Here is a 62281-nt window from a genome sequence, read left to right as displayed (position 1 = left end):
TGATGTTATGCTGCTCTGTGGACAACAGTTAGAGATCATCTTGCCTGTGAAGACATCGTGGGGAAATGTTGAGTGCATTGGGTTTGAGGTGTTCAGCCTGCTGATGAAGGCAGGTCAAAGCATTCATTGTAGGACAGCCTGAGAATAAGTTGAAAAGTCAGGAAGGTAGAGCATGAGGTCATGATGGGCTGAGGGGCCTGCTGATTGGAACTGGGTGTCTGGGGGTGTGCAGGACCATCTGTGGTGGATTATATGCTTCCCTAGACTCATAGCCATCTTTCTCAACATTTCAGGTCTGTGTTACTAGCATTGATGGAAGAAATGGCATGATGGAAGCCAGAGTCTTTTTCACCCTCGACTCTCTCCATACTCTCCCTGGATACACACCCTGGCAGTATGACATTGTGAAGGCTACTGTGGTAGACAGCCTCCAATCCCACTACTCTCGCAGAGTGGTGTCTATGATTCCAGTGGATATGCTGTATTTACTAGTCCCTTTGAATCATTATCAGTATTACTACTGGATTATAATGCCTGGTTTAATAAAGTAATATGGATAAACAAAGTAAATATATTTGAGTCAAGGATTTTTCTTTTGAGCACTTTGTTTTGTTGGTGGTGGGTGATGATTAAATGGATTTATTTTTGGAAGATGACATGTAAATTCAAAAATGTGCCCAATTAGTTCTTGAATATAGAACAAACAACTTTCATCCAGGCCATCTCCAACATTGTCCATATGCAAGAGTATATTTTTCAGCAGCCAGTGGAACCTCTTTTCTATGTTAGCATTTCACTTCCATATAAAGGAGCATTGAGTTTTTTCCATTAGCCAGTATTTATGGTAGTTCTTGGTAAATATCAGGGGCAGATTTCTAAAGACATTAGTAAACAAATTCACTGAACAGTAGTATTGCTTTGGTATAATTTCAATAGTAGTGAGTATATTGATCAACATTCTTTTAGCAACTCATTTGCTCACTTACTCAAGTATGTTCTGTGACTGAATTTTGCAATAGGAGTAGCTTTTTTGCAGACATGAATCTGGTGGCAACATTAATGTGTGTTGCTTGTATTTCATATTGGTTTTTCTATGGTAAAGGGTATTAGAATGTCTCACATCTGTACTCCATGAAATTTCTTCCTTCTATTTGATGAACTATAAATGCATCCTTAGTGGCATTTGAAAGCTTAAATATCACTGAGAAATCATGTTGTCCTCAACCCTGGTGTAGTGTACAATTTGACCGTATTTCCTGGCAAAGAGAAAACGGTAGTCTTCTTAAGTCTCCTCCACTCTATCCACCAGCCAATTGTTCCTGCTCTGCCTGATAATGATGGGAAATATTAGGATAGGTCTTGTTGAGTTTGAACTTTGGCTTCACAGTTTCTTTAAATTCTTTCTATTATATTTAAATTCATCCAGTTGTGTCACACATGTTCATGCATGCACACATATGCATCACATGTCACCATGCTCATGTGCAGGTCCAAGGACAACCTCTGAGAATCTGCTCTCTCATAATGTATTGTTCCCAGCAACTGAATTCAGGACAGCAGCCTTGATCAAAAGCATCCTTACAAACCATATCAACTTTATTTTGTGTCTACCTAGACATTTCCCACCCCGAGTAGCCACATAGCCTTAGCAAAATTTTCAGGATTGTCTGTGACTCTGACCCTGGTCTAGATGTATTAACCAAACTAACTGATGTTTGTGCCAGTTTAAACATGAAACTAAAATAAATAAGATGAAATGTAAATTAAAATAATATCCATGATTTATCTGTAAGTTACTGCTGAGGCTTGCAATAAAACAAATGTTAGTACGCTGCCTCAGATTCATTGCTTATGTACTCCCTATAGCACTGAACTACTGTGACTTTTTTCTTTAAAAACACGGTATCTGGGGTTGGGGATTTAGCTCAGTGGTAGGGTGCTTGCCTAGCAAGTGCAAGGCCCTGGGTTAGGTCCCCAGCTTCGAAAAAAACAAAAACAAAAACAAAAACAAAAACAAAACAAAAAAAACACAGTATCTATGAGCTTGGGCATAAAGAGACATTTTGTTCGGTTTAATCAGCATTGATTTTTTTCATTTGAAGCCCCCAGCAAAATTCCTCATGGTTCAGAGGACTCAGCCTCACTCCATGCCTTCCCTTCCTATCCAGGAAGAGGTTGCAGAGATGATGCTCCCTGCAAATGTTTCAGGATCCCTACTCCTCCCATGAGTCCACAGAGGTCTGGAATAGCTGCTATTTTCCCAGGAAACAAAACATATTGAGTCCTTGTAACATTCCTAAGAATCATGTCTGTATACAGAATTCTGTTCTGGTTCTGGTTTGGGTTCTCGTTAAAGATTATCAAGCCCATTTTGGGATCCTTCAATTTGGAAAGAAAAACTTCTGAGGAAAAGTTTTTCCATAGTTCTATTGCACTTAGTAGGGACACCAATAGTGGGGATGTGGTCTTCTGGTTGTGCTTCTCATGGCATAGTTGCCTTTGCTCAAAAGAATGGCTGGCCAATTGGGTATGTGTGTGAGTGATTGAATGCAAGCAAAGCAAATTTTGTTTCTTTTCCAGAGACTATGAAAGACAAAAGATCCTGGACACTTGTCATACAGACCGTAAAAGAACAAATGAGACCCACAAGGCAGCTCACAACGGTCTAAAATACAAGTTATATTTCTTCGAACAGCTATCCCAGTCCCGGAATTCAAGTGGTGCATACATATACAAGCAAAACCCACCTATGCAAGCTGGAAACAGTGGCCCATGCTGTCAGTGCCCTTAATGACATGTCTCTGGAGATGGGCAAGAGGAATCTATGGGTTTGGGGCTCGCCTTATCTACACAGCAAGTTCCAAGTCAGTCAAAACTTCACAAGGAGATCTTATGTCACCAAAACAAAACAAAACGAATGAAACAAAACAACAGGAAAAAAGAGAAACCGATTGATACATATAAAATATTTTTAAAATGCACTAGACACTGTTACCTTTAGAATCCTATGTAGTGGGTCTGTTGTGTGTGTACATGTGTGTGTGTTTGTATGAGAGAGAGAGAGAGAGAGAGAGAGAGAGAGAGAGAGAGAGAGAGAGAGAGAGAGAGAGAGAGAGAGAGAATGAATATGTTAGGAATACCATTCTTATTTTATGTTGTCCTTTTTTTTTCCTTGTTGGGGGGAACCAAACCCAAGGCCTTCTGCTTGCTAGGCAAACACTCCACCACTGAGCTAAATCCACAACCCTCCATTTCTATTTTACATAAAGATACGTTTTACAATTTGCAGCAAACATTTTTTCTAGTGCTTGAGTACAGATGCCAGAACTCATGTTCAATGGGTACAACATGTAAATTGGGCTTTATTTCCTAGTTGAAGTAAAGATCTTTTGGGATATATGCTTAGATTAATGATTGTATGGCTTAAGGAGAGAAGCAGACCACCAGAGCTGGACTGAGGACAAAATATTAAGTCTATACCTGGCCTGGCAGAAGTGAAGATATTCTGAAAGGATACTTGTGTCTCTCAGTCTGACTATCAGGCTGTTGAAACAATGGACTCCCCCAAAATGGGAATTTTCCCAGGAATCCCATGCCGAGAGAAGAAAATGGTCCCATCCAAAGTGAGATGTCATCTTTAAGCAAGGCATTTCAAAATTCCATCGATTTGGCAGCCCACCTCACAGGATAAGACTGAAGCCCAGACAGTGAAGGTCAGAATATGCAGGGTCAAATCTTGACTGGGACTTCTTAGATTCATTTACCTTGAGACTTGTATCTAAACTTAGATCTCTCTTCCAGGCCCTGAAAATGGACCTGGGGGGATACCTTTAGATATCTTTGTCCCACTTCCCAATGTGGCTCCACTAAATAAATCATTTTGTTCTACTTTTAAGTTGGTTCTTTGAATCGGCTTATTTCAAGATGGTTAGCTGGACCTGACTTGAACCACAGCTTGTAACTCCCAAATTAGATATCAGTCCCTAACAAATCCTCTTTAAAGCACAGGATACAAAAAACTTTCACCCCTGGAGATTCCAGATATCTGCTCTTGCATAGGAAAGGCATCCTGCTTTATTTTGATTTGTTCTCCAGGTCCATAGCACAGGTCAGAGACCAGAGAAAGGGTTACTCTGCTGGAGAAGCCCATATGGTCAACATTTGCTGCCTGGCACAGGCCTGTCTATGAGAGTTAGAGGCAACCCTTCATACTTGACCAGTTAGAAACAATTTGTAGCCAATTGAAATGATTTTTTCTGTTCATACTAAGCTATTTGTGGACTCAAGTGTAGTCCTGAGCAGTTTGATCAATGAACTTTTAAAGGCAAGCAGGAGACTTCCTTTAGCCTACATTGCAAATAGATTTTTGGGTAACACAATTAGCATGAGAACAGAAGCCACTATACTCCCCCCCATGAAGACAAAACTTTATTATTTTGCAGGAATCCCCACCTTTCACTTTCTGTTGAAACAAAAGCTTCACTTCTCCCCCAATGCATCACAGTTCCTGACTTCCATTCTGAAGTTAGCACAGCCTTAAAAGAATTGGGATGGCAGTCCTTTCTAAAATCCAGTGTTTCTCAGCAGCTCCGCTGCCTGTCTCGTCGACAATTTAAAAAGTTAAAGTCAATAAAGCAAGCATTATTTAATCTGTCTCTGGGAGACCCTATATCCCCCTTCTGTTTAGTAAGCATTTCCTTTCCAGTCCTGTTACATCTCTACACAATTGCTTGTCCTGTAGGATTTTAAGATATCCAGGGAATATCTTTTGTCTTATCACATTCAACAATTGTTGTATTTAACTGGATACCTGATGCCGGCGTAGTATCAGTTTTAATCGGTAAAGGTATTCCTAAAATTCCCATCACTTGTAATAAATATGTTATTACAAATCCAGCCTTTTCAGAGCTTAAGGCAGAACTCACTGGAATCTTGAATACAGCACAATTGTATGATACACATACTTTAGTTTTCCAAATCTGCAAAATATAGCACAGCTCTTTGTCAAATCTCATTTCTCTGGTTACCTTAAGGGTTACTTCTGGCAGGTAATAGAACTAGATTATATACAGTACAAGTAGAACAATGTTTTTGTAATTTCTTTGGCATTTTGCCAAGTAATATGAGTTTTTTCCCTAAAGTTTTACTATTCACATGATGTCTTTTATAAAATTTGAAGCCTCTAATATACTTCCTATTAATAACTGATCTAGTTCATTTCCTAGTGCTGATGGTCCTCACACACCTGTTTGAGGTTGTATGTATATGTATTATTGGATAATGTATGTTTCAAATTACTTGTTGTGTAATAGCAAAGAATCATCTGGAATAGGTTCAGCAGATTGTGTGTGCAAATCAACTCCCTCCATATTGAGAGTCAGTAAGTATATTAAGAGATGCTGGAAAGTCTAATGAACCACGAGAATATCACATAGTTCTGATTTGTGAACTGAAGCATGTGCACTTTGTACTATTTTGCTTATATTTCTCATTTTTTCTCCATCTTTATTAACTTCAGTATTTCTTATTTACATTTCAAGTTTTTTGCTTCCAAATCTGTTGAGAGCGATGCCCTTGAAGCCCTCCATTGTTGATGTTATTACTATGGTTAGAATTAGGTATGACTGGGTTCATCCCCAGCCAGCTGTAGAAGACTAACACAAATCTGGTGGTCAAAATGAATAATAATAAGATAAAGACATCCTGTTGGCTAATAGACATGACAAACCTGTGACCTTTCTGACAACTTGTCAACATCAGCCTACTCCCTGACCACACGGATATTGTGTCCTTGGCCTGCGTAAATGTTTCTTACTTGCCCCTCCCTCTGTTACCCATGTTATGGCATAAATTCAGCCTTGGGGAAAAATAAAGTTGTCCCCTTGATCAGACTCTTGTCTTGGCGTCCTTCTTCGAGTCCCTTGTCCCCCATTCTATTCCAGGTACCCTCAGAACCTGTCACTTACATAAATGGATTTAGTGGTATTTATTTATTTATATTGCATATATATATATATATATATATATATATATATATATATATATATTGCATTTCCAATGCTATCACCGTTCCTGATCTGGAAATCCACTATCCCATCATCCCTTCCCCTGCTTCTATGAAGGTCCCTCCCACTCCCTCTCTACGTCCTTGCCCTGGCATTTCTTTTTTTTTTTTTTTTTTTTTGGTTCTTTTTTTCGGAGCTGGGGTCCGAACCCAGGGCCTTGCGCTTCCTAGGTAAGCACTCTACCACTGAGCTAAATCCCCAGCCCATGCCCTGGCATTTCTTAACACTGGGGCATCGAATCTTTTCAGGACATAGGGCTTTTCCTCCCATTGATGTCAGACAATGCCATCCTCTGCTACATATGTGGCTGGAGCCATGGATCCCTCCATGTGTACTCTCTGGTGGTTTAGTCCCTGGGAGCTCTAGGTGGTCTGGTTGGTTGGTATTGTTGTTCTTCCTATGAAACCCCTTCAGCTCCTTCAATCCTTTCTTTAACTTCTCCATTGGGGACCTTGTTCTCAATCCAATGGTTGACTATGAGCATCTGCCTCTGTATCTGTCAGGCTCTGGCAGAGCCTCTCTGGAGACAGCTATATCAGGCTCATGTCAGCAAGCACTTCTTGGCATCTGCAATAGTGTCTGGGTTTGGTATCTATATATGGGATGGATTCCCAGGTAGGGCAGTCTCTGGATGGCCATTCCTTCGGTCTCTACTCCACACTTTCTCTCTGTATTTCCTCCCTTGAGTATTTTGTTTCCCTTTCTAAGAAGGACTGAAATATCCACACTTTGGTCTTCCTTCTTCTTGAGCTTCATGTGGTCTGTGACTTGTATCTTGGGAATTCTGAGATTTGGGGCTAATATTCACTTCTCAGTGAGTACATACACTATGTGTGTTATTTTGTGACTGGGTTACCTCACTCAGGATGATATTTTCTATTTGCATCCATTTGCCTAAGAATTTTATGTAGTCTTTGCTTTTAATAGCTGAGCAGTACTCCTTTGTGTAAATTTACTACATCTTCTGTGTACATTCCTCCACTGAAGTACATTTGGGTTCTTTCCAGCTTCTGGCTATTATAATACATTTCAATTGTTATTCCCTTTCCTGGTTTCAGGGCCAACATCCCTCTAACCCCTGACCTTCCAATTCTATATGGGTGTTCTCCTCCCCATGCCCCCCATCACTGCCCTCCACCCAACAATCCCGTTCACTGGGGGTTCAGTCTTGGCAGGACCAAGGGCTTCCCCTTCCACTGGTGCTCTTACTAGGATATTCATTGCTACCTATGAGGTCAGAGTCCAGGGTCAGTCCATGTATAGTCTTTACGTAGTGGCTTAGTCCCTGGAAGCTCTGGTTGGTTGGCATTGTTGTTCATATGGAGTCTCCAGCCCCTTCAAGCTCTTCCAGTTCTTTCTCTGATTCCTTCAATGGGGGTTCCGTTCTCAGTTCAGTGGTTTGCTGGTGGCATTTGCCTACGTATTTGCTTTATTCTGGATGTGTCTCTCAGGAGAGATCTACATCTGGCTCCTGTCAGCCTGTACTTCTTTGCTTCATCCATCTTATCTAGTTTGGTGGCTGTACATGTATGGGTGTTCCTTCTGCCTCTGTTCTAAACTTTGCCTCCCTATTCCCTCCCAAGGCTATGCTTGTTCCCATTTTAAAGGTGGAGTGAAGAACCCGCATTTTGGTCATCGTTCTTGAGTTTCGTGTTTTCTGTGCATCTAGGGTAATTCGAGCATTTGGGCCAATATCCACTTATCAATGAGTGCATACTATGTGTGTTTTTCTGTGATTGGGTTACATCATCCAGGATGATATTTTCCAGTTCCATCCATTTGCCTATGAATTTCATAAAGTCATTTTTGATGATAGCTGAGTAGTATTCCATTGTGTAGATGTACCACATTTTCTGTATCCCTTCCACTGTTGAAGGGCATCTGGGTTCTGGCTATTATAAATAAGGCTGCTATGAACATAGTTGAGCATCTGTCTTTGTTATATGTTGGGCATCTTTTGGGTATAAGTCCAAGAGAGGTATCGATGTGTCCTCAGGTAGTTCAATGTCCAATTTTCTGAGGAACCTCCAGACGGATTTCCAGAATTTTTGTACCGGTCGGCAATATTTCTGACATTTAACCACCCACTCCAGATATATTGGCATCTGTAAAAAGAGAGGAGCTTTAGGGAATGTATCCGCAGTGTCAAATCAGCTAGTGTATGCTGACTGGTTGGTATTGTATGCACCTGGTTGGGGATCCAGTGTCTAAGAGATCCTGAAGCTCCAGGTTAGTTGAGATTGCTGGTCTTCCTATGAGGTCACCCTCTTCCTCAGCTTGTTCCAGCCTCTCCCTAATTCAATTAAAGGGGTTTGTAGCTTCTCTCCAATGGTTGTGTGTAAGTATCTGCATCTCTTTCAGCTGTTTGTTGGACCTCTCAGAGGGCAGCCATGCCAGGCTTCTGTCTGTCCATAGTATCAGAATCTTTAAGAGTTTCATGAGATGAGTTTCTTAAATAGGCTTATTTGGCACTTCAGTCCAGTTAGGGGTGTGTGTGTGTGTGTGTGTGTGTGTGTGTGTGTGTGTGTGTGTGTAAAATAAAACAGGAGAAAAGGTATAAGAAGCTTGTTTAGTCACAACAAGAAGGAATATGTAACCAAACATGAGGCCTATTTATGAGAAAGTCTTAGCCTCAGTGGATATTGTCAGGGTATATCTTACCAGAAGATTGGCCAAGGGTAAAAAGTTGGACCGGTTTTAAGCCAGTTCCAGAACTAATTTAGAAACAATGGGCTTAATAGTATGGTTCTTGTGTTGAACCTGTCCAGATCTCTGAGGTCAGTAGGTGCAATGAAACTTTGAGGTTACACTGAAAGGATTACTGACCATTTGAGGTATAAACAAGGTGAGGAAATGTCCATTATCTGATCCAATGTATAGGGGAGGCACAACCACAGGGATGGACATAAAAAGAGTCTTGGCTGTTGCCAGAGCTATCTCCATATAGGTAGCCACCTACTACAAGAAGGTGGCCACAGATATTTACAGATGAGGAGGCCTCATCTTTCCAATGTTGACTTCCCTTTTTCACCAGAGGCTACTCACTTCAGACACATATCAAAAACTCCTTTTACCCTTGTCTTGGATTGATTTGTGCTCAGCAGAGAGATTGAAAGGAAGCCTGGAGAGATGTAGAATCTTGTGTCTGGAAAATAACTAACTCAGCCAGTCTGGTGATGGCAAAATGGGTAGTCTGGTGCAGTTGATACATCAAGAGGCATCCAAGAACCTCAGGGAGAATAATTCTTGAGTCTGACAAAACAGATCCTGCTTTGCATCCTAGAAGCAATCTTTACTTTTAACTTCCAGGGAGCAGATGTGTTGGGAAAGGGTCTCTGGGTTAGGAAAACTAATTGGAAAGACAGAAAGGGGCTCCTTAAGCATCTCTGCTGCCTGTCGAGCTCTCTAATCTTCCTTGGACTTCAGATATGTTACAGTCTGATGCCCTTTGTCATGGATAACAGCCACCTATTTAGGGAGCCAGAGTTTTTCAAGGATAACTAGGATTTTTTCTGTCAGTTTCCAGTTTTCCTGATAGCAGTTACTAACCCGCAGTCCTTATAAATCATAGCATGGACATGAAGGGTATCAAAAGCATACCATCTATGTGTATGAAATGTTCATTTCCCGCAGTTTAGGCTCTAAGTCATAGCAGTCATGTCTGCCTTTTAGTCTGATGCATCCTGTGATAAGGCTTGTGCCCGTGTGTAGCCTATTGGGTAGTTAGTTAGTGTTGCTTTAGTTCTCCTGGCTCCATTGATAACTAGGCTGCTTCCGTCAGTAAAGGGACCAGCCTCTGCCTGAGGCAGGAGTGTGTCCTGGAGATCTGGACAACTGCCCTGAAAAGTTTCCAGAGAGGCCTCCCAGTTATGTAATGTGGAATATTCTGGTCTCTTTGAAAAAGTTGTATCTTGGGATGTTTTTCTGGAAACCGTCTTATGAAAGGATGTTTTAACTAAAGCAGACATGTTGGAGAATGTTTTTCTGAGAACAGACACATGGTATGTTCCTAGAGGCTGCCTGGAGAAAGGGCACGTGATATTTTGCTAGAGCAGATACTTGAGAGCACATAAGAAGTTTGAAAGTGAATACATAGAATCCAACAGATAGTGTGATACTTCGTGGTATTGGTTCACCTTGCCACTCTTTGCTGATTATTGTTTGTCATGACTTTGTAGAGAGAAGTGCCCCAAAGAATTCCTTGTCGTGTAAATTCAGGTGGCCTCTTGCTACTTCCACAGACTCAGATGTTTTGCTGGTTTGTGAATGGTGTTTGCGAGTGGTTCGACCTACTGCTGCCGATTCATGTCAACTAAACTGAACTGAACTGGTAGTATCCTGAGAACACAGATTGGATTCGCCCCCAAAGAACTGTTCCACACCCCATTTTGCCTTATTAAACTTTGCTATCCACTATGTCTGGTGCGTGGTGAACTAAAAGGGAGGTTAAAGCATTACAGGAGGTTTTTCAAGATATAAGCCTGCAGTCTTGGAGGGGACCTCAGGGTCCTGATAACATCAGGTATCAATATACAGAGTTGAGATTCTGTTCACCATGAAACGAGAGAGAGAGAGAGAGAGAGAGAGAGAGAGAGAGAGAGAGAGAGAGAGAGAGAGAGCTAATCAAGCACCAGACTCCAGACTCTATGTGGGCATTTGACACCCAGTGCCCATTTGACCCTCTTAGAAGTGTTTCCAAAACATGGAGAACCCGTAAAGTCAGGTACTGGCCCAGGGTGAGCTTGTCAGCTTCCCTCCCTCATATTGTGGCCTGAGTTAGGAGACCTGTGTTTGGCAAAGCCTGAGCCTTTTTCAGGCAGATGTTATATCCCTATGTCTAGAGCAGTTAGAGCAAGGCCTTTGTGCCTTTCACACAGGTGGTTGTGTTGATTGCTGCGAATAGATCATCCCTGTAGTGGAGCTGAGTTGAATCTAGGTGTTAAGGGTTTTTGTTAACTCTTTTACAAAATGTGTAGGGGAAATTTTGAACCTTTAGGAGAGTCCTGTCCAGTTTAGCTGACTAGATTCAATGGACATTGGATCAGTCATTCAAAGGCAAAGATGGATTCTCTAGTGCCAGCAAACTGGAAAAGAAAGCATCCTTAAGATCCAGCACTGAACTCAATAGACCAAGACAGGGAGCCACAGGCATGATTGAGGACTATCAGCTCACACCTGAAAGGATAGCTTGGAAGTCTCAGCTTGTCCAGATCTCTGTCTAGGCAGAGAAAATTAGACACCTTCATCACCTTACTCCTCAAGAAACTAAAATTTCCCTTGCACCTGCCTACCAATTCAGCTGAAATATCAGCTGAAGAACACTTCCCAGTTCTTCTAGACTCCAAAGTAGAAACTAATCCAGATCTAGGGATTCCTCTCGCCAAGACCCACTTCACTTCTGTCTTCTTTCACAAAGGACCAGGCCTCTGAAAGAGAACCACAAAGAAGAACAACAGAAGACACAAGAAGACAAGATGAAAGCCCTCACATGATGGTTGAACAAGGCGGGGAAAAAAATAGGAGGACAAGAATGCCAAAAGCAGGCAAGGGAGACAGAGACAAACCTGCTCCCGTTGTTAGGCCTCCTACAGAAATGTCAAGCTCTCAACCATCACATAAATGCTGAGGACCTGATGCAGACGCACACAAGCCCTGTGCTCATTGCTTTCATCCCTGTGAGTCCATATGTGCCCTGCTCAGTTGATTCAGTGGGCTGTGTTCTCTTCCTGTCCCCAATCGCCTTTGACTCTTATATTCTTGTTATCTTTCCTTTGCCACTTCCATGGGCTTCCCTGAGTTCTGAGAGGAGGAATCCTATGCAGATCTGTAAATAATTCTCTCTCCACATGTTTCACTGTTATCTCTGCATCCTCTCCCATTTGCTGCTATAAGAGGTCAGTCTGAGGATTCTGACTGTGCAGGACCTCAATCTACGTGTATAGCAAAATATCACCAAGATAATTTTATTTATTTATTTATTTATTGATTGATTGATTCATTGATTCATTTATTTATTTATTTATTTACTTACTGCCTGACTCTCTTGTTTTGTTCTACCCAAGGTCTCTCTGCTATCCAGTCTTCTATTCCTGGCAATCACGATAGTGTAGGGCATGAGCTCCCAATTGTAGAAGGGGTCTCAAGTTAAAGCAGTTGACCACTACCATAAATTCAATGGCAACCATTGCCTCCTTGCAGGCAGATTGTAGATTGAAGGTTTTGCTGCCAACTTGGTGTCTGAGTTTCTCTTTCAGTAGCCTGACGAGTACCTCCCTGAACCAAAGAGACTAGAACATAGAAGTGAAGGGTCTGTACAGACACCAGCTTGTCTTCCCTATGTTCATGACCTGTGTAGATGTTGTCCTCTGTAATGGGGTCACCACTGAGCATTTTTGGAAAGTGGTCCTCTGTCCTAGCATTAGCTTGGGCCATTTGAGGATCTCAAAAAGATCCCCTTGACCTAAATTTCAACTGAATGCAATCCTAGCCCATCACTGGAAGCCTTGCCTAAGTACAACAGATGGTCAGTTCAGGCTCCATATCCTCCCAGAGTACGGTCCCTGGTCCCTGTCATTGATTACCACAATATCCACTGTGCTAGGTTTCTACACTCCCCAACTTTCCCCCATTTCCACCTGACTCTCCTTGCACACTCTCCCTCTATGCCTTCCCTACAAGCCAATCCCTCATGCTCCTGTCCCCACCACCTCCCAGTACACCCAAAATCTATTCAATTTTCCCTTCCCAGGAAGATGCTCGCCTACACTGCTACTCTCCTCTTTATCTAAGATCTCTGGATCTGAAGACTATCATTTACTTAATAGTTAATATCCATTTATAGGGGAATATATACCATTTTGTCTTTGTTGGTCTGGGTTAACTCACTCAGGATGATTTTTTTCTAGTTGGATCCATTTACCTCCCAATTTCATGATGTCATATTTAAACAGCTAAATAATACTCCATTGTGTAAATGTACCCTATCTTCCTTATCCATTCTTTAGTTGGGGGACATCTAGGCTGTTTCCTGATTCTGTTATGTATAAAGCCACAATGAACATAGGTGAGCATGTTTTCTTGTGTTAGGATGAAGCATCCTTTGGGAGTATGCCAAACTGTGGCATAGCTGGGTCTTGAGGTAGGCAGATTCCCGATATTCTGAGGAAGCACCATATTGATTTTGATAGTGGCCATACAAAATTGCTGTCTCACCAGAAATGAATAATTGTTCCCACTGCGTCACATCCTTGCCAGCATGAGCTGTCAGTCACTTCTGTGTCTGATCTTAGCCATTCTGACTAATGTAAGATAGAAACTTAAAGTGGGGACAGCCAGGTTCCCCTAAGGAAGAACCTTAATACAATATCTAAGAGTTTTACAGTTTGCCTTTCTGGAGGGATTCTGTAGAGGAACCAATGGCCTTTTACCAGGGTAACTCTACTGTGAGGGAAGGAAAGACTTCTTGGGTCTACTGGATGCTGATTTTCAATTGAGAATGATTCCAGGGAGACGGCAAGAAATACTGTGGCCTCTAGTTAAAGTATGTGCTTAATGAAAGAAGTAATTAATGGAATTTCAATGTAATATGACTCATAGTATGTCCAGGGGTTTCCTGAACTCATCCCATGGTTACTTCCTCAGTATTGAAATGTATAATTGGGATAGATAAACACAGATTTTTCATACTTGGGTTTGAGAGAGTTAAACTTTAGTTCCTGAAGTGTCCATTTCCTCACAATATAGACATCCTCTACTGTCTTAGTGACTGTGCTACTGTTCTGAAGAGAAACCATGACCATGGCATCTGTAACAAAGAAAAGCATCCACTGGGCCTTGCAGAAGCTCGGTCAGGTTCATAATCATGATGTCAAGGACTATGGTGCCATGAAGGCACACATGACAACTTCAGTTATTGTTAAACACGATTTGGGTACATTTTATACATCATAGACTATTTCCCACATAGAATTGGCTTAGTAGTTTTCTAAGAACACAAAGGAGGGTATACTTGCAAAATGGGGTTCATGAAGACTTTCCTTCAAGAACAACTCGTCGTGTTGTGTTGTGTTGTGCACACAGCTGTAGAACTAGTTATTTGGAGGGCTGAAATGTGAAGCTCAGTTGAGGCCTGGAGGTCGATCTGATATGGGAAACACCATTTGACTCTGTCTCCAAAACAAGAAAAGACAGAAATCCACAAAACATAAAGAATGCTCAATTTAACATCCATAACAATATTTTGTATCTTTTAAGAATGGTAAAAATATTCTGAAGCCGAAACTGAAATTTAAATAATCTTTATTTGTGATATAATATTTACAACCATAGAGAAACAGTTCACATTACAATAAGCATTGCTACAGAGGAATGGCTGCAAGTCACATGACATTTTAGATTTCATTTGAACAGTTCAGTTCATTAATACAGATTTGTAAATGCTCTTGAGAATTTGCAATCTTTTTGCTGTTGCTTTTTCATAAAAACAAGGTAGCAAATGTGCTCAATTGTGAGATCCAGGCAATATCAATTTTGTCAAATTAAAAATTAAAAACCATGGGTACTTTGCAGGCTGAGGTTACGCCCAGAAATGGGAGACCAGCCTGGGTCACATGGCGAGCTCATGTCTCAAAAATAAAGCCAAGCAAAGCAAGGCAAATGCCAACATAACCTTCTATAATTGTTCTTTGTCTCTTTCATCATTGATTAGGGGTTTTCTGATGCTTAAATAAATGAACAAACAAACTAATGTTCAATCATACATGAGAATTCACACTGTTGGAGAGAGAAATGTCACTAATTAAAAACCCAGGAGTTAAAATCTTGATACAGCAAAAGAGCTGCTTGTCATAGGCCTGCTTAGATTTCATTTAAACTTAAATTTGATGTAAGGAACTGTTTTTAGAGAACATTAGAATTCTATTGCAGCAAACAAGTTGAAGTGTTTGTTCTTCAAGGACTCCTCAGAATAGTATGGATAGAAGAGACTTTCGAATGTTTGCAATCTCGAGCTGCTGCTGTCTCATAGGAGAAAAGAAACATGGTGAATTGTTACTGTTGTGCATATTTTACGAAATAAAACACTTTAATGTTTCTGCTCAATTATGTTGTTTTAGTTCAAAATATAACTTACAGTTTTATCATTTTTTCTTTTGATACTCAGCAATTTCCCTTTTCAATTCAAGGCATGAAGCACTTTTATCCTGCACGTTCTTCAAAATCTAAAACACGAAAGATTGGATCAGTTATAATTCCTCCTAGTTTCTAAATTGCAAAATTCATTTTCATAAGTGAGAATATATTAGTATTCAAATAATTCTCATTATGTATTCCAATTTTCAAAAACATTATAAATAATACAAGGATTAAAAATAATAAATTGAAATACAGCAGACACCTGTACAATGTGGTTAAAGGGACAAAATTAGCATATTTACCCAAAACAAAGGATCAATGAAATGTTGAAATCTAAATGGAACAAGAATGTGCAGAGTTTCCCATGATTTCTTGGTACTCTGGAAGGTCAGGATACAGATCTAGAGATAAGCCTGAGGAATCCAGTGAAACTCTGGCTCAAAGAAGAGCCAAATTAAATATGTGAATAAAAACTACCATACCCCATCAGCAAGATAACTTAAAAAATTTCTAGAAAGTTTTAATCATCTTGGCAGAATGGTTATGTAACATGAATTTAATAAAGGAAAAATAATCTGTACTGTAAGATCTGTTTAACTTACATAAATTAAAATTACATTGCTAAACTATATGTAGTGGTGCATAATTTAATTCATAGCACTTGGAAGGCCAAGGCACACGAATCTCTTGAGTTCAAGGATGGATTGTGAGCTCAAGGCCTTCTAAGTTTATACAGTGAGGCCTGTCTCAAAAAAATCTCACATTTTAGCAATTCCTGAGATTTTACATTTAAAAAACTCACACATATGCAGTATTTTTAAAAGGCAGGGTTATACTATAGTAGCTTATTTAAGGTTCTATAATACTAGCATTATATACCTGTACCACCCCATATGGTTAGAAGAAATAAATTTTAGACCATTAACATGCATTAATAAAAAACAGACCCACTTCCTACTATCCCAAATAGTACTACACTTAGTGCTGTGAAGAAACATCTTCTTTCTCATCATCATCACTATCATCATCACCATAAACGACAACATCACCATCACCACCATCATCATCACCATCAACAACATCATCATCATCACCACCATGATCATCACAAACAACATGATCATCATAACCATCATCATCATCAACAAGAACAACATCATCATCACCATCATCATCAACAACAACATTAACTCCATCAACATAATCAACAACAGCAAAATCATCATCACTATCATCATTATCAACATCAACAACATCATTATCACCACCATCACCATCAACAATAACATCATCACCATCAACACCATCATCATCAACAACAACAACATCATCATCAACAACAACAACAAAAACATCATCAACAACAAAAAACGTCATCATCACCATGACCACCAACATCAATAATATCATCACCATCATCATCATCACTCCCACTACCAACAACATCACCATCACCATCATCATCATCAACAACAACAACAATGACATCATCACCATCACCATCATCGAAGACATATGCTTCTTTCCTCTCCAGTACGGAAAATCACAAACAACAATGTTAATAAACTAAAATGTAGACAGAAATGCTTCTCTCTGTAATACAAAGCACACATTGGTAAATGACTTGGGTGTAGTTTGCATATCAATAAGAAATCAATAGATGAGTGGAGATAATGGGTACATGTAGTAAATGAAACTTTAAGAAAGACTCAGTCACAGGGAATCTCTAAAGTCTAAGGATACAAAATGAGAAATTACTGATGAATTTGCTGGAAACAGAGATGTTAGAGAAAGACAGCATGGCAGACATAGGAAGGTTGGACTGACAGCACGAGATCAGTTAACACGTGTTCACAGTTCAAAGATGATGATGGTTAACAGGAGAAAAATGGACTCAGGTTAAGAGCCTTAGTGAGATAAATTTAGTGCTATACTGAGCCACTGCATGAAGAAACAAATGTGCTGTAGATTGATTTGAGAACCTAAAAGACAAGGAAGAATTAAACATCACACCAATGTTCTTAATGGGAAATGGAACATTTCATAAGAATGTTTAGAAGAAAGGTTGACTGGTGTTTTATCAAACTCTGATACCAATTAAAATCCTGATCCCAGGGAACATTAGAGCAGCCTGACAAGGCCTCTGCCTGCAAACACTGACAAATAACTTTTGTTTTCAGAAAAGGTATTTTAAATTGAAAACCCTTTAAATTCCTTATTAAACTATTTAATATGTAGACCCACATTTATGCTTGACTCTCCCTCTAAAAACATCCTCAACTGTCCAGTCTTTCGTGGCTTGACTTAAGTGTTGATCAGCTATCAATAAGATGCAGGAAAAGTACATTTCTAGGTAATTTCCTAGTTTCCTACCTTGAATAATCATCGTAAAACAGAACCCTAAAGCTACATGCAATATTTTCCTCAAACAATTCAAACAGACAAGCAGTTAAGATTTTAGATTAATACAGTTTCACCAGCTTGCAAAAAACATTGCAGGCTTCTTTTCTGAGGTGTTATGCTCCCTCGTGGGTAAGTACCTGTGTGTACTGTATAACCATCTGCATGATTAGTGTCATTCTCTGGTTCTGTTTAATTTTCTGCTGTATTAGTACCATTTGTTGTTGTTTGAAGATACTCTGCAGATATAAAAGAAAGCTCAAGTAACAAGAGTTTGGTAAAGGATTTTAGCTGTTCTTTAAGGATTCATAAATTATATACAGGGAAACAGTAATTCTCTAAGCTAGGCTCGATCCTTAAAGAAAAATAATAATTCTATAGCAAAGTCAAAAGGAAGCATTTTAAAAGGAATACTTTTAACATTTTACTTTGACAGATATTTAAGTTTAAATAATTTAAAAATCGTTAATATGCAGTATAATGATCCACTAGTCACTAAATAGGAATTAGTAAACATTTAAGACAGAGTCAGCCTATGTTGCACATGCTGGCTGGAACTTGTCCCTATTCTTCCTCGGCCCCCCAAACATCAGACATTAACAGCATGCACATCCCAGTAAAAACAAGTGGAAAAGATCTATATTCAAGTAATAGCTTATTCTTTGATACCTCAATGTCTACATAAAATTGGTTTTTATACTCACTTGGACGTGGCTAAGTACCTTGGCTGGAAAACTGAAATCCAGCTAGTGTACCTAGGTAACATTTTCACCTGCTGATGGTCGTATTTCACTAAGTATACAGAAACAATACAAAGGAAACATAGAGTCTCTCCTTACCACCCTTTATCTGACTCTGCTCTCATTTCTCAGGGTCCAGCATACCTGCTCTTTACCAAGTTCTTGTCACATGCCCATCGATGTCCCAACAATTCAGCTTTTATATCCTCTACTCTCTATTTTTGATTTGACTCTCCAGCCAGGCTAGTTGACACCAGGCTGCCATAACAGCTTCTGGCACGGTGAGGCATGAGGATCACAGGGACAAGGCAATGCCTGAGGTATAGGTCAGCCTGGCAAAGTTAATGAACCCTGTCTCAAAAGCAAGAACTGTCTGAGGCTATAGCGTAGGGTTAAGAGATATTTCCTAGCTTGGATGAAACCCTGGGCTCTCATTTCGGGCCTCCAGAACAAAACGGGTGTGGTTCTGAGGGGTAAGAACAAAGTCAACAACTGAAGTATAGCTTGGTTTACTTCCACAGACCTATTATAACGTGAGCATCCTGATTCTACTGGAGTTTTTGTTATAAGAGATTATTTAGAAAGCTAAGTGTGATACCAACAACTAGGTTTTCTTGCTGTTTTTCAAATCTCTGCTTATCCAAATCCCATTGTTTAAACAGATCCATAAATTGCTGGTAATACATATTGTTAAGCTTTAGCCTGTAAAAAAGATAAGAATACATGCTTATATCTTATATCACTATGAAATATCAAAACAAAATTGAACTGCCATATTTATACTCTGAAAAAGAAGTTAGTCATAACACTTCAAATATTCTGATGGGACCCCAAGAAATAAAATTGGGATTTTTTTTCTATTTTTTTGGAGCTGGGGACCGAACCCTGGGCCTTGCGCTTGCTAGGCAAGTGCTCTACCACTGAGCTAAATCTGCAACCCCAAAATTGGGATTTTTAAAGGTATTATTATACTTTTTCCAAGGCTGAGGACCCAATCTTTCACTTTGTACTTGATAGGCAACCACTCTACTACTGAGCTAAATCTCAGATACATGCCCACACACACAGGCACACACACACACATACACACACAAACACATGCACACATGCAAACACACATACACACACATAAACCTACACACACACATACACACGCACACACACACACTCGCACACATATGGACACATGCACAAACGCACACACACACATACACTCAAACACACACACGCGTGCGCGCGCGCACACACACACACGCACGCACACAGGCCCCCCACGCACACACACGTGCACACACGTGCACACACACACGTACACACACACACATTTTTTTTATGAAAGTCAATTTCATTTCCACCAATTTTTTATTTTTTCTGCTGGGTCTAATAAGGAAGTAAGTTGTTTTTTCTGAGTCAGAATATTTCACTAAGCCCTCTGGCACAGCTAACTTTTAATACAAAGTCTAGTTGAGTTAGCTCAATTTTACAAATGACTTAAGATATGCAATTAACTCTCCTCTACATTGTCCATACAGTTAACTAAAAGACATTTAATAGTGTACATGGCACCTACCACTTCCTCAATTAATATATTTCCAGAGTAAACATGAATTACTTTAAAAATAATAAGGAAGAAAATATAATCTTCACTGACTTCCAAGAAACACATGTCAGTTCTATGACAGCCTGGATTTATAACACTACTTGCTTACAGAATCAAGGGAAACATTTTCACTGGAGATTCCAATACACAGGTAATAATATTTCCAAAGTCATTTGCACCAATATACACTGAGAAATGATATAAACATGGCCCTAAAATTACCACCAAATTTAAAATTGCTTTTGTTTGGTTTTCCAAACTTGTTTCATTTTATAGCTACTCTCCTTGGAAATCATTTGAGAGTACATTTGGACTCTTCTTCTTTTCTCAAGAAGAGAATTGTTCACATTCTCTGTATTGAAAATAAAGGGTAATATTAAAAGTATTCTATTATTCCTAAACTTTCAAGCATAGACCAATATGGTTTATTAAAAATATTGATGATACTCAAATACTAAATTGAGATATAGCATCAACATGCTACACAAAAAGTATCATATGTTTGATAGGTGGTGGTGGTGCACACCTTTATTTTATCCCAGCACTTGGAAAGCAGAAGTTAGTGGATCTCTGGGAGTTTCAGTCCATCCTAGTCTACAGAGTGAGTTCCAGCGCAGCCAGGGCTGAACAGAGAAACCCTGTCTTGAAAACCCAAACAACACACAAAGTTTCATATTTTAGAGTACTTAGAACTTTGCATTTGCAGACTACGGATGCCCAACCAGTGAGGTCAATGCAAATAAAATACACAAATCTCGGAAATCTGAAATATTTTTGACCTATGTATTTTGCAGAAGAAATATCCATCTTCATCTCAGATCTGATTTTCCTAGTTGAAGATATTTCTAAAATCGAGACATTATACTAAACAACCCAGGAAATAAAACAAGAGGGTTGAGGTTATACGTTAAGTTATTCCCAAACACTTTGCTAAAAGGGAAATACTGCTATTCAAAAAATATTGTCCAGGTGAAATGATATAGTACACTTCTGTACTGTGGTTGGCAGTCAAGCTTTAACTAGAGAAATGATCTTCAAAGACCAGTCTTAGAACTTGAGCTATAAAATACATGGAAATTCTTTTAAAAACAATCCCAGTCATCTTTAAATCTAACAGTAAGATAAGTGTATAAAGTAGGCTCAATCATCAAATATATATGTATATATATATATATATATATATATATATATATATATATATGAAAATAGGGGCTTTGGTCTGGGAGATGCCTTAGTTGTTAAATTGCTTGTTGTGCAAAGCAGGAGAACCTGGGTTTGAATTTGTACCACACACATAAAAGCCAGGTGTGATGCTTCGTGTCCTGAAACACAGCACTTACGGGTAGAGATAGGCAGATCCCTGGGACTCTTGGCCATTCCGTCTCACTGAAATGATAGCTCAAGATACAGAAAAATACTGTCTCAAAAATAATAATTTGTAGGCTCTAGAGAGTTCGCTCAGTTTTTAAGAACATTGGCAGCTTGTGCAGGGAACCTGGGTTCAGTTTCCAGCAACCACATGGTGCCTCATAACCACAGCAAAAGGTGATATAATGCCATCTTCAGGCCTTTGAGGGTACCAGGTAAGCACATGTACCACATATACATGCAAACCATACATGCCACCCCCCACATACAACTGACAAATACATTCTAATTTCAAACTCTGACTGACATGTGCTCCAACATAATTGCCCATACATGTGCACACCTGCAAAACACACACACACACACACACACACACACACACACACACACACACACACACGAAAAAGTAGACCATGTAAGCAGCATGGATATAATTAAGAAAGAGTTGAAAGTAATTTCATTGAATTTTTCATAGGGAACATGGTATAATAGAGCAGTGCATGAAAATACAATATATTAAATAATTTTTATTAAACATGCATTCTACCATAAATAGGGACCATTCAGTAACTAGAACAAATCTGGACTATTAAATACAATTTTATACTTTCAGAATCCATAACCACAAATTCATGAAAGAGTGTAGAAAACAAATTCTTTGTCATCACAAATAGAAAAAAATGTCTCTGGGAAAAGTTCATGATATCAATAATTCCTACAAAAGAATTCCAAACTGGTTGTGGTGGCTCCTGCCTGTAATTCTAGCAACCAGGATGCTGACAGAGGAGATCTGTAGACTAGGCCTAGACTTGGCATCATAACAACTTCCAGAGCAGTTTGAACTCACAATTGACAGTAAGACCCCGCCTCAAAGCCAAGCAAGCAATATACAAAATAACAAAGACAAAACAAAAGAAACGATTAGAATGAGTTCACTCAATTGATAAACATAGTATTTAAACTTCTGTCCACAGAGATAAGAAGAGAAGGTCAGAGCTCAAGAAATAGAAGGTCATGGATGATCTAGAATTATAGATGGTTGTGAGTCACCATGGGAATGCTGGGAACCAAGCAGAAAAAGATTCCTCAAGAGCCTCACATAATAAATGTTGGGAATGAAAGCTGAGGCACAGAAAGGCACAGAGACACATCTGTGTACTATCCCTTAGTTTGTGAATAGAACGAAATGCAACACTGTCCCATTTGTTTTGTTTCTAAAGTTGTAGTTGTCTCCAGGGTCCAAAAACAATCTTTTCACTTTTATTTAAAGGATGGAAACGTTCACCTGTGAAAAATTGTTTTAGAATCACAAAATTTCTGTAAAATTCTGTCCTAAGAAGGGACTAATTGTAAGTTAACATAGAATAAAGATTGACATTACTTTTACAAAAATTGATATATGGTTTTAAACACGTTTCTAAAGATATAAATATCTCCAAAAATCATACCTCCAAATCTATGCAACATGCTGTGTATTTCATCCCTGTGAAGAAGGACAACAAAAAATTAAAGCTGGAAATACAGATAACCGGTAGTGCATTTGACCAGCACACACAGAACTTTAAAAAGAAAGTCCTTGTAATTGTTTATAATAAAGGTATAATGTTTAGTTTGCAATAAAGGTCACAGTTATATAAATCACATGTTGGACAAGCAAGGTGAACTTGTATTATTTACATTTAACAATTCACACATGTATACCCCACACTGCTTTCTTCATAAACTCAAATCTCACTGAGACCTTTTCTTCTGCCCAGCTGGTCCCCCTCTCATTTTTATGGTTCTCCCCTGTCCTTTGGGTGTGTACATGTGACGATCTCATGCAAGTGATCATATTGTCCCAGTCTCATTGTGTCTGTGATCCCAAGGTCTCAAGGAAAACACGCTGGGCTTGAACTGGATACATAGCTGAGGATGACTTTGAATTCCTGATCTTCCTGCATCTACCTCTCCAGTACAAGGATCAGACACTACATTTGATGTACTATATTGAACTCCCAAAAATTATAGGAAAATATTACCCCATATCTTCGTCTGCTTCTATAGGAGTTGACTTATTCTCATCCTTGTCACATGCTGCTCTCTTTTCTGTATTAACAAGGAGAAATGGAAACATAGTTGAAATTATGTTATATTAGTAATAGTTAATAAAATTCCTATAGATTTGCATTTCCCTGGAAGAATAGCCCAGGTCAGTTTCTAGAGCAGAATAATGAGAGGACACAGAGAGTGTGTCCAAATTAACAAAATCAGAAATGAAAAGGGAGACATAACTACAGAATCAGAGGAAATTCAAAAAATCATCAGATCCTACTGCAAAAGCCTATATTCAACAAAACTTGAAAATCTGCAGGAAATGAACAATTTCCTAGACAGATACCAGGTACCGAAGTTAAATGAGAAACAGATAAACCAGTTAAACAACCCCATAACTCCTAAGGAAATAGAATCAGTCATTAGAGGTCTCCCAACCAAAAAGAGCCCAGGTCCAGACGGGTTTAGTGCAGAATTCTATCAAACCTTCATAGAAGACCTCATACCAATATTATCCAAACTATTCCACAAAATTGAAACAGATGGATCACTACCGAATACCTTCTATGAAGCCACAATTACTCTTATACCTAAACCACACAAAGACACAACAAAGAAAGAGAACTTCAGACCAATTTCCCTTATGAATATCGACGCAAAAATACTCAATAAAATTCTGGCAGACCGAATCCAAGAGCACATTAAAACAATCATCCACCATGATCAAGTAGGCTTCATCCCAGGCATGCAGGGATGGTTTAATATACAGAAAACCATCAACGTGATCCATTATATAAACAAACTGAAAGAACAAAACCACTTGATCATTTCATTAGTTGCTGAGAAAGCACTTGACAAAATTCAACACCCCTTCATGATAAAAGTCCTGGAAAGAATAGGAATTCAAGGCCCATACCTAAACATAGTAAAAGCCATATACAGCAAACCAGTTGCTAACCTTAAACTAAATGGAGAGAAACTTGAAGCAATCCCACTAAAATCAGGGACTAGACAAGGCTGCCCACTCTCTCCCTACTTATTCAATATAGTTCTTGAAGTTCTAGCCAGAGCAATCAGACAAAAAAAAAGGAGATCAAGGGGATACAGATTGGAAAAGAAGAAGTCAAAATATCACTATTTGCAGATGATATGATAGTATATTCAAGTGATCCCAAAAGTTCCACCAGAGAACTACTAAAGCTGATAAACAACTTCAGCAAAGTGGCTGGTATAAAATTAACTCAAATAAATCAGTAGGCTTCCTCTACACAAAAGAGAAATAAGCTGAGAAAGAAATGAGGGAAACGACACCCTTCATAATAGTCCCAAATAATATAAAGTATCTTGGTGTGACTTTAATCAAGCAAGTAAAAGATCTGTACAATAAGAACTTCAAGCCTCTGAAGAAAGAAATTGAAAAAGACCTCAGAAGATGGAAAGGTCTCCCATGCTCATGGATTGGCAGGATTAATATAATAAAAATGGCCATTTTACCAAAAGCAATCTACAGATTCAATGCAATCCCCATCAAAATACCAATCCAATTCTTCAAAGAGGTAGACAGAACAATTTGCAAATTCATCTGGAATAACAAAAAACCTGGGATAGCTAAAACTATCCTCAACAATAAAAGGACTTCAAGGGGAATCACTATCGCTAAACTCAAGCAGTATTACAGAGCAATAGTGATAAAAAACTGCATGGTATTGGTACAGAGATAGACAGATAGATCAATGGAACAGAATTGAAGACCCAGAAATGAACCCACACACCTATGGGCACTTGATTTTTTACAAAGGAGCCAAAACCATCCAATGGAAAAAAGATAGCATTTTCAGCAAATGGTGCTGGTTCAACTGGAGGTCAACATGTAGAAGAATACAGATCGATCCATGCTTATCACCCTGTACAAAGCTTAAGTCCAAGTGGATCAAGGACCTCCACATCAAACCAGATACACTCAAACTAATAGAAGAAAAATTAAGGAAGCATCTCAAACACATGGGCATTGGAGAAAATTTCCTGAACAAAACACCAATGGCTTATGCTCTAAGACCAACAATCGACAAATGGGATCTCATAAAACTGCAAAGCTTCTGTAAGGAAAAGGACACTGATGTTAGGACAAAATGGCAACCAACAGATTGGGAAAAGATCTTTACCAATCCTACAACAGATAGAGGGATTATATCCAAAATATACAAAGAACTCAAGAAGTTGGACCACAGGGAGACAAATAACCCTATTAAAAATGGGGTTCAGAGCTAAACAAAGAATTCACAGCTGAGGAATGCCGAATGGCTGAGAAACACCTAAAGAAATTTTCAAAATCTTTAGTCATAAGTGAAATGCAAACCAAAACAACCCTGAGATTTCACCTCACACAAGTGAGAATGGCTAAGATAAAAAACTCAGGTGACAGCAAATGCTGGCGAGGATGTGGAAAAAGAGGAACACTCTTCCATTGTTGGTGGGAGTGCAAACTGGTACAACCATTCTGGAAATCAGTCTGGAGGTTCCCCAGAAAATTGGAAATTGAACTACCTGAGGACACAACTATACCTCTCTTGGGCATATACCCAAAAGATGCCCCAACATATAACAAAGACACCTGCTCCACTATGTTTATAGCAGCCTTATTTTTAATAGCCAGAAGCTGGAAAGGACCCAGATGCCCTTCAACAGAGGAATGGATACAGAAAATATGGTACATCTACACAATGGAATATTACTCAGCTATCAAAACAATGACTTTATGAAATTCCTAGGCAAATGGTTGGAACTGGAAAATATCGTCCTGAGTGAGGTAACGCAATCACAGAAAAGCACACATGGTATGCACTCATTGATAAGTGGCTATTAGCCCAAATGCTTGAATTACCCTAGATGCACAGAACACATGAAACTCAAGACAGATGATCAAACTGCGAATGCTTCACTCCTTCTTTAAAAGGGGAACAAGAATACTCTTGGCAGGGAATAGGGAGACAAAGATTGTAGTGAGCCATATTGGATTTGGGCCTGGCCGTTTTGTGACTATAGCTCAAAGTGGCCATGTGACTCTTGGCCACATATAGTCCTCTAAGAGCCTCTCCCATGAATTTATGGCAAAGGAAGATAACATTCACAGGATGCTTCAGCCTAAGCAAACATCAGTTATCTCCTCAGTCTACACCCGGTGTCTCCACTGCCTGACCTACCTCATCATCTACCGCCTGACCTCTTTGCCTCCAGCTATCACTGCCTATACCCTCATCTCCCCCTCCTTCATGTTTCACAAAGGTCACTCCCCCTACCTGAAAGACTTAAAAGCTGTAATGTTCATCCCAATAAACGAGACCTTGACAATAGAATCTTGTTTGGTCTCCTTCTTCTCTTCACCCTCATTTGGCCCACAGGTAGAAAGCCTGTTCGGGACTGAATAACTAGGTCTCCGCTGGCGGGGACAAAAGATTAAAACAGAGGCAGAAGGAACACCCATTCAGAGCCTGCCCCACATGTGGCCCACACATATACAGCCACCCCATTAGACAAGAGGGATGAAGCAAAGAAGTGAAGACCGACAGGAGCCGGATTTAGATCTCTCCTGAGAGACACAGCCAGAATACAGCAAATAGAGAGGCGAATGCCAGTAGCAAACCACTGAACTGAGAACGGGACCCCCGTTGAAGGAATCAGAGAAAGAACTGGAAGAGCTTGAAGGGGCTTGAGACCCCATATGAACAATAATGCCAACCAACCAGAGCTTCCAGGGACTATGCTACTACCCAAAGACTGTACATGGACTGACCCTGGGCTCCAACCTCATAGGTAGCAATGAATAGCCTAGTTAAGAGCACCAGTGGAAGGGAAGCCCTTGGTCCTGCCAAGACTGAACCCCCAGTGAATGTGATTGTTGAGGGGAGGGCAGTAATGGGGGGAGGATGGGGAGGGGGAACACCAATATAGAAGGGGAAGGGGAGGCTTTAGGGGGATGTTGGGCTGGAAACCGGGAAAGGGAATAACAATCAAAATGTAAATAAGAAATACTCAAGTTAATGAAGAAAAAAAAAGACCTATCACATTAGTCTTGAACAAGAGAAACAGAAGAACTGAAGAGAAGTCAGGGATACACCCATTCACACATTCAGGAATCCCATAAAAACACTAAACCGGAAGTCATAATATATACTAGTATTTGATTGCTAAAAAAATAAAATTGAAAAGAAATTTTAAAAAAGAATTATTTATTTTTAAAGGGATTGCTTGTCGCCTCCTCTGCCTCTTCAGTTATTTTCTTAAAAATAGATTTACTTCTTATATATATGTACACCGTAGCTGTCTTCAGACCCACCACAAGAGGCCATCAGATCCCATTACAAATGGATGTGATCCACCATATGTCTGCTGGAAATTGAACTCAGGACCTCTGGAAGAGCAGTCAGTGCTCTTAACCACTGAGCCACCTCTCCAGCCCCTTAAGATTTATTTTTTAAGAATTTCTCTTTACCACAGATTTTTTTACACACATTCAGTGATGGTGATGTATATATGCAATTCCCCTTACCATCTTCTCCATGTATCCCACTTAACATGGTCCCTCTCCCTCCCAACATTGATTTTAAACTTCTTTAATGTAAATCTTTAAAAAAAATACTTCTTTTGAACCAAAGTAAATAATCTGTCATTTCTCAATTTAAAACATGCAAAATCAGGCCAGCCTATACTATGTGAGTCCTCCCATACCGCACCTAAACTCCAACCCCCCCCCCAAAAAAAAAGATGAGCAAAAAAAAAAAATCAGCAATTCTGTAGGTCCGTATCTCAGAATTAACTGAAAATCACAGTGCTATCCAGAAAGATATCAAACACTGTAATTGGACATTCATGTCAAAAAGACCCAATGCTCTGTCTACAACAAACACCCACCACCACCCACACTGAACGGCCTCATATTTCAGAACCTTGGGGTATGGGAAATGAGGATTTCAAACGTCTTAAGATCATAAGTTCAAGGCCAGCCCAATCCAGGCCAGCCTGAGCAACAAAGGTAGATCCCATCCTACAAAACTAAAACTGACAGAAGAAGCAGTACGTGGTTCTGCAAATCATTAATCCCAATATGTGGGCAACTGAGACCAGAGGATCGGTGTTTGGAATCCATCCCAGATTATTTTTTAATCTCCTGCAATGTCTCCTCTTTATTTTTTTTTATTCACTCTTGCTTTGCCACTCCCCTGTCTCCAACGTCCATACAGTCCATACGAAAGGAATACACCAGAGAAGATAAGGAGAAGGGAGGAATCCCCAGGTTGTTTCTAACGGATTCTAACAGACACCACACAGGACAAGCACTAAGGACACAATGGCTCCTCACTCAGGGATCCCTGATCCCCCAACTCCAAGTCCAGCCGCCGGCTCTCTGATCCCCTCCCCATACCCCAAGATTGTGTTCTCCAAGGGTTCCCAAATCCTCTAAGGCCCTGGCCTGTTCAATCCTCTGCCACTGTATGGTCCTCCACCTCCATTTTACCCTCAGCGGCCATAGGAATGGCCAATTCTGAGAATTTTCCTCACATAGTGGCCGTCTACCCTTGAGATGCCCCCCCCTCCCACATCACGCCTAGATCAACTGTCCAACACCCCTGAACAGAGCTGGTCCTCACTTACCGGCCAACTGAGGGGTGAACACCGTCACAGCTGCACCCTCCCGCACTCAGCTCCTCAACTGAAAAAACAAACAAACAAAAAAAAAAAAAACAAAAAAACACTCCCAGGAAGCACAGGCCTGAGGTCTCTGAGGATCACTTGTGATTGGAGTAGGAGAAAAGCTGGTCTTACACAGCGACCGTGCTGATTGGCTGAATATATCCTGCGCATGCGTACATGAGCACCAGTCACCAGCTCACTGAAGGGTGTACATGGAATACCTGGCACCGGCTCATTGAAGGGCAAACCTGTTCAGAGTCTTGAGGGAATTTTCAGGCAGTGGGAGTGAGCTACCGACTTTAGGACTAATGTTTTCTATTTTCTCGGTTTATAATCCTTTACAGACGTGAAAAACTTGAATCAAATCTGTAACATATGAAACACTACGAACACCACTACTTTATTTCAACTGAAGAAACTCTTGAATGCATTTTCACTTTTATTTATGTATAAATTTAAAGGGGTGGACATCTTCTTCACGTACATGTACACAACACAGGAGTCTGTGCTGCCCTCTGCGATCAGAAGTGAGCATCCAGACCCCCTACAACCTATGGTACTGTCCTGTCTACACCTTCCTAGTACTGAGGATGATGACTATAGTATACTAGGTCCTGCACCCCCTCTGTCTCATTTTTGCCTCTCTGGGGTCTACAGAGGCTGGAAGAGAGCACTGATTCTCTGAAACTGTAGTAATGCACAAATTGTGAGCCATGATATAGGTGTTTTGAGCCGGGTCCTCTGCCACAGCGAAAGGTGCTTTAACTGATCAGCCACTGTCCCCATCAGCCTTTTCTGTACTTAAATGCACCCTATTAAACTCTCAGGACTCCAGACACAGATATTTTGTGCCTAAATACATGTGCAGGCCAATACACACACATAAATCAAACAGCTTCTTTACTGTTTCTAGTGATGTAAGATTTAGAAGGCATGGACCAAACAGTAAAGTCAGGAGATTAATACAGGTCCCACTAGGAAGACCAAGGCCTTCAGGAGGTTCAGGTCTCACCCAGGCAAGTCTTTCGGTTTTCTCTTTGGCCCTCGTTTATTCTAACAATTAACTAGCAATCTACATTTTCTAACAGTTATATAACCGTTTTATTTTTATCTCTGGTTTGATTTGCATAGAAACTACATTCTTGTCCAAAGAAGACACTTTTAAATCTGCAGTTACCTCTATTTCCCTATGATAGGAGCAGACAGTAGAAGATCTATATATTGCAGTATGGTCCAGTCCTTGGGCTGTGTGGTTCCTTGTTATTCTGGTTTCTCCTCAGGTTTCCATACACAAGGAAACTGCTCTATGATCTCTTAAAGAGGGAGCAAGTAGGGGCTGGGGATTTAGCTCAGTGGTAGAGCGCTTACCTAGGAAGCGCAAGGCCCTGGGTTCGGTCCCCAGCTCCGAAAAAAAAGAACCAAAAAAAAAAAAAAAAGAGGGAGCAAGTATATTGGTACTTCAAACCATGATTTCAAAGTGAACACACCATTCATCCACCAGACAGATCCACAGGTGCCATTGGGATTCAAGATGATCACAGGTTTTCCCAGATTTCACAATAAGTCTCTTCCAAGTAGGGGGCAGGGACTACTGACACATATAAAATTAGGTGCCTGACTCCGTAGCCATCTGTAAAGCAGGTACATGGCTTGCAAAATCAATATTTCTAAATGGTATTGATGGATACAACAAAGGCCATAGTGTCTTTAATGAACTTCCCTGTGGGATAAGTTACCATGGTTATGACAGCTTCTGTGTTCAAGATGAGGTCCACTGTGTGGGCCTCAACACCTATTTTGACCACAGGCTCCTGAGGGCTGATCTGAATTGAGCCTCTTACTGTTCAGTCTGAGTCTATCCCTCACGTGTTTCTCTCAGAGACCTGTTGGATCTTTTGTTTCACTGTGGCTACTACTGCAGGGACCTTTTTTCCTTTTGCGTGTTTATCTTTGGACCCTGGTACCCTTTTCTTGAGGTATTCATTCTACTAGTGTCCTTCTTCCATGAGTAAGAATATTGGTACCTCTGTTAAAACTTCTGGTGATCTTCCTTTCTTTTGGGTTGCAGGGTGTCTGAATTTTCTGCAGTCCTCATTGTGACCATCCTCATTGTTTGCTTTCTTCTCTAAGTAATTTTCCTTTTCTTCATTTAAAGCCCCTTCCCAGTGAGCAATGACTTTGATGCTGATGTTGCTGAGCTGTTCAGTAGTCACTTCTGTGAACCCCTTTAGCCTTTGGAGCTTTCGTTAAACATCTGTTATCAATTGTGGGGCAAAATCCGTGTTGACTATTGACTAATGCATATGGGTCTCTGGGTCATTAGGTGGAGGGGACAGCATACCATGAATGGGACTGCCCACAGCAGGCCGGAATGGAGACATCTCAGTATCCAGTGGTAAAAAAGAGGAAAAGAAAAAAAAAGGATTGCATCTGGGACCTTTAGAAGCAGGAGACACATCCCTCCAGGGGACCAGCCATTAGAACTAAGGGAATGCCTGCCATAGGCCAAGACGGAGACATCTCAGTAACTCATGGCAGCTCTTTGTAAGAAACAATTGTTCCAGTTTCTCCTAATCTTAGCCCTAGTCAATGGTTGTGTAGATTTCATTTGAGTGTGTCTGCTTTTCGGTTTTCCTTGGTGTATATAACTATTCTACTCTATCTGATTTTCCTACTTCTTCTCCTTCTGCTCTGGTGAATTCTGTGAAAATAGATGTTCCTTGATGTAATGATGAGGTGTGTGCTGTGGAGAGAATGTGAGGACAGTATGTAAGGGGGATGTGTGTGAGAAGAAGTACGCAAACAATGAGTGTCTGAGTGTGAGAAAGTGAACGAATGAGAGAGTACATCCTTTAGCCCTATGTGGGAGCAACAGTGCATGCAGATTTGAGCAGAGAGAGAGAGAGAGAGAGAGAGAGAGAGAGAGAGAGAGAGAGAGAGAGGCTTTAAACCTGAAAGATTGTCTGTTACTTTTGAACAAGAAAGGTTGTCTGTACGTGCTGACTATATGCCTTCCAGATATCCCTGCTTCCAGTTGAGAACTCTAATCCTGTGTTGAGGCTGAACCCCAACAAAAAGGGGTGTCCTGTCTTTAACTGTCACCAAGCTGACCATGGAGTTTGTTCAGGGATTCGTGGGTGACTTTTGATTTTTTACCAGATTTGTGACTCTACAATCCTCATCCTGAACTCCTCCAGGATGACTTTTCTTATTCTTATAAAGGCCTGGAGACCCTCTGGTGTGTTGCGGCTACATTTGAAGGTATCAGCAAATCACTCCAGATCATTTCATTAGTGTGTGTGTGTGTGTGTGTGTGTGTGTGTGTGTGTGTGTGTGTGTGTGACTTTAAAGACCAACCAAGGAGTTGCTGCCTGGAAGATCATACACTCTTTATGGACCTTAAAAATGAGGGGGCTTGGGGGCAGCCAGGAGTTGTTGACAGTTGTCCCAAATAGGCTTGTGTCTATGCATCATGGTGATCAGAAGGTTGATCAGAACTTTTGGCTGCTCTGAGTATGGTTGTGAATGATGTCACTAGTGAGGGTTATCTGTGGAGGGTCGCCCTCACATTCTCCATTGTATGAGGGCGCCGATATCCGGCAGGATGCACCTAGTAAAAGGGCAATACGCAAGCGCCTGGTAAATTCCTCACTCTGGGGGACACGTATGCTGTGGTACGTCATCTGGCATGTTTGGCAGCGACCAGCCAGAGAGTGACACGTCCTAGGCGAGGATAGTTTCCTATATAAGGGATGGTTTTTCCCTCACTCGAGGTCTCCGTATTGTAAGCTTATGCTCTCACTCTCAAGATGCATTAAAAGCTTTTTCTGCAGAAGGGTCCTTTGTGTCGCACGCGTGTTTTTGCTGGCGAGACGTAGCATGGGGCAGTTATCAGTAGTGGTGAATGACTGAGAATCTCATCCTTCTGGAGACTGCCTGGCCTTGAAGTTTGACACAAAGGACACAATAGCACTGGATTGGTAGGTACTGGAACCCAACAAAGTACCTGGACCTTAAGTCACTCGAGGTGACAGATCTCCTCCAATTGTGGTAAAATGAAAAATGTGGTTTCTTATACCCCACAACAGTGCCAGAACATTTGGCCACGTGGCCTGTATTGGATAATTTCATCTCAGATAAAGAGTGTCTCAATTGCTAAGCTCCATCCAATATCACACTGCCGTAGGCTACTCTCTGAATCTGGCAAAAATCTCTGTACCCACCATCTACATCCCAAGACAGGTTGCCACCATACCAGACATCCATACCTAATTCCGTGGAGGCCCAGTGTGTCCAACTACCACACATTCTCTTGAACTCAATTAAATCACCACATGTAAGAATGTACAACACCATAATCTCTGATCCAATTGATAAGATATAATTGCCCACCTAGATAGGACATAGTTTGCTCATCTAGTTACCCAAAATCATTTACACACCCATCCCTTAAAATTAGTCATAACAACCTGCAATATGTGCAGGGAAGAATCTTAACCTCTGCCTCCATGTTCTCTCGGCTATTCTCTCCTCCAGTCTCCTCCTCCTCTAAAGATTTTCTCCTGCCCATCCTTCCTTCTTGTCCAATGACATGCCTAGTTCTATCCTGTACCTGCCTTCACCTGAATAATGGCATCAACCTACAGTGGACAAAAGAGGCAATAGCATCTTTGACATGAGCAAACTCTTGTGTGGGAGGGCAGAACATAAAACAAACATTGGTGCTTGGGGCTCTGTGTTCGGTTGGGGTGGTCACACTCAGGAGAAAGGGTATATGGTGGACATTCCTAATCTTCATCGTCTGCCTGCAAGATAGGTGGCTTTCACATGGTTAAAACGATGAAAGTTTAGGATAACCATGTATTCCTCAAGTGTTTGGAATTGAACCCTGTCATTGGGGTTGAAGGACCACACCATAAAAGGAACTGACATAAACAACTGGTCACGAGGCCTCGGTCTCCAGTGCAGGAATCCATAACTTTTTGGATGGTGGCCAGGACCAGGATTCCTTCTGAAGGCCAGAAAATGTTGGAGACACAACCAACTTCAGGAAGTACAACAATCTGAAAGCAATTTTTGGACCACCACCTCTGGGTCTAATGAAAGTCTGCTCTATCTTTCTGTTTGAACTGGACTGTAGTATGATCTTTCATTTCTCTGAACTGACTGCATTGAAGACTATCATAGGATGGGGCTCTATAAATAAGGAGTATATTTACCAAATGGAGTTCTGATCGTAAATGAAAATTTTTATAGACAAATTAGCTTTGGAAAGGATCAAAGACATTCAAATGGAAGGCAAGCTACAATGTTAAATCCTACCTGGCCACACTCTTGGGATCTTGAGCACCATGCTTTGCCTCTTCATGAGGCTTAGAGGCCCACAAGGCCATGGGCAGCAGAAAATCTCCTCCACTTTATGGAGAATGATGCATGTACCTGAGGGCAGGGCTGTTTCTTTCCTAAAGCATGATTCAACACGGTATGTTTTTGAATTGACAAGCTACCTTCCTGAAGAGAGTCCCATTGCCAATAAAATTACCAGGGTTTTCAAAGAAAGAGTCATAGTTCAGAGATCTTTACTTAATTTTTTTTACTAAACCAGAACCTTAGGCATAAGCCAGAAAGCGAATTGTAGGTCTGGTTAAATCTCCACTTGTACTGGGGTCACTGATACTGCCCTCAGTGAACAGTGTTGCTGGATACTGTCAACAGCGACGACATCTACAATGTCGTATAATCCAGGTGTATACCCGGAAGGTATCTGGAGAGAGTCGAGGGTGAAAAAGACTCTGGCTTCCACCATGCCATTTCTTCCATCAATGCTAGAAATATAGACCTGCAATGTTGAGAAAGATGGCTATGAGTCTGGGGAAGCATATAATCCACCACAGATGGTCCTGCACACCCCCAGACACCCAGTTCCAATCAGCAGGCCCCTCACCCCATCATGACCTCATGCTCTACCTTCCTGACTTTTCAACTCATTCTCAGGCTGTCCTACAATGAATGATCTCACTGCCTTCATCAGCCGGCTGAACACCTCAAACCCAATGCACTCCACATTTCCCCACGATGTCTTCACAGCCAAGATGATCTCTAACTGTTGTCCACAGAACAGCATAACATCAAGGAAAGCACACACCTTATGGATTGAGCACTTAAGCACGCGTGCACACAAACACACAGGCACATAGACGCAAAGACACACAAGAAAAGAAACACATACACACTGACGAACACACATACACAAACACAGATACACACACTGAAGACACACACACAACTACACACACACACACAGACTCACACACACCTTCTACATTATCCTCTCCATATTTACTTTTCAATCAGTGGACAATAGTGTCCACTCTGCAGAAGATTTACTGCCAAACATACAAAACATAATCCGGGGCAAGGAAGGGATCAGTAAGAAGGAGAGGAAGCTGCCTACTCATGACAAGACAACATGGAGGACAATTACCTCATCTATATCCTGAGAGTTGAGGGGGCTCACAGAGTGGATATTGATGTTTGAAGTGCCTGCATTCATGGAATACTCAACCAGTACCAAGTCTCCTTTGAAAGGTTTGAATGCTAAATCAGCCAAGAAAGGGAGAATTGTTAAATAGTAATACAGTCATATCACATTTTCTAGGCTCTTCCTCACTGCCATGTGCTGACCCACATTACCTGAATTTAAAGAAATTCCTCAAATACTAAGATACTCTAAACATCTTCCTACAGGAAGGGAAGCAGAAAGCCCTTTAAACACTGGTTCATTTACAATGATGTATTATTCATCAGGCATTAAGAGAGACATGTATGATAAAAGTATTTTCAAGATAAATCACTTATACTTATATAATGCCATCATTTAATAGATTTTAAATGTAACCCAAGGCAGGGGAACAAAGATGAGAATCTCATAATGGATGGGTTTCCTACTCTCGTACACAATTCTCAATACATATGCGTTTCCCATACTTTTGAAACACTATGTGATAAACCAAAGTTAAAAAATGATGCAGCCAATGAAATCAACTGAGTCAGGAAATCCATGTGGACCTGTGATGACGGTTGTCACAGGGGACAGGATCTCTAGGTGGTATTTAAAATACTGTCCTTTCCCCCTGTATTATACATTACTTTCAACTTCAAGGATGCTTCCCACACTCTCAAGAGCTTTTAACCCAAGCCGATACTTGTATTTCTTGCTCTATGTTTCTAAAGCTATAAGTCCTACCGCCAGAAAAGAGGTATAATGGGAAAGACACATCCTCGCTGATATACACGTCTTCTTCAGTTACAGAGGTGACACATCTAATACAAAGCCTTCTGCCAAGTTTTGATGGCTCACTGCCTTCGGGAAGATCATTCATAACTTTCACCTATAAGAGGAGACAGTAAATGCAGGTGAACTAAAAATATCATGCCGGAGATTGTAGCCATACCAAGGATTCCCCATCAAAGCAACATTATCATAGTGAGTACCTAAGACATTTGTAGGGATACTTTGAGGACATAGTCCCCTGTCAGAGAAAATGGGTTTTATTATGCATGCCAGAAACAGTCCTCCTGCTGCAGAATTTGCTTACACAACTGTTCTCCAACCTAACGTTTCTTGTTGAAAATATATTATGGAATGAGATGCGGACAGAAGTCATGTCTGTGCTTGCTTCCTGGATTTCTAACTGTCTTTCAATAGGGTGTTCCATACCTATGTTTAATGCACCCACAAACTTAGCTTCTGACTTTAGAATACAGTGCTTTTACTACCCAAGGACTCAAAATTCAAAACTGCAAAATACATTGAAAAGTATACTTATACACAATTTGCAATCATGGCTGTAATATACTAGGGAAAAATTTTGCACATTTATAGAGAAGGAAACAGAGTGAGTCGCAGTGAGAGGGAAAACCTGGGGTAGCTTTACTGTGCATGTGAAGGAACAAAACTGTGTTGCCTGTGAGATGGAAGTGACCAGAATTAAATCAACAGAGACAAGAATGAGCAGCACAGTATTGGAGAAAAAAGGAAAACATGCTTTTCCCTATCAGGATCTGGGAGCAGGAATTTATCATGAAGTGGGAGAAGCAACCACCATCAGAAGATTTTCCAACGACAAGTCATGCAATGCAGGCCCCACGGTCTGAGGGAATACTATTCTTCTGAATTATCAGAGATAACGAACGTTAGAGGAAGTAGTATACCTTTGAATCTTTCTTCATCAAGCAGAAGAACATTCTTTACACGAAAGTAGTATATTCACTTGAGCACAAAGCAGAAAAGCATCTCCCACAAACCATCCTGGACAATTACATTATCCAGAAACAGTGACTGAGTCTCCATTTGAAAATGGAAACTGAACATTGTGCATGCTATTAAAATAGTGCATGAAGACTCACAAAAGGACAGCAGAGAGAGACATCTGGAATCAGAGTTGGTACACACATGTTAATTAGTGAGCTGCATTCCTCATTGTTCGATATTTAGTTTGGATGCACTCATCAAGTATAGAGGGGAAGAATGATGAGAGCTGATGTTCTATGATCATTGAGGAAGCTTAAGCTACTAATGTCAACGGCTGTTTTCAACATCTAAACAATTGCCGTTCCCACCTCTCACGCTATGTATGGCTACTTAAGAGTACTCATGGGATGGTGCTTTTCATAGGATCACTTGCACTGAGTGGTGAAGAGCTTAGAACCTATCTGACCACTCACTAATTCTGTCACTCTGCTGCCAGATGAGCATCACAGACTTTGACCATTCTTCATTCTGACCCTCCACTAATCCATAGACATACGGTACCCTAAGGAATTTCTCAGTTCCCGTGGCAGACTTAGATTCTCCCAGCTCTCATTGTTCAACACAGAGATACCACTAACAATCGTGGCAAACCACACAGACATATTCCAAGACTAAGAAAGGCCCTAAGATACTGTTAATGCCTGAAAACCAAATGAAGTAGAGTGGAGGATTCATTTCAGAGTATAGCACCACTCGCAGACATTTGGAAAGCAATGTGCATGCACACTTAGGTCAAATGTTCTTGTGCCAATATGTGTATAAAATCCTCAAATCATAGGAATGAAACTAGACACTGTCAATGTGGCCTGTAATTCCAGCAATTAGGAGCCAGGAACTAGGAAGACGGCTGCAGGTTGCAGGCTAGCCAGGCTTCCGTCTACTTGTGGACTTGTAATGTACAGAGTACTAACTCATTGCATAACATTGAAATATATGAAAAACAAAATTCATCAGGGGTTGTTTATTCAATCAAAGCCTTGAATTGTACACCTGGCTCACCATAACTTATCATGTAAACCAGTCTGGCCCTGAACTCACAAAGATTCCAAATGCCTCTACCTCCTAAAGACATGTACCACGATTCCAGTTTTGAATTGACTTTGATTTAACAATTCGGGTAACAATCAAAAGATAGAAAGAATATGCTTCTAGTATAGTAAGACTATATGTAAAATCAAGAAAAGTGGTATTCGTTAAAATAACTGATTATATGCACCTCTTCAATAATAAAGATATTTTCCCATAATACAGAATGATCTATGATGGGAAATCTGTACATGAATCCCATGTGTGATATATCTGGACTCTCAGAAGTCAGGATACTCCTGAGAGCTCAGGGGAGACCTATTGTTCTCACACTTATGACACAAGAAGAACCTGCCTAATGCCTTCTTTGCTCTCTGGGCACAGGAACCTAGGACCAGGCACGGGGAGGACCTTTCTGATTTCAGCCTGAGCCCAGAGCTGAAAGCCAGTTGCCAGGAGTACCTATGCATCTAAGAATAGTAGGTATAGAAGAGAACAAAGATTCCCATACGAAAGGGCCAGTAAATATGGTCAACAGAATTATACAAGAAAACTTCCCCAACCTAAAGAAAGAGATCCTCATAAACATACAACAAGGCTACAGAACTCTGGATAGATTGGACCATTAAAGTATTTCCTCCTGTCAGATACATAATAGTCAAAATAGTAAATTCAAAGAAACCTAAAGCAGTAAGTTTAAAATCAGTAAGGGCAAAATGTCAAGTAAAATATAAAGGCAGATCTATCAGATTTTCACCAGTCTTCTAACCAGAGACTGTGAAAGCCTGAAGATACTGGGCTGATGTCCTCTTTTGACGAATCCACCCATACAAAGCATAATAAATACAAAATCCCAACAAAAGGAGGGAGCTACGCCATAGAAAAAGGAAGGAGAGGGGCGGCACAGGTCTTCCTGGTTGCTGCCGCTGCAGAGAGCCCCTGGGCAGCACCCCACGAGCGAACCGGAGCCTCGGGACCACAGGTAAGACCAAATTTTCTGCTGCAAGAAAGCTGCCTGGTGAGCTTGGGACACGGAAGCAGAATTTCTCTAGGAGGCACGGTCTGTGTTTACCGGAAGTCCCACACCCGCGGATCCCGGCCCGCAGCAGCTCTCTGCTCCCAGACCCGGTGAGAGAGAGACCCAACCGCCTGGTCAGGTGGGCACTCCTGAGGCTGCAGAGCGGAAGAGACCACCAACACTGCTCACCCCTGCCCACATCCCTGGCCCAAGAGGAAACTGTATAAGGCCTCTGGGATCCCGTGGGGGAGGGCCCAGGAGCGGCAGGACTTCTGCGCCTGAGACACCGCCAGAACCTGAAAGAAACAGACCGGATAAACAGTTCTCTGCACCCAAATCCCGTGGGAGGGAGAGCTAAACCTTCAGAGAGGCAGACAAGCCTGGGAAACCAGAAGAGACTGCTCCCTGCACACACATCTCGGACGCCAGAGGAAAAAGCCAAAGACCATCTGGAACCCTGGTGCACTGAAGCTCCCGGAAGGGGCGGCACAGGTCTTCCTGGTTGCTGCCGCTGCAGAGAGCCCCTGGGCAGCACCCCACGAGCGAACCTGAGCCTCGGGACCACAGGTAAGACCAAATTTTCTGCTGCAAGAAAGCTGCCTGGTGAACTCAAGACACAGGCCCACAGGAACAGCTGAAGACCTGTAGAGAGGAAAAACTACACGCCCGAAAGCAGAACACACTGTCCCCATAACTGACTGAAAGAGAGGAAAACAGGTCTACAGCACTCCTGACACACAGGCTTATAGGTCAGTCTAGCCACTGTCAGAAATAGCAGAACAAAGTAACACTAGAGATAATCTGATGGCGAGAGGCAAGCGCAGGAACCCAAGCAACAGAAACCAAGACTGCATGCCATCATCGGAGCCCAATTCTCCCACCAAAACAAACATGGAATATCCAAACACACCAGAAAAGCAAGATCTAGTTTCAAAATCATATTTGATCATGATGCTGGAGGACTTCAAGAAAGACATGAACACACTTAGGGAAACACAGGAAATCATTAATAAACAAGTAGAAGCCTACAGAGAGGAATGGCAAAAATCCCTGAAAGAATTCCAGGAAAACACAATCAAACAGATGAAGGAATTAAAAATGGAAATAGAAGCAATCAAGAAAGAACACATGGAAACAACCCTGGATATAGAAAACCAAAAGAAGAGACAAGGAGCTATAGATACAAGCTTCACCAACAGAATACAAGAGATGGAAGAGAGAATCTCGGGAGCAGAAGATTCCATAGAAATCATTGACTCAACTGTCAAAGATAATGTAAAGCGGAAAAAGCTACTGGTCCAAAACATACAGGAAATCCAGGACTCAATGAGAAGATCAAACCTAAGGATAATAGGTATAGAAGAGAGTGAAGACTCCCAGCTCAAAGGACCAGTAAATATCTTCAACAAAATCATAGAAGAAAACTTCCCTAACCTAAAAAAAGAGATACCCATAGGCATACAAGAAGCCTACAGAACTCCAAATAGATTGGACCAGAAAAGAAACACCTCCCGTCACATAATTGTCAAAACACCAAACGCACAAAATAAAGAAAGAATATTAAAAGCAGTAAGGGAAAAAGGTCAAGTAACATATAAAGGGAGACCTATCAGAATCACACCAGACTTCTCGCCAGAAACTATGAAGGCCAGAAGATCCTGGACTGATGTCATACAGACCCTAAGAGAACACAAATGCCAGCCCAGGTTACTGTATCCAGCAAAACTCTCAATTAACATTGATGGAGAAACCAAGATATTCCATGACAAAACCAAATTTACACAATATCTTTCTACAAATCCAGCACTACAAAGGATAATAAATGGTAAAGCCCAACATAAGGAGGCAAGCTATACCCTAGAAGAAGCAAGAAACTAATCGTCTCGGCAACAAAACAAAGAGAATGAAAGCACACAAACATAACCTCACATCCAAATATGAATATAAAGGGAAACAATAATCACTATTCCTTAATATCTCTCAATATCAATGGCCTCAACTCCCCAATAAAAAGACATAGATTAACAAACTGGATACGCAACGAGGACCCTGCATTCTGCTGCCTACAGGAAACACACCTCAGAGACAAAGACAGACACTACCTCAGAGTGAAAGGCTGGAAAACAACTTTCCAAGCAAATGGTCAGAAGAAGCAAGCTGGAGTAGCCATTCTAATATCAAATAAAATCAATTTCCAACTAAAAGTCATCAAAAAAGATAAGGAAGGACACTTCATATTCATCAAAGGAAAAATCCACCAAGATGAACTCTCAATCCTAAATATCTATGCCCCAAATACAAGGGCACCTACATACGTAAAAGAAACCTTACTAAAGGTCAAAACACACATTGCACCTCACACAATAATAGTGGGAGATTTCAACACCCCACTCTCATCAATGGACAGATCATGGAAACAGAAATTAAACAGTGATGTCGACAGACTAAGAGAAGTCATGAGCCAAATGGACTTAACGGATATTTATAGAACATTCTATCCTAAAGCAAAAGGATATACCTTCTTCTCAGCTCCTCATGGTACTTTCTCCAAAATTGACCATATAATTGGTCAAAAAACGGGCCTCAACAGGTACAGAAAGATAGAAATAATCCCATGCGTGCTATCGGACCACCACGGCCTAAAACTGGTCTTCAATAACAATAAGGGAAGAATGCCCACATATACGTGGAAATTGAACAATGCTCTACTCAATGATAACCTGGTCAAGGAAGAAATAAAGAAAGAAATTAAAAACTTTTTAGAATTTAATGAAAATGAAGATACAACATACTCAAACTTATGGGACACAATGAAAGCTGTGCTAAGAGGAAAACTCATAGCGCTGAGTGCCTGCAGAAAGAAACAGGAAAGAGCATATGTCAGCAGCTTGACAGCACACCTAAAAGCTCTAGAACAAAAAGAAGCAAATACACCCAGGAGGAGTAGAAGGCAGGAAATAATCAAACTCAGAGCTGAAATCAACCAAGTAGAAACAAAAAGGACCATAGAAAGAATCAACAGGACCAAAAGTTGGTTCTTTGAGAAAATCAACAAGATAGATAAACCCTTAGCCAGACTAACGAGAGGACACAGAGAGTGCGTCCAAATTAACAAAATCAGAAATGAAAAGGGAGACATAACTACAGATTCAGAGGAAATTCAAAAAATCATCAGATCTTACTATGAAAACCTATATTCAACAAAATTTGAAAATCTTCAGGAAATGGACAATTTCCTAGACAGATACCAGGTATCAAAGTTAAATCAGGAACAGATAAACCAGGTAAACAACCCCATAACTCCTAAGGAAATAGAAGCAGTCATTAAAGGTCTCCCAACCAAAAAGAGCCCAGGTCCAGATGGGTTTAGTGCAGAATTCTATCAAACCTTCATAGAAGACCTCATACCAATATTATCCAAACTATTCCACAAAATTGAAACAGATGGAGCCCTACCGAATTCCTTCTACGAATCTACAATTACTCTTATACCTAAACCACACAAAGACACAACAAAGAAAGAGAACTTCAGACCAATTTCCCTTATGAATATCGACGCAAAAATACTCAATAAAATTCTGGCAAACCGAATTCAAGAGCACATCAAAACAATCATCCACCATGATCAAGTAGGCTTCATCCCAGGCATGCAGGGATGGTTTAATATACGGAAAACCATCAACGTGATCCATTATATAAACAAACTGAAAGAACAAAACCACATGATCATTTCATTAGATGCTGAGAAAGCATTTGACAAAATTCAACACCCCTTCATGATAAAAGTCCTGGAAAGAATAGGAATTCAAGGCCCATACCTAAACATAGTAAAAGCCATATACAGCAAACCAGTTGCTAACATTAAACTAAATGGAGAGAAACTTGAAGCAATCCCACTAAAATCAGGGACTAGACAAGGCTGCCCACTCTCTCCCTACTTATTCAATATAGTTCTTGAAGTTCTAGCCAGAGCAATCAGACAACAAAAGGAGATCAAAGGGATACAGATCAGAAAAGAAGAGGTCAAAATATCACTATTTGCAGATGATATGATAGTATATTTAAGTGATCCCAAAAGTTCCACCAGAGAACTACTAAAGCTGATAAACAACTTCAGCAAAGTGGCTGGGTATAAAATTAACTCAAATAAATCAGTTGCCTTCCTCTATACAAAAGAGAAACAAGCCGAGAAAGAAATTAGGGAAACGACACCCTTCATAATAGACCCAAATAATATAAAGTACCTCGGTGTGACTTTAACCAAGCAAGTAAAAGATCTGTACAATAAGAACTTCAAGACACTGAAGAAAGAAATTGAAGAAGACCTCAGAAGATGGAAAGATCTCCCATGCTCATGGATTGGCAGGATTAATATAGTAAAAATGGCCATTTTACCAAAAGCAATCTACAGATTCAATGCAATCCCCATCAAAATACCAATCCAATTCTTCAAAGAGTTAGACAGAACAATTTGCAAATTCATCTGGAATAACAAAAAACCCAGGATAGCTAAAGCTATCCTCAACAATAAAAGGACTTCAGGGGGAATCACTATCCATGAACTCAAGCAGTATTACAGAGCAATAGTGATAAAAACTGCATGGTATTGGTACAGAGACAGACAGATAGACCAATGGAATAGAATTGAAGACCCAGAAATGAACCCACACACCTATGGTCACTTGATTTTTGACAAAGGAGCCAAAACCATCCAATGGAAAAAAGATAGCATTTTCAGCAAATGGTGCTGGTTCAACTGGAGGGCAACATGTAGAAGAATGCAGATCGATCCATGCTTATCACCCTGTACAAAGCTTAAGTCGAAGTGGATCAAGGACCTCCACATCAAACCAGACACACTCAAACTAATAGAAGAAAAACTAGGGAAGCATCTGGAACACATGGGCACTGGAAAAAATTTCCTGAAAAAACACCAATGGCTTATGCTCTAAGATCAAGAATTGACAAATGGGATCTCATAAAACTGCAAAGCTTCTGTAAGGCAAAGGACACTGTGGTTAGGACAAAACGGCAACCAACAGATTGGGAAAAGATCTTTACCAACCCTACAACAGATAGAGGCCTTATATCCAAAATATACAAAGAACTAAAGAAGTTAGACCGCAGGGAAACAAATAACCCTATTAAAAAATGGGGTTCAGAGCTAAACAAAGAATTCACAGCTGAGGAATGCCGAATGGCTGAGAAACACCTAAAGAAATGTTCAACATCTTTAGTCATAAGGGAAATGCAAATCAAAACAACCCTGAGATTTCACCTCACACCAGTGCGATTGGCTAAGATCAAAAACTCAGGTGACAGCAGATGCTGGCGAGGTTGTGGAGAAAGAGGAACTCTCCTCCATTGTTGGTGGGATTGCAGACTGGTAAAACCATTCTGGAAATCAGTCTGGAGGTTCCTCAGAAAATTGGACATTGAACTGCCTGAGGATCCAGCTATACCTCTCTTGGGCATATACCCAAAAGATGCCTCAACATATAAAAGAGACACGTGCTCCACTATGTTCATCGCAGCCTTATTTATAATAGCCAGAAAATGGAAAGAACCCAGATGCCCTTCAACAGAGGAATGGATACAGAAAATGTGGTACATCTACACAATGGAATACTACTCAGCTATCAAAAACAACGAGTTTATGAAATTCGTAGGCAAATGGTTGGTACTGGAAAATATCATCCTGAGTGAACTAACCCAATCACAGAAAGACATACATGGTATGCACTCATTGATAAGTGGCTATTAGCCCAAATGCTTGAATTACCCTAGATCCCTAGAACAAACGAAACTCAAGACGGATGATCAAAATGTGAATGCTTCACTCCTTCTTTAAATGAGGAAAAAGAATACCCTTGGCAGGGAAGGGAGAGGCAAAGATTAAAACAGAGACTGAAGGAACACCCATTCAGAGCCTGTCCCACATTTGGCCCATACATATACAGCCACCCAACTGGACTAGATGGATGAAGCAAAGAAGTGTAGACCGACAGGAGCCGGATGTAGATCGCTCCTGAGAGACACAGCCAGAATACAGCAAATACAGAGGCGAATGCCAGCAGCAAACCACTGAACTGAGAATAGGTCCCCTATTGAAGGAATCAGAGAAAGAACTGGAAGAGCTTGAAGGGGCTCGAGACCCCAAAAATACAACAATGCCAAGCAACCAGAGCTTCCAGGGACTAAGCCACTACCTAAAGACTATACATGGACTGACCCTGGACTCTGACCCCATAGGTAGCAATGAATATCCTAGTAAGAGCACCAGTGGAAGGGGAAGCCCTGGGTCCTGCTAAGACTGAACCCCCAGTGAACTAGTCTATGGGGGGAGGGCGGCAATGGTGGGAGGGTTGGGAGGGGAACACCCATAAGGAAGGGGAGGGGGGAGGGGGATGTTTGCCCGGAAACCGGGAAAGGGAATAACACTCGAAATGTATTTAAGAAATACTCAAGTTAATAAAAAAAAAAAAGAAAAAAAAAAAAGAAAAAACCCAGGATAGATAAAACTATCTTCAACAATAAAAGGACTTCTGGAGGAATCACTATTGCTGAACTCAAGCAATATTACAGAGCGATAGTAATAAAACTTACATAGTATTGGTACAGAGACAGATAGATAGACAAGTGGAATAGAATTGAAGAATCAGAAATGAACCGACAAACCTACGGTCACTTGATTTTTGACAAAGGAGCCAAAACCATCCAATGGAAAAAAGCATTTTCAGCAAATGGTTCAACTGGAGGTAGCATGTAGAAGAGTGCAGATCGATCCATGCTTATCACCCTGTACAAAGCTTAAGTCCAAGTGGATCAAGGACCTCCACATCAAACCAGATACACTCAAACTAATAGAAGAAAAAGTGGGGAAGCATCTTGAACACGTGGGCACTGGAGAAAATTTCCTGAACAAAACACCAATGGCTTATGCTTTTAGATCAAGAATCGACAAATGGGATCTCATAAAATTGCAAAGCTTCTGTAGGGCAAAGGACACTGTGGTTAGGACAAAACAGCAACCAACAGATTGGGAAAAGATCTTTACCAATCCTACAACAGATAGAGGGCTTATATCCAAAATATACAAAGAATTCAAGAAGTTAGACCACAGGGAGACAAATAACCCTGTTAAAAATGGGGTTCAGAGCTAAACAAAAAATTCACAAGTGAGAATGCCGAATGGCTGAGAAAGATCTAAAGAAATGTTCAACATCTTTAGTCATAAGGGAAATGCAAATCAAAACAAACATGAGATTTCACCTCACACCACTGAGAATGGCTAAGATCAAAATTCAGGTTACAGCAAATGCTGGCGAGGATTTGGAGAAAAAGGAACACTCCTCCATTGTTGGTGGGATTGCAGACTGGTACAACCATTATGGAAATCAGTCTGGAGATTCCTCAGAAAATTGGACATTGAACTACCTGAGGACCCAGCCATACCTCTCTTGAGCATATACCCAAAAGATGCCCCAACATATAACAAAGACACATGCTCCACTATGTTCATAGCAGCCTTATTTATTACAGCCAGAAGCTGGAAAGAGCCCAGATGCCCTTCAACAGAGGAATGGATACAGAAAATGTGGTACATCTACACAATGGAATATTACTCAGCTATCAAAAACAATGACTTTATGAAATTCATAGGCAAATGGATGGAACTGGAAAATATCATCCGGAGTGAGGTAACCCAATCACAGAAAAACACACATGGTATGCACTCATTGATAAGTGGCTATTAGCCCAATTCTTGAATTACCCTAGATGCACAGAACACATGAAACTCAAGAAGGATGACCAAAATGCAAATGCTTCACTCCTTCTTTAAAAGGGGAACAAGAATACCATTGGCAGGGAATAGGGAGGCAAAGTTTAGAACAGAGGCAGAAGGAACACCCATTCAGAGCCTGCCCCACATGTGGCCCATACATATACAGCCACCAAACTAGATAAGATCATGAAGCAAAGAAGTGCAGGACGACAGGAACTGGATGTAGATCTCTCCTGAGAGACACAGCCAGAATACAGCAAATACATAGCCAGATGCCAACATTAAATCACTGAACTGACAATGGGACCACGTTGAAGGCATCAGAGAAAGGACTGAAAGAGCTTGAAAGGGCTCGAGACCCCATATGAACAACAATGCCAAGCAACCAGAGCTTCCAGGGACTAAGCCACTGCCCAAAGTCTATACGTGGACTGACCCTGGGCTCCAACCTCATAGATAGCAATGAATAGACTATTAAGATCACCAATGAAAGGGGAAGCCCTTTGTCCTACCAATTCTGAGCCCCCAGTGAACGTGATTGTTTGGGGTAGGGTGGTAATGGGGGGAGGATGGGGATGGGAAGCCCATATAGAAGGTGAGGGGGAGGGGTTGGGGGGGATGTTGGCCTGGAAACCGGGAAGGGGAATAACAACCAAAATGTAAATAAGAAATATGCAAGTTAATATAGATTAAAAAAATCACTATCCCTGAACTCAAGCAATATTACAGAGCAATAGTGATAAAAACTGCATGGTATTGGTACAGAGACAGACAGATAGACCAATGGAATAGAATTGAAGACCCAGAAATGAACCCACACACCTATGGGCACTTGATTTTTGACTAAGGAGCCAAAACCATCCAATGGAAAAAAGATAGCATTTTCAGCAAATGGTGCTGGTTCAACTGGAGGTCAGCATGTAGAAGAATGCAGATCGATCCATGCTTATCACACTGTACAAAGCTTAAATCCAAGTGGATCAAGGACCTCCACATCAAACCAGACACACTCAACCTAATAGAAGAAAAACTAGGGAAGCATCTGGAACACATGGTCATTGGAAAAAATTTCCTAAACAAAACACCAATGGCTTATGCTCTAAGATCAAGAATCGACAAATGGGATCTCATAAAACTGCAAAGCTTCTGTAAGGCAAAGGACACTGTGGTTAGGACAAAATGGTAACCAACAGATTGGGAAAAGATCTTTACCAACCCTACAACAGATAGAGGCCTTATATCCAAAATGTACAAAGAACTCAAGAAGTTAGTCGGCAGGGAGACAAATAACCCTATTAAAAAATGGGGTTCAGAGCTAAACAAAGAATTCACAGCTGAGGAATGCCCAATGGCTGAGAAACACCTAAAGAAATGTTCAACATCTTTAGTCATAAGGGAAATGCAAATCAAAACAACCCTGAGATTTCACTTCACACCAGTGAGAATGGCTAAGATCAAAAACTCAGGTGACAGCAGATGCTGGCGAGGATGTGGAGAAAGAGGAACACTCCTCCATTGTTGGTGGGGTTGCAGACTGATACAACCATTCTGGAAATCAGTCTGGAGGTTCCTCAGAAAATTGGACATTGAACTGCCTGAGGATCCAGCTATACCTCTCTTGGGCATATACCCAAAAGATGCCCCAACATATAAAAAAGACATGTGCTCCATTATGTTCATCGCAGCATTATTTATAATAGCCAGAAGCTGGAAAGAACCCAGATGCCCTTCAACGGAGGAATGGATACAGAAAATGTGGTACATCTACACAATGGAATATTACTCAGCTATCAAAAACAATGCCTTTATGAAATTCATAGGCAAATGAATGGAACTGGAAAATATCATCCTGAGTGAGGTAACCCAATCACAGAAAGACACACATGGTATGCACTCATTGATAAGTGGCTATTAGCCCAAATGCTTCAACTACCCTAAATGCCTAGAACAAATGAAACTCAAGACAGATGATCAAAATGTGAATGCTTCACTCCTTCTTTAAAAGGGGAACAAGAATACCCTTGGCAGCGAGTAGAGAGGCAAAGATTAAAACAGAGACTGAAGGAACACCTTCAGAGCCTGCCCCACATGTTCCCATACATATACAGCCACCCAATTAGACAAGATGGATGAAGCAAAGAAGTGCAGGCCGACAGGAGCCGGATGTAGATCGCTCCTGAGAGACACAGCCAGAATACAGCAAATACAGAGGCGAATGCCAGCAGCAAACCACTGAACTGAGAATAGGACCCCCGTTGAAGGAATCAGAGAAAGAACTAGAAGAGCTTGAAGGGGCTCGAGACCCCATATGTACAACAATACCAAGCAACCAGAGCTTCCAGGGACTAAGCCACTACCTAAAGACTATACATGGACTGACCTTGGACTCTGACCTCATAGGTAGCAATGAATATCCTAGTAAGAGCACCAGTGGAAGGGGAAGCCATGGGTCCCGCTAAGACTGAACCCCCAGTGAACTAGACTGTTGGGGGGAAGGTGGCAATGGGGGGGAAACACCCACAAGGAAGGGGAGGGGGGAGGGTGATGTTTGCCCAGAAACCGGGAAAGGGAATAACACTCGAAATGTATATAAGAAATACTCAAGTTAATAAATAAAAAATAAATAAATAAATAAAAAAAAACAAAAACAAAAAAAAAAAACAAAAAAAAAAGAAAAAGGAAGGAAATAATCTCCTTGAAACAAATCCCAAAGGAGAGAGGCATACAAACTTAATTCCACCTCTAACAATAAAACCAACAGATAACAACAATCACTATTCCTTAATATCTCTTAACATTAATGGACTCAATTACCGAATGAAAAGACATATACTAACAGACGAGATACTGAAACAGGACCCAGAATTTTGTTACATACAGTAAACAGGCCTCAGTGACAAAGACGGCCACTACATCGGATTAAAAGGATGAAAAAACAATTTCACAAACAAATGGTCCAAAGAAATAACCTGGAGTAGCCATTCCAATATCAAATAAAATTGATTTACAACCAAAAGTTATCAAAAAAGTTAAGGAAGAAAACTTCCCATTCAACAAAGGTAAAATCAACCAAGAGCGACCCTAAATCCTAAATATTCATGCTGCAAATGCAAGGACACCTACATTCATAAACGAAACTTTACTAAATCTGAAAGCACACATTGCCCCTCATACAATAAGAGTAGGAGATTTCAACACCCCACTCTCAACAATGGACAGGTTATAGACACAGAAATTAAACAGAGACTTAGAGAAACTAACAGAAGTTCTGAACTGAATGGATTTAATAGATACTTATAGAACATTTCATCCCAAACCAAAAGAATATACCTTCTTAGCACCTCATGAAGCCTTCTCCGAAAGTAACCATATAATAGGTCACAAAAAAAGCATTAACACATACAAGAAGATGAAAATATTCCCATGCATTATATCAGATCACCAAGGACTAAGGCTGGTTTTCAATAACAACAATAACCACAGACAGCCCACATACACATGGAAATTGAACAACGCACTACCCAATGTTATGGAAGAAATAAACAAGGAAATTAAAAACTTTTTAGAATTTAATGAGAATGAAGGCACAACACACCCAAACTTATGGGACACAATAAAAGCAACGCTAAGAGGAAAAGACATATCTCTGAGTGTCTTGAAAAGAAACGTGAGAGAGCATACATAAGCAGTTTAACAGCACAGCTAAAAGCTCTAGAACCAAAAGAAGCAAGTGCACCCAAGAGGAGTAAAGGTCAGGAAAAAATCAAAATCTGGGCTGAAATCAACAAAGTAGAAACAAAACGCACTACACAAAGAATTAACAAAACCAGGAACTGGTTCTTTGGGGAAATCAAGCATACAGATAAACACTTAGTTAGACTAACCAGAGGGCACAGAGAGTGTATCCAAATTAACACAGTCAGAAATGAAAACAACAGAAACTGAGGAAATTCAACAAATCTTCAGATCCTACTACAAAAGTCTTTATACAACTAAACTGGAACATCTGGATAGAACAGACAATTTTCTAGACAGATACCAGGTATCTGTTAAATCACGCCCAGCTAAACCATCTAAAAATCCCATAACCCCTAAAGAAATAGAAGCAGTTATTAAAAATCTCCCACCCAGGGGTTGGGGATTTGGCTCAGTGGTAGAGTGCTTGCCTAGCATGCGCAAGGCCCTGGGTTCGGTCCCCAGCTCCGAAAAAAAAAAAAGAAAAAAAAATCTCCCACCCAAAAAATAGCCAGGATCAGTTGGGATTACTGCAGAATTCTATCAGACCTTCATAGAAGATCTAATACCAATACTCTCAAAACAAAATAGAAACAGAAGGAGCACTATCCAATTCCTTCTATGAAGCCACAATTATAATTATATGTAAACCACACAAAGATCCAACAAAGAAAATGAACTTCTGACCAATTTCCTTTACGAATACTGACGCAAAGATACTCAATACAATTCTTGCAAACCGAATCGAAGAACACATCAGAGCAATCATCAAACATGATCAAAAAGGCTTCATTCCAGGGATGCAGGGATGGTTCAATATATGGAAATCCATCAATGTAGTCCACTATGTAACAAACTCAAAGAAAAACCACATCGCCATTTCATTAGAAGCTGAGAAATCATTTGACAAACTATTCCACCCGCTTCATGATAAAAGCCTACGAAAGATCAGGAATTCAAGGCCATACCTAAACACAGTAAAAGACATATACAGCAATCCAGTGGCCAACATCAATCTAAATGGAGAGAAAATTGAAGCAATCCCACTAAAATCAGGGACTAGACAAAGCTGCACACTCTCTCCCTAGTTATTCGATATAGTACTCCAAGTCCTTACTAGAACAATCAGAAATCAAAAGGAGGTCAAATGGATACAAATGTGAACAAAGGAGTCAAAATATCACTATTTGCATGTGATATGAATGTATACGTAAATGACCCTAATAGTTCCACCAGAGAACTACCAAGCCTGATAAACAACTTCATCAAAGTGACTGGATATAAAATTACCTTAAACAAATCAGTAGCCTTTCTCTCCTCAGAGGATAGACAGGCTAAGTAAGAAGTTTTGGAAATGACACCCTTCACCATACTTCCAAATAACATAAAATACCTCGGTATGATTCTAAACAAGCATGTGAAAAACCTGTAAGACCAGAAATTCAAGTCTCTGAGGAATATCTTAGAAGATGGGAAGCCTTCCTATGCTCATGGATTGGCAGGATTGATATAGTAAAAATGGCCATTTTGCCAAAAGCAATCTGCAGATTCAATGCAATCCCCATCAAAATACCAACTCAGTACTTCATAGAGTTAGACAGAACAATTTGCAAATTCCTTTGGGATAACAAAAAACCCAGGATAGCAAAAACTATACTCAACAATAAAAGAACTTCTGGAAGAATCACCATCACTGACCTCAAGTAGTATTACACAGCAATAGTGATAAAAATCGTATGGTATTGGTACAGAGACAGGCATACAGATCAGTGCAATAGAATTGAAGACCAGAAATGAATACACTAAACTATGGTTAATTGATCTTTGATAAAGATGCTTAAACCATTGAATGGAAAAAAGATAGCATTTTCAACAAATGGTTCTGGTTAAAATGGAGGTCAGCAGGTAGAAGAATGCAAATTGATCCACTCTTATCGCCCTGTACAAAGCACAAGTCAAAGTGGACCAAGGACTTCCATAAAACCAGATACACTCAAAATAATAGAAAAAAGTGGAGAAGAGTCTGGAACACTTGGAAACCGGGGACATTTTCCTGAATAAAACACCAATGACTTATGCTTTAAGATCAAGTATCAATGAAAGGGAATATTATAAACCTGCTAAGCTTCTGTAAGACAAAGGATACTCTCATTAGGACAAAATAGCAACCAATATATTGGGAAATGTTCTTCACTGATCCTATATCCAATAGAGGAGTAATATCAAAATGTACAAAGAACTCAAGAAGTTAGACTCCAGAGAACCAAATAACCCTATTAAAATGGGGTTCAGAGTTAAACAAAGAATTCACAGCTGAGGAGTACTAAATGGCTGCTAAGTACCTAAAGAAATGTTCAACATCCTTAGTCATCAGGGAAATGCAAATCAAAACCATCCTGAGATTACACCTCACATCAGTCAGAATAGGTAAGTTCAAAAACTCAGGTGACAGCAGATGCTGGCCAGGATGGGAAGAAAGAGGAATACTCCTCCACTGGTGGTTGGGTTGCAAACTGGTACAACCACTCTGGAAATGAGTCCGGAGGTTCCTCAGAAAATTGGACATGGCACTACCTGAGGAAGAGCTATACCTCTCCTAGGCATATACCCAAATTATGCTCCAACATACAACAAAGTCACATGTTCCAATATGTTCATAGCAGCCATATTCATAAAATCCAGAGACTGGAAAGAACCCAGAAGTCCTTCAATAGAGTAAAGGATATGGAAAAATGGTATGTCTACACAGTGGAATACTACTCAGCAATCAAACAATGATTCCCTGAAATTCATAGGCAAATTGATTGAACTAGAAAATATAATCCTGAGTGAGGTAACCCAATCACAAAAGAAGACACATTGTATGCACTCACTGATAAGTGGATATTAGCCGAAAAGTTTGAATTTACCAAGATACAAACCCCAGACCACATGAAGCTCAAGAAGAAGTACAACCAATGTGTGACTGCTTCAGCTCTTCTTAAATGGAGGAACAGAAATATTCATAGGAGGGGATGTGGAGACAAAGTTTGGAGCAGAGACTGAAGGAATGGACATTCAGGGCCTGTCCCACCTGGGGATCCAGCCCACTTATACCCCAAATATAGACAATGTTGATGAAGCCAAGAAGTGCATGCTGATATTAGCCTGATATAGCTATGTCCTGAGAGGCTCAGCCAGAGCATGTCAAAAACAGAGGCAAATATTAACAACAATCCATGGAACTTAGAACTGCTGGAGGAATTAAAGAAAGGATTTAGGGGCCTGAAGATTTTTCTAATCCCATAAGAACAACACCAAAGCAACCAAGCAGAGTTCCCAGGGTCTAAACCAATCCCCAAAGATTACACATGGACAGACCCAGGTCTCTAGCTGCATATGTATTAGAAGGTGGCCTTATATATATGCATGCTAGATAAGATTGAAGAAGTTAAGAAAGTGCATGTTGACAGGAGTGGGATATAGATGTCTCCTGAGAGACGCAGTCAGAGCATGTCAAATACTGATGCGAATGCTAGCAGCAAACCATTGAACTGAGAATAGGATCCTCATTGGAGGAATAAGAGAAAGGATTGAAAGAGCTGAAGGGACTTATAAGCCAATAAGTATAACAATACCAACCAACCAGAGCTCTTAAGGACTAAACAACTACCCAAAGGCTATACATGGACTGACCCATGGCTCTAGCTGCAGATGTAGCAGAGCATGACCTTGTTGGGCACCAATCAAAGGCGAAGCCCTTGGTCCTGCCGAGGATGGACCTCCCTTTGTAGGGGAAAGGGGGGGAGGGTGCGGCAAGGGGGATTAATGGGGAGGGGAACTCCCTTATAGAAGAAGGGGACAGGGATGAGATAGGAGGCTTATGTCCAGGAAACCGGGAAAGGGCATAACATTTGAAATGTAAATAAAAAATTTCCAATATAAAAAAATTCTGTCGGTCCCCAGCTCTGAAAAAAAAAAAAAAAAAGAACCAAAAAAAAAAAAATTCTGGAAAAAATTTCCTTTGGATAACTAGGATAAAGAGAGGGCCTTAGGGAATTTCTCTAATTCTGTTTATTTTAGCCCAATTTCTAAAACCACATGAGAAGCAGATAATAGTAAGAATATCTTGAACATTTTAATATTTATATGCAGGTAAGAAACTGATCATTCTTTGTGTTTAATTCTTAAACCTTCCTACAAATGAAATACTTTATAACCCTCATTCTACACTATATGTTGAATAATTTATTAAAGTTCATAGAGTTGTTCAATACATATTCCAAATCAGAATCTGGTGCCTCACATTTCTGAAGCTCCAATAATTCAGGTGTCCATGTCTTTCGATGTAAGATATACAAAACAAAAGCAAAGCAAAACAAAACTGCAATAGAATGTAGGAGATATATGATATAGAAGAACCTATAAGTTTTAACTGTAACCTTGCTGATGTAACCTCTACCCCTAAAAAAGTATAAAAACTGCTTGTTATAGCCATTTGGGGTCGCCTTCTAGTTACTCGCCTTAAGGGGCTGATTGAGGGTTGACCCTAACATGCTGGAAAATAAACCTCTTGCATTTGCATGGAACTCTTTTCTTGTTTCTCAGTTGGAGGAGGGGGGTGCCTTCTCCCAGTGGTTCAGACTCACTTTGAGTCTTACAAAACAAAGGAGAGGATTATAACATATGAAAAAACAGACAGCCTAAAGTATGTGAAGCAATTATTCCAGTTAACAGTGTTGGAAATATGTTTGCAATTTTGTTATTCAGGCTAGTATGTTGAGGTTTAATGAAAAATTCATGAAGACTGGTCATTTTTTGAGATAAATTGACTGATCACCTAATGTGTAGTAGGATGAAATTGTATCCAGTGATATGTATAAGGAAGGGTTGTTGTTAAGTTTGGTACTATACAAATTACATTGTGAAGTTATTCCTTCCTATCTATCATCTCCAAAACCTAGTTTTGTTCCGTCTTTTTCTGTATTTGTAGATAATCAACAACAATAGAAAATATATGAGTTTGCTGCAGGAACCATTCCTCCTTATCATTGCTTATAATGTGACAGTTGATAATATATTCAAAATACATAGTTAATTAAATAACTGTGGTACTCTTGATACTGCTTCAAGCATGTTTACATTGGGCAAAGACAAAGAAGTAGGCTTAGGCAAGAATTTGACATTGGGTTAGGACAAGACTCAAGATGAATACAACTGAGGAATGTGCTCTTTGTATCCTGATCATCTTTGTAATGTCCGGAATACAGTAATTCAGAGACCTTTGTTTATGCTTTCTTTGTCCCTTAACTACTTTGTCTATGCCTTGGAACTGACCCTATTCTTTGCATGTACCTAGAATGATAAAAAAGCAGACTTGGAGAAATTAAATGTACACCAGTATTTGCTGACATACAAAAAAAAGTCTAAGATTGGTTGAATAATTGAAAAGTGCAAAATTCCTTTTTTATACTTCAGGTTTTTAGCAAACTTGGAAAAACAAAATACATAAATGTCAGTTTCAGTTCTCAAATTGCCAATATCTTCTCTATAATTATAATAACGACAATGACAAAAAGATCAAAAACTACTACTTCTAATGTGTTGGTGTTTATCAACATGGATAAAAGGCTTTTCTGTAGCCTATGGCTGAGCCTATTAATTAGAAAAGTATAGCCAAAAATTATCAGAGAATAGATATTGATATACAAATATCTGAGCTGATTATGTTTATAGAGCTAAGTCTTCCAAAAATCTAGACCAGAAATTTGCTGTACATTAAATACATCTTGAATATTGTATAACATATTGATATTAAAGTTTATCACAATAATTATATCTGTTTGAATTCATAGAAGAGAAAGAGCTTCTTAATCAGAAGGGAAGAGGATTATATGAAATCCAATAATTATCATTGTGTAACACATTTAAATATGAAAGAGAACTGAAATCAATCTTTAGGAACAGAAATAAAAAGATACTGCAACCCCATAGAAGTTAATCTCACCCCATATTTACATTCGTGTTTCTTTTAATCCAAGAGAGATAACAAAATCCCCTTAGGTTAAGGTACTCTGGATAAATTCGGCCATACCTTGATTGCTTTCAGGGTATGAGTTACTTCATCTTGTTCCACAAGCGCAAGGACATTGGTCCCGATCTTCAGAGGCACATTGTCACTGATTACCTCCACGTTGAAGAGGATGGAGTCATTGATCCAGCCATAGTAATTGCACAGAGAGGTGACCACTCCCTGAATAGACTTCAACTTGGTGTTATCTACGACACAGGTAAACAAAGGTGACACTGGTTCATGTCAAATGCAAGCACCCACTACATGCATCAGCTCCGGCCTCCAGGTTCCTGCTCTGTTTGAGTTCCAGCTCTGACTTCCTTCAGTGAGAAACTGTGATGTGGTACCACAAGCCAAATAAACCCTTTCCTTCCCGGGATGCTCTGGCCATAGTGTAGCATCACAGCATTAGTAACACCAGTACTCCACCCGTGTACACATGAGCACAAAGCATCACTTCACTGACCGTAACACAGCAGCCATCTCTGCATCCCAAGGTTGTGAGTACTCAATCGCACCTCCATGGCATCTATTTGAGCTGTGGGTGACCTGTCTCACTAAGTGTTCAAGTCCTGGGTTCATCTACTGCTCAGGGAGGCCCTTTAAACTCCCACTCTTACTAGCATTCGCCTCACTCGACAGCAGCAGCAAATCTATAGCCAGAGCCCTAGATTCTTCAACATCGCTTCTGAGAAAGGTTTAAAGATGCGCGGATCTAAGGACACAGTGTCAAATTTCCTTTTGTTCTTCATAAGCATAATGGGTAATGGGTAAGTAATGTTTGAGAGTCTGGCTCGAGTACTCTGCAGGGACAACTGGCCACCGTCCTTTATGGAGTCCCCCTTAGAAACTTGCCTCCTGGCTTTAGAACCATGTGTGCATGAAAACCAAGCCTAATTCACTCTCAATGTGCGATGCGCCCCTTCTCTGGGGGATAGACAAAGGCATCTTTCAAGGGCCAGAAGGGAAGTCAGAGACAGTACAACCCACAAAGCCTTGTGTCAAGTGTTCTGTGAGTTTGCCAAACACCTTCCCGCTTTGCCATCCAAAGGAGCTTGGGACACAGTTCAGTACTGGCCTTACTCATGGAAACTCAGGGACATCCTCATGCTCAAAGGCCACCCAGGATGTCGGCCTGTCCGTCTACACTATTTGTGTCCCAACCTCACCTTAAGGTGGAGGAAAGCCTTTCTGAGGAGTCTCCTCGAGTGGGGGTGTGGGTTACCAGATTACCTTGAGGCTGTTCCTCTGATATTTCTTCAGACGTGTTGCTCCCGTGAAAGAATGTGGATATCCACCGTAGAAGGCTCAACATGGTGATATCACCTCCAGCCCAGCCAGTGTCCGAGGCTTACAGATGATTCAGCAGACTTCCTTTGTCTCACTTAGTTTACACCCCCGTTCCCCAGCCTCTGTGTGATGGTAGTGAATCGCTAAGATGAAGCTCTTAGGAGAGCCAGTGTCTGGGTACCTCCTCACCTACCGCCAGCTTCCCATAAAGCTCCCTCTGCTTCAAAGGCAACCTTTTCCCACTGGTCAGCCAATGAGAGACAATGGTGTTTGTACGTCACTTCTTATTAGGTATAGCCCTGACGGTCACTAGGCGAAGACATTTGGTCCCGCCCACCCATTATGATGGCAACAACAGGAAGGTCTCTGGAAAAGCCGCTTGAGGTTGTAACCTTGCGCACTCTGTTCATAAGGGCGCTGGCTTTTTCAACATTTTCCTGACAGGGGCGTGAGGTTGTCTTAGCAGAAACCTTCGTACCTGTTCAGCCTATTAAAAATCACACCTGCTGATGGAAATAAGCACTAACCAGGAGTCTGGCTAGTTAAGCCACTAGTTGCCTTTAGTGAGGGCGGTGTTCGGTTCCACCACCCACAAGGCAGCTCACAACTGTCTACAATACCAGTTATATTTTTCCAACAGCTATCCCAGTCCCGGAATTCAAGTGGTGCATACATATCCAAACAAACCCACCTATGCAAGCTGGAAACGGTGGCCCATGCCGTCAATGCACTTAATGACATATCTCTGGAGATGGGCAAGAGGCATCTATGCATTTGGGGCTCGCCTTATACACACAGCAAGTTCCAAGTCAGTCAAAACTTCACAGGGAGACCCTGAGTCAACAAAACAAAACAAAAGGAAACGAAACAAAACAACAGGAAAAAAGAGAGACTGATTGATAACATATAAAATATTTTTAAAATGCACTAACCATTGTTACCTTTAGAATCCTATATAGTGTGTGTGTGTGGTGTGTGTGTGTACGAGTGTGTGTGTTTGTATGCAAGAGAGAGAGAGACAAATAGAGAGAGAGACAGTGAGAGACACGTAGAAGACAAAGAGAGACAGAGAGAGACAGAGACAAAGACACAGAGAGAGAAAGACAGAGAGTGAGAGACACGTAGAAGACAAAGAGAGACTGTGAGAGACACATAGAAGAAACAGAGAGACAGAGACAAAAACAGAGGGAGAGATAGATAGATAGATAGATAGATAGAGAGAGAGAGCAAGAGAGAGAGAGAGCGAGAGAGAGAGAGAGAGAGAGAATGTTAGGAATACCATTCTTATTTTATGTTGTCTTTTTTTTTCCTTGGTGGGGGGAACCAAACCCAAGGCATTCTGCTTGCTAGGCAAATGCTCCACCATTGAGCTAAATCCACAGCCCTCCATTTCTATTTTACATAAAGATACGTTTTACAATTTGCAGCAAACATTTTTTCTAGTGCTTGAGTACAGATGTCAGAACTCATGTTCAATGGGTACAACATGTAAATTGGGCTTTATTTCCTAGTTGAAGTAAAGATCTTTTGGGATATATACTTAGATTAATGATTGTATGGCTTAAGGAGAGAAGCAGACCACCAGAGGTGGACTGAGGACAAAATATTAAGTCTATACCTGGCCTGGCAGAAGTGAAGATATTCTGAAAGGATACTTGTGTCTCTCAGTCTGACTATCAGGCTGTTGAAACAATGGACTCCCCCAAAATGGGAATTTTCCCAGGAATCCCATGCCGAGAGAAGAAAATGGTCCCATCCAAAGTGAGATGTCATCTTTAAGCAAGGCATTTCAAAATTCCATCGATTTGGCAGCCCACCTCACAGGATAAGACTGAAGCCCAGACAGTGAAGGTCAGAATATGCAGGGTCAAATCTTGACTGGGACTTCTTAGATTCATTTACCTTGAGACTTGTATCTAAACTTAGATCTCTCTTCCAGGCCCTGAAAATGGACCTGGGGGGATACCTTTAGATATCTTTGTCCCACTTCCCAATGTGGCTCCACTAAATAAATCATTTTGTTCTACTTTTAAGTTGGTTCTTTGAATCGGCTTATTTCAAGATGGTTAGCTGGACCTGACTTGAACCACAGCTTGTAACTCCCAAATTAGATATCAGTCCCTAACAAATCCTCTTTAAAGCACAGGATACAAAAAACTTTCACCCCTGGAGATTCCAGATATCTGCTCTTGCGTAGGAAAGGCATCCTGCTTTATTTTGATTTGTTCTCCAGGTCCATAGCACAGGTCAGAGACCAGAGAAAGGGTTACTCTGCTGGAGAAGCCCATATGGTCAACATTTGCTGCCTGGCACAGGCCTGTCTATGAGAGTTAGAGGCAACCCTTCATACTTGACCAGTTAGAAACAATTTGTAGCCAATTGAAATGATTTTTTCTGTTCATACTAAGCTATTTGTGGACTCAAGTGTAGTCCTGAGCAGTTTGATCAATGAACTTTTAAAGGCAAGCAGGAGACTTCCTTTAGCCTACATTGCAAATAGATTTTTGGGTAACACAATTAGCATGAGAACAGAAGCCACTATACTCCCCCCATGAAGACAAAACTTTATTATTTTGCAGGAATCCCCACCTTTCACTTTCTGTTGAAACAAAAGCTTCACTTCTCCCCCAATGCATCACAGTTCCTGACTTCCATTCTGAAGTTAGCACAGCCTTAAAAGAATTGGGATGGCAGTCCTTTCTAAAATCCAGTGTTTCTCAGCAGCTCCGCTGCCTGTCTCGTCGACAATTTAAAAAGTTAAAGTCAATAAAGCAAGCATTATTTAATCTGTCTCTGGGAGACCCTATATCCCCCTTCTGTTTAGTAAGCATTTCCTTTCCAATCCTGTTACATCTCTACACAATTGCTTGTCCTGTAGGATTGTAAGATATCCAGGGAATATCTTTTGTCTTATCACATTCAACAATTGTTGTATTTAACTGGATACCTGATGCTGGCGTAGTATCAGTTTTAATCGGTAAAGGTATTCCTAAAATTCCCATCACTTGTAATAAATATATTATTACAAATCCAGCCTTTTCAGAGCTTAAGGCAGAACTCACTGGAATCTTGAATACAGCACAATTGTATGATACACATACTTTAGTTTTCCAAATCTGCAAAATATAGCACAGCTCTTTGTCAAATCTCATTTCTCTGGTTACCTTAAGGGTTACTTCTGGCAGGTAATAGAACTAGATTATATACAGTACAAGTAGAACAATGTTTTTGTAATTTCTTTGGCATTTTGCCAAGTAATATGAGTTTTTTCCCTAAAGTTTTACTATTCACATGATGTCTTTTATAAAATTTGAAGCCTCTAATATACTTCCTATTAATAACTGATCTAGTTCATTTCCTAGTGCTGATGGTCCTCACACACCTGTTTGAGGTTGTATGTATATGTATTATTGGATAATGTATGTTTCAAATTTCATGTTGTGTAATAGCAAAGAATCATCTGGAATAGGTTCAGCAGATTGTGTGTGCAAATCAACTCCCTCCATATTGAGAGTCAGTAAGTATATTAAGAGATGCTGGAAAGTCTAATGAACCACGAGAATATCACATAGTTCTGATTTGTGAACTGAAGCATGTGCACTTTGTACTATTTTGCTTATATTTCTCATTTTTTCTCCATCTTTATTAACTTCAGTATTTCTTATTTACATTTCAAGTTTTTTGCTTCCAAATCTGTTGAGAGCGATGCCCTTGAAGCCCTCCATTGTTGATGTTATTACTATGGTTAGAATTAGGTATGACTGGGTTCATCCCCAGCCAGCTGTAGAAGACTAACACAAATCTGGTGGTCAAAATGAATAATAATAAGATAAAGACATCCTGTTGGCTAATAGACATGACAAACCTGTGACCTTTCTGACAACTTGTCAACATCAGCCTACTCCCTGACCACACGGATATTGTGTCCTTGGCCTGCGTAAATGTTTCTTACTTGCCCCTCCCTCTGTTACCCATGTTATGGTATAAATTCAGCCTTGGGGAAAAATAAAGTTGTCCCCTTGATCAGACTCTT

The 62281-nt window shown here is 40.5% G+C and overlaps 1 protein-coding gene and 1 pseudogene across 1 annotated transcript; both read right to left on the bottom strand.

The window, feature by feature from the left end:
- Positions 1–14346: 14346 nt before the first annotated feature.
- On the bottom strand, positions 14347–32710 carry LOC120099315 (uncharacterized; annotated as a pseudogene).
- A 1895-nt stretch (positions 32711–34605) lies between these two features.
- LOC120099287 (cancer/testis antigen 55-like) lies at positions 34606–58590 on the bottom strand. The gene is made up of 5 exons (XM_087601034.1): positions 58192–58590; positions 56980–57164; positions 36274–36418; positions 35512–35624; positions 34606–34866 (listed from the first exon to the last, which is right to left on the bottom strand). Exons 1-5 carry the CDS (start codon positions 58271–58273, stop codon positions 34672–34674), a joined length of 720 nt encoding a protein of 239 aa, XP_087457160.1. The 5' UTR covers positions 58274–58590; the 3' UTR covers positions 34606–34671.
- Positions 58591–62281: the final 3691 nt, after the last annotated feature.

Source organism: Rattus norvegicus, chromosome X, assembly GCF_021556685.1.
Source record: "Rattus norvegicus strain SHRSP/BbbUtx chromosome X, alternate assembly SHRSP_T2T, whole genome shotgun sequence".
Lineage (NCBI taxonomy): Eukaryota > Metazoa > Chordata > Mammalia > Rodentia > Muridae > Rattus > Rattus norvegicus.
Note: the sequence above shows the minus strand (reverse complement) of the source record. Positions and strands in the feature narration are given on the sequence as shown.

Coding starts and splice junctions, on each gene's coding strand:
- LOC120099287 (XM_087601034.1), bottom strand. CDS start 58,273: ATGTTGAGCCTTCTACGGTGGATATCCACATTCTTTCACGGGAGCAAC. Junction 36,419..56,979: donor ATACCCTGAAAGCAATCAAG/GTATGGCCGAAT, acceptor CTCCTCTTATAG/GTGAAAGTTATGAATGATCT. Junction 34,867..35,511: donor ACTCTCAGGATATAGATGAG/GTAATTGTCCTC, acceptor TCAACATTGCAG/GTCTATATTTCTAGCATTGA.